Source organism: Vigna unguiculata, chromosome 6, assembly GCF_037176805.1.
Source record: "Vigna unguiculata cultivar grain cowpea cultivar isolate G323 ecotype 2 chromosome 6, ASM3717680v1, whole genome shotgun sequence".
NCBI lineage: Eukaryota > Viridiplantae > Streptophyta > Magnoliopsida > Fabales > Fabaceae > Vigna > Vigna unguiculata.
In genome coordinates this window covers 6,802,253-6,874,341 of record NC_140797.1, presented here as the reverse complement: position 1 = coordinate 6,874,341, position 72,089 = coordinate 6,802,253, and the positions used below count along the sequence as shown (strand labels likewise).

General features: G+C 34.7%; 2 protein-coding genes and 1 pseudogene across 4 annotated transcripts in view; 2 read left to right on the top strand and 1 right to left on the bottom strand.

The window, feature by feature from the left end:
• LOC146885446 (uncharacterized) overlaps positions 1–973 on the top strand; it is a 2,338-nt gene extending 1,365 nt beyond the window's left edge. Inside the window, exons 2-3 of the mRNA XM_085674934.1 lie at positions 1–210; positions 374–973. The exon at positions 1–210 is cut by the window's left edge and continues 107 nt beyond it. Coding sequence (XP_085531060.1) covers positions 1–210; positions 374–973 — 810 coding nt within the window. The remainder of the gene's footprint in view (positions 211–373) is intronic.
• A 10,615-nt stretch (positions 974–11,588) lies between these two features.
• On the top strand, positions 11,589–13,911 carry LOC114187914 (5-methyltetrahydropteroyltriglutamate--homocysteine methyltransferase-like; annotated as a pseudogene). The gene is made up of 6 exons (XR_014995827.1): positions 11,589–11,971; positions 12,221–12,308; positions 12,537–12,677; positions 12,746–13,133; positions 13,216–13,376; positions 13,457–13,911. The product of XR_014995827.1 is annotated as a 5-methyltetrahydropteroyltriglutamate--homocysteine methyltransferase-like (transcript).
• An 11,105-nt stretch (positions 13,912–25,016) lies between these two features.
• LOC114187572 (ubiquitin C-terminal hydrolase 13-like) lies at positions 25,017–58,465 on the bottom strand. Of its 2 annotated transcripts, none has more exons than XM_028075847.2 (32): positions 58,253–58,465; positions 57,804–57,873; positions 57,074–57,224; positions 56,797–56,954; positions 55,985–56,250; positions 55,676–55,894; positions 55,489–55,597; positions 55,290–55,405; positions 48,595–48,693; positions 48,084–48,193; positions 47,389–47,463; positions 38,070–38,148; positions 37,834–37,980; positions 37,432–37,512; positions 37,191–37,310; positions 32,051–32,173; positions 31,501–31,578; positions 31,313–31,401; positions 31,128–31,236; positions 29,202–29,270; positions 28,556–28,666; positions 28,154–28,209; positions 27,873–28,050; positions 27,697–27,798; positions 27,534–27,605; positions 26,840–26,905; positions 26,564–26,629; positions 26,271–26,357; positions 26,038–26,154; positions 25,843–25,917; positions 25,666–25,752; positions 25,017–25,577 (listed from the first exon to the last, which is right to left on the bottom strand). In XM_028075847.2, exons 1-32 carry the CDS (start codon positions 58,280–58,282, stop codon positions 25,536–25,538), a joined length of 3,357 nt encoding a protein of 1,118 aa, XP_027931648.1. In that variant the 5' UTR covers positions 58,283–58,465; the 3' UTR covers positions 25,017–25,535. The 2 variants fall into 2 exon arrangements, with proteins under 2 accessions (XP_027931648.1, XP_027931649.1); XM_028075848.2 differs by having other exon boundaries at positions 57,804–57,870; positions 58,253–58,409.
• Positions 58,466–72,089: the final 13,624 nt, after the last annotated feature.

Below are 72,089 nucleotides of genomic sequence, written 5' to 3'. Positions count from 1 at the left end.
ACAGACGCAGACTTTCATGGCGTCGAGCAAGACCAAGACAACCCCATGGTTATTACTGTAGAGCTTAAGAACTTCATAGCTAAAAAAGTACTGGTGGATCAGGGCAGCTTAGTAGACATCCTTTACAGGACAACATACAAAAAAATGTCGTTACCAATTGAGGTCACGATCCCTCATGACGAGCCTATATATGGATTCTTTGGAGAAAAGGTGTGCACTCGCGGCTAAATAGACTTGCACACAATGTTCCGTTAAGGAAGTCAGATGAAAGCCATCCCTAAACACTTTGGGAACAATAGTATCATCGCCACAGCTAGCCATGAAGTTCCCCTCCTCGTCTGGTGACATCATCACCATCCATGGTCATCAATAGCTTGCCCGGGAGAGTTATATTTCAAGTTTACGGCCAAAAGAGTCGGCCTTGACTATCAATAACATAGAGCGAGAGCCAAGAGTAGGCATCTCTTTGACAAGCGAAGACCTCAACCCAAGAAAAGGGTGTGACTCGCGCATCCAATTAGTTGGAGAAACTAGAAGTCTGGAGCTTGCACCAGGGAGAACCATACAACTCAGTTTCGACTTAAGCAACAATGACCAAATCATGATTGAATCAACCCTAAAGGATAACACGGACCTCTTCGCCTGGTCTACGACAAATTTACCAGTTGACCCTTTAGTGGTTGTCCACCGTCTGTCAGTTTTTAAAGAAGCCCGGTATGTCTCCCAGAAGAAGAGAAAATTGGGAGAAGAAAGACGACTGACAGCTAAGGCAGAAGTAGCGAAGCTCCTCGAGGCCAGATTCATTGGTGAGGTCTATTACACGACATGGCTTGCTAATGTTGTCCTTGTAAAGAAGCCTAGTGGCAGATGGCGAATGTGCATAGACTATACTAATCTCAATAAAGCCTACCCCAAAGACGCATACCCGTTACCCATCGTTGATCGCTTAGTGGACGGCGTAGTAGGGAACTAGGTACTAAGTTTCCTATACATCTACTCAGGGTACAATCAAATATCGATGGCCCTATCAGACATGATCAAAATCGCGTTCATCATAAAAGATGCAAATTACTTTTAGAGTAATGCCCTTTGGCCTAAAAAACGAAGGGGCAACATACCAAAGGTTGATGGATAAAGTCTTCAGCCACCTAATGGGTAAATGTGTTAAAGTCTATGTAGACGTTCGCAACACTCTAAGGACTTAGGCGAGGTGTTCGTTGCGCTACGAAAGCACAACCTAAGGCTGAATCCAGAAAAATGCTTCTTTAGGGTAGATGGCGGTAAGTTCCTGGGGTTCATGCTCACACATCGCGGAGCGAACCCTGAAAAGTGTAGAGCCATAATTGAAATGTAAAGTTCGACGATTATTAAGGATGTACAACGGCTAATAGGCCAACTTGTGGCTATATCAAGATTCATGCCCAAGTTGGCAGATAAGACATGCCTCATCATCAATCTCCTACGAAAATCCACCAAGTTCTCATGGGGGGAGGAATGTGAGCGAATGTTTCAAGATTTGAAGAAAATTCTAGTGTCCCCCTATCCTCCGAAAGCCCGATCCTAACCTCACACTACTGGTATACATCACTGCAATAATGGTTAGTGCCACGTTGGTGCAATAATTCGAAGGAACCCAATAACCGATATACTTTGTTAGCAGAAGTTTGCAAGACCCCAAAAACAGATATCAGATGGTGGAAAAGCTAACCCTATCCTTAGTTAACGATGTAAGAAGACTCGGACCCTACTTCCAAAACCATCTGTTCATCATCAAAACTAACTACCCAATACAATAGATCCCTCAAAAGCGTGATCTAGCAGGATGAATGTCGTCCTGGTCCATAGAACTCTCAAAGTTTCATATATGTTATGAACCACACAAATCCATCAAAGATCAATGCTTGTTCGATTTTGTTAACGACCTATAACACGCACCAGATGAGGACCTATGGATCTTGTATGTTAACGGATCCTCTAACTAAAAGGGAGCCGACGCAGCTAGAAGACCTAAACCAGATCCTCATTGAAAAATCCATGTGTTTCACTTTCAAGACGTCTAACAAGCAGGCCGAATACGAAACTATCCTAGTTGGACTATTGCCAACACGAAAAGTAGAAGTTCGTCGACTAGCATGCAAAATTGACTCCAAACTCACTATGGGACATCTCAATGATGAATACCAAATAAAGAACCCAATGCTCCTTCAGTACTATCACTTGGTTCGAGACGTCATGAACTCCAGCTTTGATGAGATCACCATACAACACATACCTAGAGGGGACAACATGCGGGTAAAAACTTTATCAAAACTAGCAAGTACTAGAAAAAAGGAGAAATACAAGTCTTTACTGCATCAAACACTAATGGCACCCTCAATAGCTAATACCTATCTAAACTTACACACCAACAATGACAATTGGATGTCACCACACATATACTATCTGAAAACCGACAACCCCCCCCCCCCCCCCCAATAATATGGACAAAAGATGGATGTCAAAAATAGCGCGTTACACGCTAATTGGAGATGACCTATACAAACGCGGGTATGGTCAGCCTTTGCTAAAGTGTGTCACAAAGGAATAAACACAATATGTTATAAAAGAGATTCATGAAGGAATATGCGACTATCATTCTAGATCACAGACCATGGCGGCAAGAATCTTAATGGGCGAATACTTTTGGCCAACCATGGAGGCAAATTGTCATACCTTTGTCAAGAAATGTTTGTCGTGCCAAAAGCACGACAATCTTATTCACCAAAATAGGAGGAACTGCATTCCATACTCTCCTCATGACCATTTGCAAAGTGGGGGATGAATACCTTAGGGTTGTTCCCTCTTGGGAAAGGGCAAGTCAAATTCCTAATTATAGGGATTGACTATTTTACAAAATGGATCGAGGCCCAGCCACTGGCCACCATCACGGTGCAATAAATTCAAAATTTCATTTGGAAAAACATAATATGTCGATACGGAGTGCCACACACAATCATAATCGATAATGGACGACAATTCATAAACAAGGAATTAGCAAAGTTATATACTAGCCTAGGAATCAAGCATATTACTAGTTTAGTGGAAAATCCGCAAACCAATGGACAAGCAGAGCTCGCCAACAAGGTAATACTGGTCGAATTACGAAAAAGGCTAGATGGAGAAAAACGGAAGTGGCCAAAAGAATTATTTGAGGTGTTGTGGGCATATAGATGCACTCTGCAATCTGCCACCAACGAATCCCCTTTTAGTTTGGTATACGGAACAGAAGTGATGAGTGCGTATTTTTGCCCTCATTCAGTATTTAATTTTGGGTATTTAATTGAACTTATGTGGTTAAAGAGTGACTTAATTGATAATTCTAATAATTAGGTTGTTTGAGCTTGTATGATAAAAATGTCTTAAAAAGTTATTTTTAGCTGCATAAATTATTTTTGGATATTTTAACATTTGTTGATGCAACTGAAGTTAAGATTAAGCTTATTTAAAGGTGGGAAAATAAATTGATTGAAATTACAAAACACCTTTTAATAAGGTTGAAATTAGCAAGTTCTGGAAAAATCACTTATGCACCCCAGTTTTTACTTATACACTTCCCTCTTTCTAAATGGATCTCACCAAAAACATATTTTGCACCCTATAATATGTCTATTTACACCCCTCCTACTACTTAAACCCAACTCACTCAGATCATACCATGTGGCAATCCCTAACTTTCAAATCTGTCCAACCACATATTGACATGTGTCATGATCCAACAACTCAAAATTCGGCCAATCAAATGGTGCCACGTCATCATCTTCCATCTCTCCCATGAGAAACCCTAATTTCTCCTCTTGCAGCATGGCTACCACCGTCATCCATTGAAGCTGGCAACCATTGCTCCGCCACCACCATCCACCACGAGCAACACCATGCTGGCCACGAACCAGACTGCATCACCGTGAATCCTTGCACCTCGCCGTCGCTGAAGAGCCACCGCAACACCACCGCACCTGCGAGCCTGATTCGAATATGCATCCATTGAAACATTCTACACCATCGCGCAGTTCCACCACCGTGAGCTTCACGCACCAGCAGCTCAACCTTGGACCACCTCCACAACAACCATCCTCTTCACGTTGCCACCACCACCATTAACAACGGAGCTGCAGCAACGCGTACAACAACAAGCGCACAACTATCACCACCACGCCTGCAGCACCGCAACAGCACCAGAACCTCTCGCACACCGTAAGCCAGAACCATCACCACCATGCTTCTCTATCTCCACACGAACCACTGTAGCGTTGAATCCGAGCCACCGTGAGCCATAGGAGAGGAGACGCGCACAAACCATGGAAGCTTCACGCACCTGGACCAGCACCACATCTGCACTGCATTCTTCAACACAGATCTGCGCTTCCACCACCGCGCCTTCGTCGCCGGAAAACGGCAGTCGCAGCCATCATCACGTAGCAGCTTTGTTGGAGAAGAGTGTGAGAGTGAAACCCTAATTCTGGTGAGAGAAGGAGTTGCCATGTGTCAGTTTGCTATTGCACAGTCAAATTGGTCAAACCTGATCAAACAGTCAACTCTGGTCAAATATTCAAATATGGTCAAAGACTGGTCAAACAAAAAGGGTTTAATTGCAAATATTGATATTTTTGGATGTCTCTACAAATTTGGACTACAGGATTAAAATTGACTTATTGAGAAAATTAATGCAAATATTATTTGTTAATAATTTATTAGATATCTTTAAATAATTTATTTATTTAATTATATCATAAATTATTAACCAAACTATATTTGTCAAATAATTTAGATCTCTCCAAATATCTTTGAATATTTATCTTTATCTTTATTTTAAAAGATATTTGAGAGGTTTTAGCAACCGAAAAGCCCAGTCCAAATCCTATATAAAGAGATCAAGGGAGAAGCAGAAAGACAAGCTCGGGACTTCGGAGTTTTGAAACCATTAGGGGGGCCTAATTTCGTTTCCTTTCTCTCTCTCCATTCTTCTATTTTTATTTTACATTCATGGAGTTCTAAACTTCTTGGGTTGATTTCATTGTAATTTCTTAATTGGATTCTGAGGTTAGATCAATTAATTTCTTTGTTCTTTTTATTATTGTTGAGGTTTTCATTCATCTATGTCTTTTATCTTTAAATCACGTAAAAAGTAATGATTTTAAATCTATATGCATGTTGGTCATATGAGTCCAAGGGTTTTTAAATTGAATTGAGACTTTACTTTGATTTTATTTAGAAACTTTCATGTGATTAAATGAGTTTTTACCAATAATTGAGACTTTACTTTGATTAATTAAGCTTTTTATTTGGTGAGGAGATAAAAGAATAGACATGATTAGGCATAGTGAAATTTGATTGAGACTGTACTTTGGTTGAATTTACTATGGATAATCTAAAAGTTCTCACTTTTAATTGAGACTGTACTTTGGTTAAAAGTGAGAACGCCAACAAATTAATTGAGACTTTACATTGATTAGTTTGCAAATCTACAACAATAATTAATTGAGTAATAATCTTTAGATAACCGATGATGAATCTATTTTGAAAAAGCAATGGAATCAATCTATTTTCTTTACTATTGTTTTTATTTCTTTTTATCTTTTAAATTTTATTTCTATCTTTGTTTATCTTAATCCCCTATATTTTTTATTTATTTGACTAACTCATTTGTATAGTTTTATAAAAACTAATTTGCTAAAAATCAATTCCGTGTTCGTTGGGAGACGACTTTGGGTTACTTTACCCTTTCTATTATGTTGACTACTATCTTAATAATACTGAAGTTGTTATAGATAAGTAGTATTAATTTGATCGCGTCAACGACAGCGTTATCAAGAAGTCATGATCTTAGTCGAAATCAAGGAACCTTCTTTAAGAAGGCATATATATGACAACAAAACAAATCAGCAAAGTTTATGCACAAACCTTGACTTGGAGACAGAACTACGAGAAAAGACACAGATCAGAAACATGGCGGCCAAACAAAGAACCGCGAGAAAATACAACTCCAAACTCCAACCACAATCATTCGTGAAGGGAGACTTGGTGTGAGATTGGCTAGTAGCGCAAGAAAAAAGGACGGGAAGTTTTCAACCAACTGGGATGGTCCATACAAAGTACGCGAAGATATAGGTGGAGGCGCCTACAGGTTGGAACAACTATCAGGAGATCTGATACCTAACACATGGAATGTATCTCACCTCAAGTTTTATTTTAGCTAAAAGTCCTGGCTAGATTGTAAAGAGTTGAACAATTTGTAACCCTAGGTGTACTCTTTTTCCTCACGCGACATTTTTCCCTAAGGAGGGTTTTGGCCAAGGAGTTTTTAACAAGGTACCCAAAACGATCAATACAATAAGGGTTCTTTGAAAACTTGTCTTGTATTCTTTTAGTTCCTTATCGCCTACTAAAGTAGGCGACCCTAGTCGAGCACATTTTAAAACCAAATATTTTCTAGTTCCATGCCGCTTACTAAAGTAAGCAGTCCTGGTCGAGCACCTATTTTAGTTCCCTACCGCTTACTAAAATAAGTGGTCCTAATCGAAGACTTTTTTCGCCAATAAAACTTTAAGTTCCCTCCTGCCTACTAAAGTAGACGACTCTGGTCGAACACACGCACCGTGCTTAATTTCTTAACTAATTACTTGGCTTAGGACCTAATCACAGCACATTCTCGCAATTGCTTATTTACTTTAGTAATATACCTCAGACAATATTTTGCATAACTGGCCAGAACGAGCATAAGTAAATGGTCACGAGCATACCTCTTTTCAATTGAATCTAATGGATTGGAAAGTTTGGATGTAAATGCAGCAGACCAGCACACTTTCAGTCGATTAAAATATATAACAACAGACTAAATTGTTCTTGAAGCTATAAAACAGTCGATTAAAAAGACAATTCAGACAACTAAAATACTGGAGATTTATGCAGAATGCAGAATTCGCGAATTGAACTCAAACAATAATCTTTTACATACAAGACTTGTTCCAATCACTATTTTTAACAAGTATACAGCCTCAAATTACACTAGAACGCATTAAAGCAAACCAAAGATCAAATTGCTTGGTTTTCTTGAGTTTTTAAAGAGTTTCAAAGAGAGTGAGATGAGGGAAAGAGAAATGCACAATTGTTTTTATACTGGTTCACTCAATCACAGAGCTACATCCAGTTTACCAGGACAACCTAAGCCTGGTTTCCACTATATTCAAAAGTTTTACAAATCACACACCAAGATTACACTTTTGAACAACAAAACTCACAAGATTTTTGACTCATACAAAAATTTAGACACACACCCTACAAGAATCATACTTATAGACTTGAAATCACATCAGGCAAACCAACCAGAGGCACAAGAACATCCAAACCTGATGGTGGTTGTCCCTAGCAAACCATACATGTGTTCTTCAAGTTACTCACAAGCCAAAATGCCTCCAAGATCAAACAAGATCAACCAAGATCTTCAAAACACGAGTTGTAGCTGTGTATTGCAGAGAAAGAGCTTTCTAGAGATGAATGACAAAGTTTAGTGCACAAAAGCTCAGATTCGCACCTCTGCTTGCGAAAACATAGCTTATATAGTCTGGTTTAAGTGAAAATAGTCGATTAAATTTTCCGTACAGTCAGCTGATTTCACTTGACTTCAGTCGATTGAAAAATAATTCAACTGACTGAATGCATTCATACCAGAAACTCATTTTAACATATTAAAAGAGACACACTAAGGCACACAAGACATCTAACTTATGTCATATAGCCTATCAACAATGTATAACACTAAGACATTACATTTAACATGTTATTTTCATATTTAACACACTAAAACTTAATCTTCAAGTGAATCTTCATCAATCTTCATCAAACACCTATGATCTTCATGCACATGGCTTTATCAATTCTTTGCTTCAAGCTTGCTTGTGCCAACAACTGAAATATCATAGTCAAATTTTAGCCAATGCGGAATAAAAATAGGTGAAAATAACGATAATCAAAAGTATATGATAGCTTAGAAGCAACATACACACGAAAGCATATAAGCAACTGATATATTCCAAAATAATAAGGCAAAACAGGCAGTTATGTTCGCGAAGTAACCAGAGTGCAAATTATTACAAACTTAGGCTCAAAAGCCAGAATATGATCAAAGTAAAATTAGTTAGTATTTTGGTCAGTTTCCACTTACATTGTAACGTCTTCCTCCACCATGAGATCCCTATCACAAGTTGCTGGCATTTCCTTAACTTGTTTAACGCTTAGGTTGTCCTCATCCACCAGGCGGCCATCGACGACATCCTTGTTAACATCGTACTTTGAATCCGCAACATCCACCACAAGAAGGTCGCCTGTCTTAGACCTTTGTTGAAACCATCAATATGTTCTTGAATTATATGATTCTTTAAATCTTCAAACTCACTCTCGATGTCAACATATTTCTCCATCAATTATTCATTATCTTTCTCGAGGTCTTTAATTTTTTCATTCATCTTTTTCTCAGAATCTAAACACCTAACTTTCCATGAGCCAACGCGCTTCCTCTCAGTCGCCCACTCCTCCCGCTCCTTTTTCCGAAGCCGTCTTCTCTTCTTCATGCTTAGTGGCCTGAGTCTTCAGCTCTTCTTGGACTTCCTCCACCTTGGCTTTGCCTCTTTCTTTTATCTCCCTCTGTAGAAGGGTGCCAACCCTACAACCCATAATCAAAGCCTTGCTATTAACTTCCAGCGTGGCCTTTATCATTGCATTGGGTTCCATGTTGTCCATAGAAGAAATCACCGTTTATGGTAGATCGATATCGATGTAATGATGGACTAATGTATCTAGTAGCTTTATCAAGCATGCCTCAGGTTTTCTAATCCCTGATGTTGACCTAGAACCAAACAATTCGGCCCTAACCCTCTTCATATCCTTCCCAATCCCCTTATGAACAAGGCTTGGCGACTTTCTTTTCAGGCCGCCATGAACTCGAACCTCCACCAGTGCTTCTTGCATGTTGGGAACTTCAGTATTTCCCCCATGCTTGGACTTCTTGGCCTGCTCCTTTCACAAAGTCCTAAAGAGACTCAAGTTCTTTTTCCCTAACTGAGCCATGTGACCTATAATGCAAACACACGTGGTAATCTCTCTTACATTAAACGAAACACAAGAAAAATGATACCTTCCAAATCAACAAGGGGATGCACCGATAAATAAATTCTAACTAAGTCTTTAGTGGGCAACTTATTGTTAAACCTCCCTAGAACCTCTACTACTTCTATGTCATTCGCCGATAACTCCCCCTTTTTCATCCCCTTATATCGTCGAGGGTTATCCCACCAGCTGAATGGGAACTTGGTACCCCATACTCATTATAAAAAAGCGAATGACCCGACTCCTTCACGAAGACTTTGAAAAAACCGTCCTTGAAATGCTTGAAAGACTAAGAAAAAACATCCAACATGCTTATACCTGGCCGGCTTACCAAGGACAACCAGGTAATAGGACTTTCTGGCTGAGTATCCTAAAAATACAAAAAGCACTTGGGAGAAGGATGAAGATATAGTGAGTGGCACAACACCCTGAATGCCTGTAGGTATCCCCAATTATTGGGATGTAACTAGGTAGACACAATTCACTAATTCTAAAACTGTGATTTGACTTTTAAGAGTTCTCACTGACTTGATCGTCAAAGTCCTTTTCTATAAGTAACCTCCAAAATGTTTAGTCGGCAATAAGACATGAAGGCATGCCCAGCAGGATCGAAGAATATCCATCCTAGGAAGTCGAAGATTGGGTAAGATATAATTTATGTTCCCTAATACCTTACTATTATTTTTGCAGGAATATTAATAATAATAATAATAATAATAATTATTATTATTATTATTATTATTATTATTATTATTATTATGGTTTTACACTAAATATATTAATATAAACAAATATTATATCAAATGAGTTGCATTTATTTCTCGTTGCTTTTCCTTAGCCCAATGAATCATTAAAGTGTTTTTATTTCTTAAAAACCCACAATTTTATTTCTTTAAAACTAATAAATTCCATTTCTGAATATTTTTAAATTTTAATTTAATTGTTACCAAATATATTGATAGTGTATTCTGTTTAAGTACTTCATTGCAAAGTCATAACTTTATATATATATATATATATATATATATATATATATATATATATTAATGTCAGCCTGATATTATTTGTATTAATATTATGTTTAAAAAAGTCGTAACTTTATATACAAATTTATTACTTAAATCTTATTTTGATTTATGTTTGTTTAATAAAATGGTAAAAGTTAGAAAATAAGACAACGGGAAGAATTAAATTAAAATATTAGTGATAATAAAAGAAATAAAATAAAAAATGTTTTGGGAAATAGCTAGATTATTACTTGTAGCAGTACCGAGAGAAGTAAGAAGGAAGCGGAACATAAAAATACAGAGCGAGAGAGAGAAATAGCTTGGACTGTGAAGTGAATAGTATAAATGTACAAACTCTCTGATCAGTGTGTTGCATCGTTTACTCTGCACACTCTCTTACTCGTCCTCTTCTTTTGGCTTATACTCTGATTTTGAGCCTGCCTATCCCCTCTGTGGTTTTCCTATTTCTTTGCTTTCAAAATTTGATTTCGATGCTCTCTGGGGTTTGAAGTTGATGTTCACATGAGCAACTTAATGCCCTCCCTTCTCATGCTTAGCGGTCCAACTATTTTATTTTGTGGGTTATGAGTTGCTACTAAGCCTGATTTTGTGAACCTTGTAATTTGTAGTCGGCTGAAGTTGGTATTTCTTTTTGTAATCACTGTGTTCACCGAACCCTTTTGGTTGATTGGTCTGTATCTCCTTCCTAATAGAATAAGATGATTAGCAAGCCCAAATCAATGGTTATTCACCGTGTGTTTGATTTTTTGTTTGTTGAGAACTATGGTTGTTTTGATCAGTTAAATAATGTTAGATGTCTTTATATTCTAAAATGCAGATGTGTGGTGACTGTTTTGTTGCTTTGTATATGTTTTTACTCTTGGAATTGAATTTAAATTTAAGAACTCTTCTGAATAGTAGGAGGGAGCATAAGTGAGATTCTGTCAGGTTATAGAACTCAGGTTATAGAACTTGAATTGAAGACAATAGAAAGATTTAAGTGCAGTATGTATTTATATTTCATAAGATTTAAGGACAATGGCTCAAATGACTGGTAAATACTTATATTTTATGATGGACATTCCGATATTTATTACTTATTAATGTTAGAAAGAACACCTATGAATATATTCATATTTGTGCATAAAGACGAAATATTGGATTTATATGTTACAATTTAAGCCATGAAAATTCTCATATCATGATTATGGTGGTGGATTAGTTTCCAGTTAGTTCATTCACGTTTATGGGGGAAGTAAATAAACAATATGATGAATGGTTTTCCAAATTCAAATTCCATGTCTAGATGTTGTAGTAGAGGTGTAATGTGAATTATAGTAGTCTCATATCTATTTGTATTCTAGCCATAATCAGTGAAACCTAACATGGAAAACCACATGCTATACATTCTAGCATTCCTCTTCGTTTTTAACTGTATATTGAAATTGTGGATTTGAATATTGCAATGACAGAGCAATGGCATCTCATATTGTTGGTTATCCACGCATGGGACCCAAGAGAGAGCTTAAATTTGCATTAGAATCCTTTTGGGATGGAAACAGTAATGTTGAGGAGCTGCAGCAGGTTGCTGCAGACCTTAGGTCAGCTATCTGGAAGCAGATGGCCGAAGCTGGTACAAAGTATATTCCAAGCAACACCTTCTCATACTATGATCAAGTGCTGGACACAACAGCCATGCTCGGGGCAGTTCCTGCTAGATATAATTGGAATGGCGGGGAGATTGAGTTTGATGTTTACTTCTCAATGGCAAGAGGGAATGCATCCGTACCAGCTATGGCAATGACCAAGTGGTTTGACACCAACTAGTAAGTAAAATCACCCCCTCTCTAAATTTTTGAGTTTTACATATAGTTTGATTAAATACGATTAACATGAAAGGTGTAAGTTAGTGTATGATGGAGATTTTGTTGGGGACTTTGAGTGACTGCAGGAGCACACACATACGTGCACACTTGACACTGTAGTTGATTTAAATCTATTAATGCAAAATTTAATATGGCAATTGTTTTGATATTTGTTTAGTTCTAACAAACTTATGATCCCTTATGGTACAGTCATTACATTGTTCCTGAATTGGGTCCAGATGTTAAATTCTCATACTCATCACACAAGGCTGTGGTTGAATACAAAGAGGCCAAAGTTGTAAGTTCTAAGATAGATTTAGCACAACTATCCTAGATTGATCTGAAAAGTTCATAATAAAATTCTGTGGACTCTTGGCTTAGAAGAATTTTTACCACCTTAACTATTGACATATTACAAAGGTCTCTAATATGCAAAGAATGTTAGTGGCCAAAGGGTGAAATAAATTATTTTGAATTGTTAATTTCATCCACTGATGCTTATAACCTTTGTCTTTCTAATATGTAGCTGGGAATTAATACTGTACCTGTGCTTGTGGGACCTGTATCCTAGTTGTAGCTGTCAAAACCAGCAAAGGGTGTTGATAAATCGTTTTCCCTTCTTTCCCTAATTGACAAGATCCTTCCTGTCTACAGGTATGGTCTTAAAGTGGTGATACGTGCTGGAATTGTATATTAATGTTGCTTCAATCATACTTCGTTAAATATTTTATGGAGGTTGTGGTTGAACTGAAGGCAGCCGGTGCTTCTTGGGTCCAGTTTGATGAACCTACCCTTGTGAAGGATCTTGATGCCCACCGGTTACAAGCATTTAATCATGCCTATGCAGAGCTAGAATCAAGTTTATCTGGTTTGAATGTTCTGATTGAGACATATTTTGCTGACGTGCCTGTTGAAGCATACAAAACTCTCACCTCTTTGAAGGTTGTTACTGCATATGGGTTTGACATTGTTCGTGGAACAAAGACCCTTGATTTGATCAAGCAGGGATTTCCATCTGGAAAATTTCTTTTTGCTGGTGTTGTTGATGGAAGAAATATTTGGGCCAATAATCTTGCATCTTCTTTGAACACCTTGCAGGCACTTGGGGACATTGTTGGGATTGGTACTTGTTGTCAATTAACATTGTTATTGACATATATTCAGCATACCAGAAATTAAATCTGAACCACCTTTTACTTCTACAGACAAGGTTGTGGTTTCTACATCCTGTTCTCTTCACACTTCAGTTGATCTTGTGAATGAGACCAAGTTGGACCAAGAGATTAAATCTTGGCTTGCATTTGCGGCACAAAAGGTTGTTGAAGTAAATGCCTTGGCCAAGGCATTGTCTGGACAGAAGGATGAGGTACATCATACCCATTGAATTGGAATTTTTTTGATACAAACTTATATGATTTTGTTCTTTTATGGCCTATCTTTTTGCAGGTTTACTTTTCTGCTAATGCTGTAGCCTTGGCTTCAAGGAAGTCCTCCCCAAGGGTGACAAATGAGGTTGTCCAAAAGGCCGAAGTGCTGATTTAGATTTTCAATTTGGTTTTTTACTGGTGGGGATTGTTTTAGAAGATATGTATGCAATTGTTGGGTAAACTTAAATGTGGGTAGTTAGAAGGCTTAATATGTTTTTTCCTTAGGTTGCAACTATTGGGTAAACTTAAATGTGGGTAGTTGGAAGTTGCTATATTAATTGTCTAGGAGATTGCAAAAGTTTGAGAGTGGGTCTAGTTATGATTAAGCATGCAATAGAGTTCATTAATTGTGAGTTAGGTAGTGGTTATATTTAATGAATGTAGTTGAAGGGTCATGTCCAAAGGCCTATAAAAGGACCATGTAGTGCTTCATTTCAATACACAACAAATCTGAATACAAAGAGTGTTTATCCAGAGAGACTTGTTTGTCAATAAATTGGTATCTGAGCTTGAGAGCCTAAGTGTTTGAGTGAGTTAGAGAGTTTGATCGAGATGGCCAGTTTAGCTAACAGCATGTCCCTGCCGAAGTTATCAAAAAGCGTCAGCTATGATAACTGGAGCCTACAGCTGAAGGCTCTCCTTGGTTCCCAAGAAGTATGGGAGGTGGTCGAAAATGGGCACCAAGAACCAAAGGACATTGGAGAAATGACGATAGCCCAACTTGCTACGTTAAAAGCAACACGAGCAAAGGACAAAACAACTCTGTATGTGTTGTACCAAGTTGTTGATGAGTCCGGCTTTGAGAAGATAGCAAATGCTATGTCTTCAAAAGAAGCGTGGGATATTCTGGAGAAGGCATACAAAGGGGATAACCGTGTGAAGCAAGTTCGGCGTCAAACTCTCGTAGGCGAGCTTGAAAGGATGAGGATGAAGAAAGATGAAGGGGTTGCCGAATACGTCTCTTGAGTTGAGACCGTAGTGAATCAGCTCGGTAGAAATGGAGAGACGCTACCCGCTTGTTGAGTGGTGGAAAAAATCTTGAGGTGGTTAACTGACCACATCGAGAATATAGTTTGCGCAATAGAGGAATCCAAGGACTTAACAACGCTCTCGGTGGAAGAGCTTGCTGGGTCGCTTGAAGCGCATAGCAGCGAAGAAGGAAGAAGAAGGAGTCCCTTGATCAAGCACTCCAAGCAAAGGCAACCATTAGGGAGAAGAAGGTTCCTTATACTCAGAACACTCGAGGCCGAGGTGGTAGAGGCAGAGGAGGATATGAAAGAGGTCAAGAACAGGTCGGCCAACAAAATTGGCATGGCCGAGGACAAGGTGGAGGTCGAGAAGGTAGAGGCCGAGGAGGTCAGTCGAACAACTCAGGAGTTGAGTGCTTCAAATGTGGTTATTTTGCCAAAGACCCCTACTCAAGAGTCAAATGTTACAATTGTGGGAAGGTTGGACATTTCACAAAGGATTGTCGATCTGAAAGCAAGAAGGAAACGAACTTCCTTTCTGAGGATGCTGAGGAAGAAAGAATATTGATGATGTCCAGGAGATCAGGTGTCGAGCTAAGTCCGAGCTGTTTTGACAACTCAGTTTGGTACCTTGATACAGGAGCAAGCAACCACATGTGTGGGGACGAGAATCTTTTTAAGGAGCTCACCAAAGTTGACGCTAGACACGTATCATTTGGAGATGCATCAAAGGTGGCAATAAAAGGTCGGGATACAATTTGGTACCTACAAAAGAACAACCGAGTTGGAGAAATTAAAGACGTGTACTTTGTACCCGATCTCAAGAGCAACATATTGAGCATGGGCCAACTGATGGAGAAAGGCTACTCGAATCTAATGAAAGACCGAGTACTATACTTAAAAGACAAGTCAGATCGATTGATTACCCGAGTAGAGATGAAGAAGAACAGGATGTACAAGCTGGACTTGAAAATAGTCCAAAAGAGGTGCTTGAAACATGACGTGAAGGATGAAGCTATGATGTGGCACTTCCGGTTTGGCCACTTGCATTTTGGTGGACTTGCCGAGTTGGTGAAAAAGGAGATGGTGCGAGGACTCCCAACTGTGGAGTTTGAAAAGAAATTCTTTGAAGAGTGCATGCTCGGGAAGCATATAAGGACCTCATTTCCAAGGACTGCCGAGTACTGGGCAAAGGAACAACTCAGATTAATTCACATAAACATTTGTGGACCAATTACCCCTGAATCTTTCAGTGGGAAAAGGTATTTCATTTCTTTCATAGATTATTTTTCAAGAAAAACATAGGTGTATTTTTTGAAGGAGAAATTTGAGGTGTTCCAAGTGTTTAAAAGGTTCAAAGCAATGGTTGAAAAGGAGACCGACATGCCTATCAAATCTGTTAGGTCTGACCGAGTAGGCGAGTTCATCTCATCCGAGCTCGTGAAGTATTGTGAGGAGCAAGGAATAAGGAGATTTCTAACAGCATCATACTCACCCCAACAGAATGGAGTAGCTGAGAGGAAAAATCGAACCATTCTTGACATGGTTTGAACTATGTTGAAAAGCAAGAACGTGCCTAAGGAGTTCTGGGCGGAAGCAGTGCAATGTGCCATCTATATGCAAAATAGATGTCCACATGCTAAACTGAACGAGAAGACACCGCACGAAGTTTGGAGTGGAGAAAGCCGAGTGTGTCTCACCTCAAAGTGTTCGGCAACATTGCTTATGGTCATGTTCCAGCTCAACAAAGGACCAAACTTGAAGATCGAAGCAAGAAGTACGTGTTTATTGGATACGATGAAAAAACCAAGGCGTATAGGTTGTTCAACCCAATAACAAAGAAGATGATTATGTGCCGAGATGTTCAAGTTGATGAAGAGAGTGAGTGGAAGTGGAACAACTCAGAGAAGGAGTCTAGAAGCTTGGAAATAGATACACCACCAGTTGTGAGAGATCATGAGACTTCTAATGAAGAAGATGAACCTCTACATCCTAGAGCGCGAAGCTTGCAAGACATATACAACTCGACTGACGAAGTACATGTTGTATGTTTCTTGGCAGATTTAGAAGACTTGAGCTTTGAAGAGGCTGTGTAGGAGGAGAAGTGGTAAAAGGCGATGAATGAGGAGATCAGAGCAATTGAGCGCAACAACACGTAGGAGCTAACCGATTTGCGCAAAGGAGCTTGGCCTATATGCGTAAAGTGGGTGTACAAGAAGAAAACAAATGCTGATGGTGAAGTCGAGCGATATAAAGCTCGGCTCATAGTGAAAGGGTACAAGCAAAAGGAAGGAATAGACTATGACGAAGTATTCACTCCAGTGACGAGGATGGAAACAATCAGGTTGTTGATTTCCTTAGAAGCTCAACACAGATGGACAATCTTGCAGATGAATGTGAAGTCAACATTTCTGAATGGAGTCTTGGAGGAGGAAGTATATGTTGAACAACCACTTGGATACATGCGAAGAGGCGTAGAGAAGAAAGTGCTGAGATTGAAGAAGGCACTTTATGGCCTGAAGCAAGCTCCACGAGGATGGAATGAAAGAATCAACACTTCAAGAAGAATGGTATGAGCAGTGCCCTTATGAACATGTTCTTTACATAAAGAAGAAAGGAGAAGATGTGATATTCATTGCCCTCTATGTTGATGACCTTATTTTCACGGGGAATAATGCCGAGCTAATTGAAGCATTTAAAGAAGTAATGAAGAAAGAGTTCGAGATGACCGACCTAGGTCTTATGAAGTATTTCCTTGGTTTGGAAGTCATTCAATGGAAGGACGGTATCTTTGTGTTGCAGGAAATGTATGCTGAGGAGGTCTTGAAGAAGTTTAAGATGACGAGTTGTAACCCGGTTTCCACCCCTATGGAACCGAGCATAAAACTTTCTAAATATGCAGATGGAGACTGAGTTGATGCGAGTAAATACCGAAGTCTGATTGGAAGTCTTAGATATCTTACAAATATTGGACCAGATTTAATGTTGAGTATTGGAATAACAAGTCAATATATGGAGGAACCGAGGTATACTCATTGGAAGGCCCTAAAGAGAATTCTAAAGTATATGAGAGGAACTGTGTCACTTGGTCTGATGTATACTAGGACGGATGATTATCGACTAGTCGGCTACTCAGACAGTGATTGGTGTGGAGATGTTATGACCGGAAAAGCACGTCTGGATATTTATTCTTCATGGGGAGCATGGCGTTCACCTAACTTTCAAAGAAACAACCCATTGTAACACTGACAACATGTGAACTAGAGTACGTTGCAACATCCTAGAGTGTCTGCCATGCAGTTTGGCTTAGAAACCTTCTAAGCAAACTGGAATTGAACCAAGAAAAGGGGACTGTGATCCGAGTTGATAACAAGTCGGCCATTGAATTGACAAAGAATCCGGTCAATCATGTGAGAAGCAAGTACATTGATGTTCGATTTCACTTCATTCGAGAACAAGTGAAAGAAGGAAATGTAGAGTTGGAGCACGTTGAAAGTCGAGCACAAGCTGCAGATATGTTTACAAAGCCGCTGTCATCCTCTCTGTTCGAGAACAATAAGATGATACTCGGAATGAAGGACCAGAAGAACATTTAAGTTTACGAGGGAATTTTGTTGGGTAAACTTAAATGTGGGTAATTGGAAGTTGCTTTATTAATTGTCTAGGAGATTGCAAAAGTTTAAGAGTGGGTCTAGTTATGATTAAGCATGCAATAGAATTCATTAATTGGGAGTTAGGTAGTGGTTATATTTAATTAATGTGGTTGAAAGGTCATGTCCAAAGGCCTATAAAAGGACCATGTAGTGCTTCATTTCAATACACAACAAATCTGAATACAAAGAGTGTTTATTCAAAGAGACTTGTTTGTCAATAGCAACTCTGAAGGGCTCTAACCACGCTTGTCCAATATGTTTTTGATGAAGTAAATCAACTTGACATTCTTTGTTTTTTAATCTAACTTAGAGTCTGTTGGTTTTATGATTCCATTATGACAAAATTAATATGCAAATTACTTAAATATGAACCAATATCACAAATATATTTAATTCACTTTAATCTCTTTTGATATGATTTTGAATCATAAACTTGTTTGTTTCTTTCCGATAATCAATTTTTTGTATTTTGTATATAAAGATAGAATGACGTGTGAGAAGTGAAAAAATATAAAAGGAAAGTAAAGAAGATGAAATGGATTGTAGTGATAAACTAAAAATGTAAATTGCAACAAAATGTAAATTGCAATAAACTAAATTACAAAGATAAAATAAAAATTGATACAAAAAAATTATAAAAGTGGTAACCCAAGTTACAATATTGATCACTGGATTTGTCGTTTCTCTTGTTTGTCGTGTTCTCAGAATGTTTGAATTGTAACCATAATTTGTCATCCTTACTTTACTTTTAAATAACCTATGTTTATTTTCTCTTTTTTTTTTCTTATCGATTACACCACAATAAAATAAAATAACATACTAATAATAATTGTCTCAAATACCCACGTTGTATTTGTTGTGTCTACTCAACCCATGTTTTGCAACAATTATCACAAGCTAATCTCCCTTTCGATCCAACATTGTCCGTCTTCGATTATGTCAATGAACACTTTTCTTAATGCAGTCTTTATTATTGCATTGCTTGAATTCTTGATGGCATCTTGGACAATATTCTTGGAATGCACACAATTATTAGTGATAAGACCATAAACATTATGAAATTTGCAATACTTCTTTCACTTTCCTCATTCTATAGAAGGTAGTCTATAATCATCACTCAATTTTATTTGTTTATTTTTCAACAAAGCATCAAATATTTGGTCTACTTTCGATACAACTGTTAGCTTTGTAGGTGGTTAGGGTTTATTAATAAGGTAACTACTTAGGGTTACCTCTGTAAACTTATCACATAACCTATTTAAGATAGGTTTGTGCTTTCTCGTGTGTAAGGTTTTTCCAATATCAAGCATAGTTCATGATTTTTCATACATGTTATCTGCTTCTTCTCTTGTGTGCTTTCTTCTCCTCTCACAGAGCAACCAATTGCTCCCCTCTGTTCACCATCCTTGAGCTGCTGCCATGGGAGAAACCAGAAGCTTAGGGTTTCACACACCCCTCTACCAAAACCATTATGGCATCAGAGCAGGTTCGTAACATGCCTGCTTCCGTTGCTTCCTCCTCCTTCTTTCTCAGTTCTTGGTACATTCTTGCAAAAGTTCTTGTAAAATGCAAGACAACAACAAAAAGGAAGAATTTGCACAGAAAATAATAGCAAATTAGATCCTCAACCCCTACAGTCCTTATTACCTTCATCCAGGAGAGAATCATGGCCTTGTTCTTGTCACCCAGAGTCTCAATGAGACCAATTATGCCTCATAGAGTAAGAATCTGAAACGTGGTCTTGTTTCTAAAAACAAGATTAAATTCATAGATGACAGTATCAAAGCACCCAAAAAGGATGATCCCCTATATGATGCATGGGAAAGATCAAAGATAATGGTTCTATCTTGGATTACAAAGACCTTGTTCCCACAAATAGCTGAAAGTGTGGTCTACGTGGAGAATGCCAGAGATCTTTGGGAAGAATTAAAAGAGAGATTTTCTAAGGGGGGTTATTTCAAGATTTCATACCTTCTTCAAGAGATCCACTCCATTCGCCAAGGTGATAGAAATATATCCCAGTTTTTCACAGACTTAAAGATTCTTTGGGAAGAATTTGAGTCTTTAAGACCCATGCCACATTGCATCTATGATGTTCAGTGCAGTTGTGATTTATCCAGAAATTCTGTAAAATACAGAGAGATTGAGTATGTCATTTGCTTCCTAAAGGGATTAAATGATGCCTATAATAATGTTCGCACTCAAATTCTGCTAATGGAACCTCTCCCTAGCATCAATTGTGCTTTTTCCCTCATAATTTAGCAAGAAAGACAGAATAATGGCAATCTTGGATACAACAGTGAGAGTAAAGCAGTTGTGAATGCTCTGAGAAGAAAAGTGGCTCGAGACATGTTGAACAAGGTAACTGGAAGCCTCAAGGACGTGGTAGTGGCTGGTGAAGGCAAGGAAGGGGAAGAGGAAGGAACCCCAATGCTGGAAAACAATTTTCCTACTATCATAAGATGAACCATACCATTGATGAGTGTTATTCTAAGCATGGGTATCCACCTTGGTTCAAGCAAAGACAGGATTTTGGTAATCAAGACAAAGATAACAGTAGTCAACCCACATGCAATCTGAATGTCAAAGAGGATTTGACATGGAATAACACTAAGACTAACAAACAAGACTCTACTGGGTTTACTCCTGAACAGATACAAAAGCTTCTACAGTTTATTGAACATGCAAAGAAACCAGGGCATAGTGTGAACCGGGTTCAAAGAAAAGATTCAAACACATCCAACTATATCACTCAACAAGGTAGTATTTCTTGGATTTTAGACACTAATGCCACTGACCATGTTACATACACTAAAGAACACTTTATCACCTTTCACAAGATTAAACCTATATGCATAAAATTGCCTAATTCTTCTACTCTTACTGTACATTTTGCTAGAACCATACACTTTTTAGAAAATTTTATCATTTTTAATGTTCTTTACATACCAGAATTTACTTTCAATCTAATATTTGTCCGAACCTTGATCAAGGATTTGAAAATTGTGTACTAACTTTCTCTTCTAAGATGTTCCAGATTCAAAGCAGCCCTACATTGAAGACGATTGGACATGCTAAATTCATCAATGGCCTATATTACTTGCATTTTTTTCCTGTATCAAATAAGAACTTTGTTTGTTCTATCATAGCTCTGAATTGTAACAAAAATAATGCTGACTTGTGACACTTTAGACTAGGACATCCTGGAAACAAGGTTATTGAACAAATCTGTACCAATTTTCCTTATGTGCAATCAGTGAATAATTATGTCTATGATATATGTCATTTTGCCAAACTCCACAAGCTTCCCTTTCCCTAAAGCACTATTACTTCTACTGCTATTTTTGATCTTATACATGTGGATATATGGGGTCCTATGTCTGTTATGTTGGTTCATGGTCATAAGTATTTCTTAAGCATTATTGATGATCTAAGTAAACACATGTGGGATTTTATGATGCATTCCAAAGGTGAAACTAGGTCCCTATTAAGAAATTTCATCACTTTTCCTAAAAATAAGTATGGAAAGAATGTTAAAATCATTAGGTCTGATAATGGCCCTGAGTCTTGTTATACTGATTTGTATAACCAATATGGTATTGATCATCAACTTAGTTGTGTTGAAACCCCTCAACAAAAGGCCATTGTTGAAATAAAACACCAACATGTTTTGAATGTAGCTCGTAGCCTAATGTTTCAATCTAACCTACCTAAAGCCTATTGAACATATGTTGTTTCTCATGCTATCCATTTGATAAATAGGTTGTCTAATCCTACTCTAAAAAATAAGAGTCCTTATGAAATTTTTCATGGTGAACCCCCTACTCTCCTTGATTTAAAGGTTTTTGGTTGTCTTTGTTATGCCTCCACTTTAGAAAACAATAGAACTAAGTTCGACCCTGGAGGCAGAAAAGGTATTTTTATTGGATATAAAAACAGGTGTAAAAGGATACATAGTTTTAGATATCCAAATCAGAGAGATTTTCATAAGTAGGAATGTTATTTTTTATGAACATGTCTTTCCTTATGTTAACAGTGAAAATAATATAGAAAATCCCATTAAAGAAAGTGAAGAAAATTTTGATGATATTTTCTGTGATTATATTCATAATGATTGCAGTACCCTATTACTCAAATTGTTTCTGATTTAAGAGTTGAAGACATTCCTATTCATAATTCTAAACAAGAAAACCTTGTAGATTCTGCACCAGGGACATAACCTGATTCTTCTCATGTCAAAAGATTTGACAGAGTTAGGCGCATTCCAGATTATCTTAAAGATTATCACCATCAGGTCAATCTTTCTAATTTTGCTCACAATAATGTAGAGTTCAAAAATGCTTTCAAAACCCCTTATCACATCTCTATTGTTCTCTCATATCACTCTTTATATGAAAAAACAGTTAAATTTTACTCTTGCTATTTCTTCTACTAATGAACCAAAGTCTTATAATGAAGCTTGCACTCAACCAGAATGGATCAAGGCTATAGAAAAAGAAATTCAGGTCCTACAACTCAATAAAACTTGGGATTTAGCCCCATTACCCAAAGGGAAAACTGCAATTGATGGCAAACCCTAGCCAAGGGACCAATCATAAGAGCCATGGCTAAAAGGATTCAAGAAGATTGGGCTTTACTTGAGCTTAGTAGGTCCTAGTTGATGTTCACATGGGCTAAGGAGGATGTCAAGACCTAGTCTATCCTTTTTATAATATTAGAATAGGACATTTAGGATCTTGTATGGGTCAAGTAATATAATGATTTTTATTTGGGCCATGTTTTAGGTTTGAGCCTTGCAGAGTAATTTGGGTTGTGAAAGGAGATAAGCCTTGGTTTGGGTTTTAAAAGGGGACACATGAAATTAGGGTTTCTTAACCCTTGATGGCACAAACTTGGAGTGCAATGCTTTACTTTAAGCGCGCCATGGCATGAAAAGTGTGATTGCTTAAGTGGCAAGTCACACTTGTAGCATGTCTCACTTGGCTCAAAAATTCAACCATTTGATTTTCAAATTTGGCTCTCCTTTTGGAGACCACTCTAAGGTTAGCTTGGCCTTTAAATAAAGGTCTCTACCACTGTAATTTTTAGCTTAAGTTTTAGTAAAGAATTCTTGCCAATTTGCCACATCAAACCCTTGTTTGAGCTCACCTTAGAATAGTCTTCTCGCTAGGCTACTCTAGTTTCCTTTCCTAGGAGTTGCCATCACTTCTCTTAAGGAAATCTAACCATAGCCGAACCAAACACTTCAAAATTTCAACCATTTCATTGCTTCCGCATAAATCTCTCATCATGCATCCACCATCTCTCACGGATGAAAGCTTGCTTGGAGGGAGGCCTCATAGTAAATACTCACCTTTACACTTATTTATCTAGAAAAGAAAAAGATAACACAAATTCAAAGAGCTAGATTTGTTAAATTTAGTATAAAGTGTGGTAACAAGTTACTTTATGAGAAAGGGAAAAAAGTACTTACTTTAATTTAAAGGTTAACTATGTTATAAATCCCTCAACTATTTTGCATTTTTTATTTTCGTCCTTCTTTCAAACTTTGTTGTATTAGGTCATTCACTTTTTAAAACTTGTAGAATTGGTCCTCATTTTTGGACGGCGTTAGTTTTTTAATTGACGTGACAAACATAGTGTATATCAAAATCTCATTTATATAAAATTAATGTTTGCGACGGTCTGACTGACGTAATTACGATTAGAAATCATATTACCCACTCACTCATGAAAACAATAAAGATTTACATGATTATCTTTGGTGGTTGAGTTATTTTGGTTGTAGGTTATTTTGTATGAAAATATGGTTTTCTACTTTTGCACATGTTTTTTTGTTACTTCTAATGGTAATTTTATATGAAAATCTTAGGTGTTTTCATTAGTGGAGGAGGAATGTAATTTCTAATTGTAATTACGTGAACCAAGCCGACACAAAGATATTAATTTATATAAATGAGATTTTGACGTGACACTTTGTTTGCCACGTCAATTAAAAAACTAATGTTGTCCACAAATGAGGATCAATTTCACAAGTTTTAAAAGGCTAAATAAAGTAAAATTTAAGAGAAGGATTAAAATAAAAATAACATAATTAACCCTTAATTTAAATATACAGAATATCCTAGCTATGGGACCTAATTCTAGGACAACTATAACAATTAATGGAAGTTTCGAAATACCTTTTAATTTTGTTGGGAGTGGTAGAATTTATCCGACTCTTAGTGTGTGTTTAGATGTTGCGATTTGAGAATAAAAAGTGATATGTACTTTTGAAGTTTCTTAGATTAGGAAGTACTTTTCCTAAAAAAAAAAAAAAAAAGATAACTTTCACGTTGCACAATCCGAAAATAAAAAATAACTTTCATGTAATGAAAAAAGGGCAAAATGGAAAAAAATAATTATAGGTAGTGGAGGAAAAAATTGTCTGTTTTCTGATTGACTAAGCAATGATGACGTAACATACGTGGAGCTAAAGATAACTATTTTATTGTATCTATTTGATGATTGATTAGTTTAAGCCTCCTTATTGTTTGTTGTCACGGAAAGCATTTAATTTATTCATCTTTTAATGTTTTATTATATGAGCAAATTTTCTTAGTTTGCATCTCTTGAATTTTTAATTAGTAGTAGATGAGTCGAAATTTGAATATTTTATGAAAGTTCATTATCCAGAATTTTATGTAAATCCCCAGAGTTTTTATGAAAATATGTTGACTTTCAAATAACACGTCATTAGTTAACAAAAGTAGTTTCAATGTAATATAACTCTTTTAATAATTTAAAATATACGTTTGAGACCGAGGAAATAATCGCTTTAAGAAAAGAAGTTTTAAAAGGATCTCTAGCACTGCTGCAACCACTAACGTGGTATGCATATTTCGATGAAGCCAGGATTAATATTTTCTTTAAACTAATATAAATTAAGGGAACTTAAGAAACTAGTGGACTCTATCTGTAGAGAAAAAAAAGCATAATTATGTGATAAAGATTTACTAGTGAATTTTATGGTGACTGGTAAATCTTTTACATTACATGAAAAAAAAGGTGTCTGTGCTACAGCATTATGCAGCCCTTACTTAACTTAGATTAACACTTCTAACTGGACAAAATCAGGAAGCAATGAAGAAAAATGACAAAAGTCAAGCAACTATACCCTGTATACACTCACTAATCCAAAAAACTTATGTACTGATACAGTTTCAGCGACAATGATCAATGACCTCAACTTGAAGAACCTCCATACAAAATCGGTAGTAAAAAGCTCAAGGCGCTGTGGTTGGCAGATACAAGACGTTGAGACACAAAGAATTACATAACCACATTACTAACTTAAAGTCTGCAGACACCACCTCAATTGCTGATTTCATTAGTCCTATACATAGTAGCCTTTTGCCATCTTCCCCAAGTTTACAAGCCCATAGATATATAATAATGCTGAATTCATTCCATGCATCAACTTATCAATACCACTTTCCTAATTATAAATCTTTACTGGCTTCTCAAACGTGTGCCGATTCTGAAAACAAAAACCCATATAATGTTCATTGTAGTAAACAAAACCAAATTCTCCTTCAGGAAACTTGCTCGTCAAAACACTCACTAACCTGGTTCACAGCATATGATCTTTTAGGAGCATTGTCAGTATGCTCCAACCCAAGATATTGCTCCCAAGCACCATAAACATCTCTTCTCTATTAAAAGATAACAAAAAAATTAAATAAAAATACAATGTTAATTTGTTTTAATAAAAATGTTTTCAATTAAGTTTCATATCACCCCACCTGAAACCGACTGGATACAATGTCAGAATCCTGAAGGTATTCCGGACGCCCTAGTGATAGAAATGCAAACTTCCACTGCCCAAACGAGAAAATATTAAGAGTTGGGGAAATTGAAATCAGATATACTAATTTTTTTCTCCTTTAAACCGTCAAGCAAACAAAATTACAAAAGTAGCTGGAAGTATGAGTAAATACCTTGCCAAACTCATCATCAGGAACTTGAAGTTTCTTTTGTATTCGCACTTTAATTTCAGCTAGAGTTTCTCCTTCATGTATAACCAGAAAAAAAGGTTCCCCAAAGTTTTGAATTTGCTGTAAATTTTGAAGGGAAAACAAAAATATAATACTGGTCATATGATTAATATCAGCACGCAATATGAAGGACATTAAATTTAATAATAAAAGATATATCAATCAAAACTAGTTACCATTTGGTTTTGAGCTGTGTCTTTAGTGAAATGGTACACATGGATTAGACGATCATGAGAACCAAGATTTTTCTCTTCCTCTGGAATCTATTAAATTTGAAAATGACCATGCATGTATTACAATTATATTGGGAGGGAAATTGAACAATACTAGTATAATATGATATATATATATATATATATATATATATATATATATATATATAAGAGCCAAGCAGTGTCATCATTTCAACAATAAAAACAGGAATACTTCATTATATTAAGATGCTATCTCCCTTGTTTCGAATTCCTACCTGCTCCGCTCGTAATGTCCAGTATTGATCATTAATGTTTTCAATCTTTTCATTGGGAGGGAAGACCTGCACAGGCAGAGGGCAGGAAATGAAAACGATATTTCTACAATAAAACTCTGCTATTTTGTGGTGATCAAAAGCACAAACCAAAACAGATAGGCAAGGGTAGGATTATACTAAACAGTATATTTAACCAACATTTCCCGATGATTATTTTGGAACAATAACAAATATTAATAACAAATCCACAAGTCATCAATGAAAGTAATGCTTTACCTTATATATTTTGTGATAGAACACTTCAAGCAACCTAAGTTCCGCTTCAGGATAAGATAACTCTACCTGAGCAATGGTAATAAATGGGTATATGATGTATAAAAAAAAAATATAGATTGCAGTCTAGAAGTTATTAATGGAGGTAAAGTTGGCAGCTTTATAAGGAAAACATGGCATTTGCCCTAGATTGCAGTCCCAGCCAAAGTCACAAACCATACTGACCGGATTAGTGTTTGGATCAGAAATGTATTTGACCAGGTTCATAGTAAATGGAGCTTATTGTTTAAAAAGTCAAACACTATACGGAATTATATTGTAGTGAACTTTAATTATTTCGTTATTAGAACTTTCTTAGGATAAAGATATTAAATTAGGAGTATATTTGTCAAACTATGTTAGACACACATATGTATATTAATGTAGATCGGGTAACGCCCAATGATCCAATCACTACTACAATGCCTCGACCACTAACCCAGTAATATGGTTGGGTCTTGGAATTGGGTAAACTCAACCCGAAAATGCTAGCTCATGGAGTGACGGTTTGCCCCCTCTAAACACAGAAGTTTGACACTACCTGATTTCCCTTTCAACTACAGAAGAAGCCACACATGATACTTGTGTGCATTTGTGACTTATGACCATAGGGTTGTGTACGTAGGTAAATTAAAGAATCAAAGCTTAAGAATTTCACCTTTGTTTTAAGATCATCCAGGACATCCCCAACGGTGCTCTGCTTTGGGAGTCGGATAGTATGAATAATCACCTGACAAAAATATATAAAGAAAAACATAAAGCTGCTATAAAGAAAAAATTTTACAAAAAAATGGAAAGAGAAATCTGGTCAGCATACTCACTTCATCTTTAATGGCATGATGAAATGCAACTTTCAGAGTTTTCAAACCTTGTAATTCTGGTAAAGGGATGTCAAGTACTTCATAGTATAATATATCTGAGGTCTGACATTGAAGATAGGAATAAGATCTATTGTCTTTCCAGAAGAAAAAATTATTATTAATTTATAAATAACTACCTGATTGTAATGAACTAACATATCAGACAAATGTTCTACCCCTCGGTATTTAATAGGCTGGGGTTTTGGTTGCTGAGAGTAGCAGTTGTGTGGTGTCAGCCGTATTTTGGACGGATCATCCAAACCAAGTTGTTGGGCTACTCTCTCCACTACATCATCATAGGTAAAAAGCCTTGACCTAGACATTAGTAATTAGGAAAGTGTAAAAGCCTTGTACTATATAAAATTACATACAGTATATATTTTAACCATTTGAAGAAATAAGCTGTCAATATGCTTACATCTCCAAGAAAAAGTCATCTTCTTTAGGTCTATCCAGAGATCGAAAGTGAACCACCTAAGAATGCATAAAATATATAAGCAATTTCAGGTCTTATTTCACTATTAACATGAAATTTGAGAGCTTAATTAATTACACATACAGATATGCACAAGCACGGGCATGTACTGAAAAGTGGAACTTGAATAAATGACATGGAGAAAATTCACTATATTCAACTTACACTGATTTACCTATTTTATTATAATATATATATATATATATATATATATGGATTCAACATTGCATTCAACAGAGGGCAAGATAAGTCAACGTAAAAACATTACTGCATTTTGGGAAGTTTCATGTCCAGATCACCAAAAACCAAACAAATTTGTATAAAGTAACAAAAAAATGAATGTACCTGGCGATTGTGCACATATTCCAAATACGAGGGTACATCTGGATACCGGACATTTTCCCCACTATCCATAGACGAAGCCTTCTGAAAGCATATGATATCACCATCTTCCAGCTGCAAATATGGAATATAAGCCAATAAACTAACTTGAGGCATTTGGTTTTGCAATAGTGGGAATCCGAACACACAATAGTGGATTCTATGGTTATTACTGAAACATTCCCAATTATTGATTGCCCAGAATATATTTTGCCGAAGAGTCCCATACTAGTTTCATTCCCAAGGAAGGAGGTAGGGGTAGGTTTGCTCTATTCTCTTAGCATGAGAATATTTCTTACATGAAAGTTGTCCAGAAAAAATTAAACTGGTCATCAATCTAACTAAACCATCTAATTTTCAGAGGAGACAACCTCATGCAGTCTCCTATTGCCACATCTTGGAAACTACACGCCACTACTGCCAGAAGTTGGCAATAGCTGATGACCTATCACAGGAATCTAGCAACTCCTCATCACCACTGCAGTTGGTGTCAGTCCCCAGAATGTTTTGGTCAATCAGCCTTCGCAATTATTATTTCTAGTAATACCATTCCCATGAATTATTTTCAAAAACTGAAACAAATCGAGCATCAATTATGGATATAACTCACCTGGCTAGTTCGAAATGTTACTTTCTTGTCAATAGGTTCGCACATGACGTTTGGTTCAAACTTAATTTCCTGCAAATAAAGTCAGTCAATTCAGTAATGGCACAGCCCAGTCTCAGATCATAAAAATGAATACAAAGCATGGATATAACACAGGACACATATGTCTCAAAACAGTGATGAGGAAAATTTCAAAAACATAAGGCAAGCTATAAATGCAACAAAAAGAAAATATGAATTTAACATAAAATAATAGTTATGGGAGAATTCAAGATTCGTACAAGACATTATAGACATCAAATTTTGGTAATATTGGTTTAACTAAAACAAGTGGGAAGAAAAATGATGAATGTCATAAAAAATATTTGGTGTCATGTAGTATCCAATATTGATACGACTGTGGCAAGGTTACAACACAAAGGGCTATAATTCAGTATCCATCCTTTATAAGGTCCTGCCCATTTTACATAATGCAGGAACAAATTAATTTTCTATAACATATAGCACTGATATGTTACTGTAAGAGATTAGAGATACTATAGCGAATTCACTGTATTTGGCATTTTACATTTCATTCCAATGTCGTTATATTCTGTTTAGCCCTTCTGTTTTAGCTACAAGTTTTTACAACCAATTTTTCCTTTTATTTAGTTACAGGACTTTACTAGTTACAACACTGAGTCAGCATTAAGTAACACCTATAGCTATATATAGCTATACTTATGCGATCACCAATGTTGTCAAACTCGAGAATTGTAACTCGAGTTGTAAGATCTGAGTAAATGAAAAAATATATTCATAAATAGGTGCATCATTAAAAATAACTCCTACGTAATTCATAAAATGGGTTCGTCACAGCCAAAAAATAGGTTCTTAATTAATAAAATGGTCATACATAAAACACTCAATAAATTCTAAAAAATGGTTATGCCTTTTTTTCCTTCCAATTCTAAGTAAACCCGAGCTGCCATCAGAACCACCAAGGAAAGCAGAACAGCAAAAGCAACAGAGGCAGGGGGAGAGAAAAAGCGAGAAGAAGATTAGAGAGCAGCAAGAATGACTGCGAAGGCGACTATTGAGGGCAACGCGGTGAGGACGGAGAGCACGGACAACAGCAACAGCGAGGGTGAAGATTGTAAGGGATCTTGACGGATAAGGCAAAAATCGCAAGGGTGGTGATCGCCGATGATTGATGGGGCCATGAGTGCCAGTGAATGTAAGGTGGCGACAGCCAGTAATTGCGATGGTGGCACTGATAATGGTTATCTTGAATGCAAAACGCAATCCTAGCAGAAAACGATCGGCCGATCCAGCAAGCATACTTGCATAATCTCTCTAAGCTACTGAACTTCCGATCCAGCCTCTGCATTAGCTTGCTTGGTGGCGCAAACTCACAAGATCGTGTGAGTTTACTCATGATTTTAACAGCATTGGAAATCACAGTTGATATTGAATCGTATTTTTAGATCTCCCTCTTTTCTTCATATTCATTCTTTATCTCTCTCACTCTATTAGTTACAAAGCAAATATGTCAAAACCATCCACCAGCAAATTTAGAGGCTAAAACAACGACAGAACACAAAAAATAAAAATATATTACTGAATCTGAGCCCACAGGTTGAAAAGGTAAGGAGCTAATTGGCACAAGTTATATGCCATGTGCAAATTGATAACTAAGTGACACTCAATCTAAAATACAAACAGCAAGATTTACGACTAAATTAATAAATCAAATGTAAGAAGTTCCAACGTTTCTCAGTTATTAAAATGGGAAAAAGAGTAGACAGAAAAAGAAAAACAAAAATTCAAGTAGCATGAAAGCCAAAATGTTAGAATTTAAGTCAAAGACCAACTTGATTATCATCCTCACTACATATTTAGCTGTTTCATTGAGTTACAACAGAGTTAAAGGAATCAATACAAACCAACCTCATAAAGTGCAATATCTTCTTCAGGGTCATAACCAGCCATTTCATTTAACCTCGTTAAGATTTCCAATGGCTTGCCAGTACACTTAACAAAGATCCTTCCAACATAACTGCCATGATAATGAAATAAATCTTAGGTCAGCCTAGGTTTCATAAAAATGTTGAAATAAAGAAATTACTCAGTACCGCAGCTCCTCCTTTTCAGGATCATATAGCTTGAAGAAAAGCAATATATCATCCTTGGTCTTTTCAGGCGGTGCAATGGGACAAGAATCCTAAATATGAATGCAGATTTTCAACAGGATTGTTTTGATTTGTACATTAAAATTTCATAATATTAAATTAGTATATAATTTCAATAATACAAATGTTACCATCCCCGTCTCCACTTCCAAAAACAATTTTAATTCTGCATTGTGAACCTTGTTTGATACTTCTCTCAATTGTCCAACCTGCAATACCGTGAAGTACATTGAGAAAAACTTCAATCATACAATTTTTCATTTCATATAACCTAGCACCAACACAGATAATAATTAAAAGACAACAGAGCATTTCCAGAACAAGGAATATAAATCCTAGGATCCAAAACAATTAATATGGACAATACTACTGAAACATTGATTTTTACTTTCAAGAATAATTACTTTAATGGGGAAAGTGAAAAACAAAAAGCAACTCACGAACAATTAGGCCAGCCCTCAATGAAATAAACATATAGCAAGATAGCACCACAATCACAAAACTAACAGGCTTCCATAGTAACACAAAAACAAAGCTATAATTCAAAAAATTAACCAAATGGTTGAAGGACCTTAATATAATTGTAAACCATCTTCATATTGAATCAAGAAACAATTAGTCAGCAGAAAAATAAAAGGGACAAAGTACAAACAAAATATCCAAGCAAACATGAGAATTTACAGATTGTGCTTCCTCAGCAGGTGTCAATGGTCTGTTAGGACGATATGTATGGTTTTGCCGCTTTGCCCATATCCAATAGCGCTGAAATTGAACTGGAACATCAAATTCTTTTGCAACCTCTTCCTGTATATCAAACAATATGCAAAAATGGGCATTAAAATAAAATTACGATATAAAGTATTTAGAGAAATCCTCTATAATAAACAATGCAACCATCACTAACATTTTAAATTATTACTACAACAGAAACTGATCATATAGATTCATATGATACATTTAGTTATATCCTTCTAATTTCCAGATCTCACATATACGGTCAAATTATAGTACATAAGTACAACACAATTCTCACTTTACAACATAGCTTTTTGGAACTCACATTCTAAGATACTATAAGCTGTAACGTTTGTACCTCGTTAACATACCCTTTTCATACTCTAACGGTAGTTGATTACATATTTAGGTTTTCCCCAAAAAGTTACATGATGTAATATTCAATAGAATTTGGCTATGCTTTTCAAGTCTTCAATTCTTATGAAAGGAGAATGTAAGTCACAAATTTTAAAGTTGTAAAAGGTAATCACAATTGTCATTCCCAGAGCAGCCAACCCCAAAAGTGCGATAGCGGCTGGCGAACCCTGCCATTCTAATATTTAAACATATTAAAATAATTAATATACAAGTATATAAAAGCTGAAACAGAAAACAAAACACAAAAGATCATACACTAAACACGATTAACCTTCTAATATAATAAAACCAAAACACTGAATAAAATAAATAAGGGTTAAATAATTTGTTGATCCCTTAACTCTAAATAAGTTGTTTGGATTTAATCTTTTTAACCAAATTTTGTTAAGTTTATTTAACGTTTTAAACGCATTTTATAATAGCATTTAAGTTATTTATACCGTTTGAGACACTTTCACTTTAATGTTAGCCAAAAAACATGTTTGACCCAAAAACATATTTTAAGGGACCAAAAACATATTTAACCCAATAAATAACAATAAAAGTTGTTTTGAAAAACCAGAAATAGAATAGGAAAAATAGGGAAAAGAAAAATGAAACAAAAGCATGGAAGTTGAATAAGGATACAATTTAGTGGAGGGCTTTTTTTCTTTTTTGAATCGGGTTTCATATCATGAATCGTAAGATTCATACCCATTTACAAAAATTAACATATAGGACATAGAAACATGTAAAAAGATGTAATTAACAATAACAAATATATTCAAAAGAAATGGTTGTGTAATGGGCAGCTTAGGTTAATGTTATAATGGTTGGATTGGGCTGTGATACCCAACTCCTTTGTTAAATCTAGATTGAAAGAGAATAAGAATAACTATAGAAAATATAATCCTTAAATAATAATTAATTTCATCTACAAAATATAATTAAAATATATAGCAATAAATATATACTACTTTAAAAATTATTAAGAATTACTTTATAAAGAAAATAAAATTAAAAAAAAAAATCAAATAATTAATTGTACATCAAAAAATATGATAACACTACATAATAACTTAAATAATAGTTATCTTTTTTAAAAGAAAATATTATTCTTTTTAGAAAAAAAAAAAAAAAACTAGAAGTTGATATGATTAATTTTGTGAGTGCAAGAGAGAAAAAAAAATGAAAAGACAATTTACATCTTAAAAGATTATTACTTTAGATTTAATGTTGGTGTTCACTGTTCATCTTAGTTTTTCAACCGATCCATCTTCTTCTTCTCTGTTCATCTTCTGGTTTCATCTTCTTTCATCTTCTCCCGTCTCACTGACACTGATTATCTTCTATTCTTTTTTCTCTTATGTACATCTAAGATCCACCTAGTTTCTTCTGCTCTGTCTTGATATTTCATCTTCTCACAGATGCTATTTATCAAACCGCGTTGGGATGCATGACTTGATCACAATTCAAAGTAAAACGTATTTAGTGCTATTCAAGCCCGTTATGCACTAGAATTGCGATTCATGCGATTCTAAGCACAAATCACACTATACAATAGCGATACAAGAGTAAAAACAAGTGTTGTAAAAATCCATATCGTGAGGGAGAAGAATCATACTGTTTCGTACGATTTGTATGATTTGTATTGTGTATCGCATGTGACAATATCAATACTTACTAGTAAGAAACAAAAACCTGCCACTATAGAAGTTTGGCCAGCAGACAGAGGACAAAAAGTGTTCACCATAAGCTCACATTAGCAGGTTTTTTCATATCATGTTTTAACACTTTAAACATGAATTAAGAGAACCAAGAAACCCATTAAGTGAGGGTATTTCGAACCTTTCACATGTTTCAGTTTGTGAGAAACCAACTGCCTAGTCTTTAAGACCCACTATGAGGCCTCGTTCCAGACACAACATCAAAATGCCATGTGAGTTGGCAACCCTTATGGCCCTTAGGTACAATCTCGACTGCTTCAGCCACATTTAGCTACCTAGATAGTAATAAGAGCAATTCTTTTATTAAAAAAACTGAGCTTTTACCGAGTTCAATTAGAAGAAATCTAAACATGATTATTAAATGTGTTGAATATGTTTTTCGTCCCTAAATTAATCACTAAAATTGTATTTCATCTATGCTTCAAAATATGTATCAACTTTGTCCACTAAATAAAAGAATGTAAAATTCCTCGATAACAAAGAACAAATAATGGTGTTTAGAGCCTCTCCTAAAGGTTGGGGGTGGGTGGGCTCGAGTGATGGTTACGGAGGCTGGTGGCATTGATCAATCTTTCCCTAAATCCAAATCCCACATCTACTAAAACAAAATCTCCTCGTTCATGACTCCATCACCTCCTTATCCATGTTTTCCACTTTCTCCTCTATTCCCACCCGCCATGGTAGTTGAATCGTGAATTATATCATGTATCGGAGAGCTAAAATTTTGAGTCGTGAATCATATCGTGAATCGTACGATTCAGAAACACAGTATAAACATTAAAAAAATTTAACATATACTTAAATATATAAGATATATAAATATGCAAAGAGACAACAAATAACAAAACAACCTCATAGTCAAATAGTGGTTGTAACAAACAACCTCATAGTTTCACAAATTGAGCAACACAGCCTTCAAAAAACAGTGTGGTTGCTCCCTAAGATTCCTTTAACTATGGCTATATGCTACTAAACAAGTACTGCAATATAGCCATCCAAAAAATAAGTGTAGTTGCTTGTATCCTAAACAACCTAAAAAAAATTCTATTCTAAATCATTCACATTTCATCATCATCATCATCTCAACGATCTACATCACTCAAGTCATTACTATCAAAGAAAAAAAATCACCCTCCCTACCTTGAAACGTGAAAACACCCCTCTACACCAACATCGAAATACTAGACCACCGCACTACAAACGCGAGCACCCAAACACGAGCAGAAGACGAATAAAAACGAACAGAGTCGTACGTGAAACAAAACACAACCACCACCGCAGCGGAAAGTATAATTTTTGAAAAAATAATTATAGAGAAAGAAGAGAAGTAGAAAAAAATTTGAAAAAAAGGAGTTGACAGTGGCGGCAGTGGCTAACTGGCAGCCGGAGGCAGGCGGCGGTGGCTGATTGTGACGGCAGGCGGCAGGCGGCAGTGGCTGACAATGGCAGGCAGCAGCAACTAGTGGTGGCAGTTGTGGTTGTTAGCTGCAGTAACTAAGGCCAAAGTTGAAAGAATAAGAGAAGAGATGTTTTAATTGATATTTAACTCCATCAGTAATATTTTACTGCACCAGTAACTGGTAAAAAAATAAGAGAAGGGCCACAGTAAAATATAAAAGAATAAGAGAGGAGGGTTTTTGGGCTTAGGTTAGGTCAAATAATGATAGTGGGTCTGACCCAAATTAAACCTTGTAAAACTGATGTAGAGTAAAATGCATAGAAGGATGAAATTAGGGTTTATGTGTGCCAGCCACTGCCTATCTCATCTCCCACACTACTCATCTCTTCTCAGACACAGTAACAGCACTATCTCTTCCACTTTGCTACTGTTTATCTCTTTCTTCAGTTCTCCTTTTTCGCCATTACCGTTTCACCACCGCCAGCCGCCATGCAAAAAGTGGCCGCCACAAGCTGCCACAGAAAACCCGCTTCGCCTCCGTCATGTTGTGGCGGTAGGTTGGGAAACCGCAACCGATTTCCGCCATGGCGCCACCATGGCCGAAATTTGATAACATTGCCACATAATCACCATCATAGCAACAGACGTAAATTCTAACAATCTTTCCTTCAGCAATTGTCCCTAAGCTCTAATATCAGCTATCGGATAGAACACTAACATGTAGGATACGTTATACCATTAAGCATATCGATAAGCATCCAATCAAACATCTTTTCTAATATATGATTATGAGAAAATTATTTGGAAATTTCTCTTTCCATCGCTCCCTACTAAAAATTTCACTTCTTAAAATGTGTGCACAAAACTTCACCATTGAAAGGACTTGTGACATTAATAGTTCAAAAAGCATAGTAATCATAAGGAACAAAATCAATATTTAATGATAAAATCATATTTCATTATTTGATGTAATAAAATCATATCATTGACATTACATGCTAAAAAGTATTAACAAAAAGAGTTAGGGTATGAGTGAGTGCAAAACTCATTATACAAGCTAATTTGATAGGGTTGAGTTGGACCTAAATTCACTTTTTATATGGAATTAGAGCCTATTGCAGCAATGTTTGTTGAGACTATTGTGTCGTCTGTTATCGAGCTATTATTAAACTATCCACAAACATTTAGTCTCATGCTTGAGATGTCCCGTCCTTAGTATAACGAGGTATGTTGGAGATCCCACAAACAAATATATAAGTGCATGCAATCCTCACCTTATGAACAAATTGTGTAGCCTTGAGTTAAGCCTAAATTGATATTTTAAAGTGGGAAGGTATTATCAGTTTGTAACTCCATTTCATTCTGTTTTCAGTGTATTTTTAAGCTGCATCAGCAATAGTTCCCAGTCTTCTGATTATTTTAAATTACATATCTCAATATCATACTCGTATGTTTTATGGCACTTTCTATAAGGCTAATATAATGTGCCCTTCACTCTAAATTCTTAAATGAAAAAACAATGCAATATCAAGACCAAGAAAAAGAGCATGACTGCAGAAGATACCTTGAAAAGATTAAAAGTTGTCTGCTTTTGGACTCTGAAACTTCTAACTTTGTCATGATCTACAAGATCAAAGTAAATATCCTTTCCAATCTGCCTTTTCAGGTCTTCATCACGTGCGACCTAAGAATATCATATCAGTAATAACAAACATAATTTTATGGTTTAATTCAAAAACCATGGTAAAGTCCAAGACACAGTATTTAATTGCCAGTTTAGGAAGTCAAGGTCAAGAACTAAGAACCTTTATAATAGTGTAAAGGTGAGCTTCTGCTTTTTCTTTCTTTTTGTGTTCTTTCTCTTCTTGTTCTTTCTTTAACCTCTCCTACATTAATACATTGCAGAAAATCATACCCGATTTCCAAAATAAAGCAACCTAAATAATAGAACAATAAAAAGTAGATGACACAGCAAATTCAACATCACTTAATTTTTGCCCAATATGTTCATAGGACCTGCAGTTTCTCATTAGGAAACAGAGACCAAGGAGGAAAAAAAAATACAGGAAAGATAAAGCAAGTGTAATCAAGTTGATAGCGACAGCTGAGTGGTAAAATGTTTTCTAAGACCTATTTTCAAATAAACAGCCATCTACGTTAAAGCAAGTGTTTCGGAGTCTTTAATGTAGATAAGAATACACTCTTACCCTTAAATGTGCTGCAATGTCTTTCTCATCCACATTGCATATGATTTTGTCCTTGTCACTTTCACGAATATACACCAACATATAAGCATTTGAGTATTTGGTGAACTTAAATGGAGCGTTATTGAAACCAGGATTTGCCTGTGGTAACTGTTCAAACACAATCTCGAATCGTTAACCGGCAAATATTGAAAAGGGAAAAAAAAGCATGGTCTATGATAATAATATAATTTAAATACCTCTTCCTCACCACCATATTGCTCCTCTAAGGCCCTTTTATTATCTTCTTTTGTCACCCTCTCATCATCAAATTTGTACCTGAATATGCCAGTCCAGATACCCACAAAATAGTTAATACCAGGTAAACTGCCTCCCTTTGAATCCGTGTATGTACAGCAGTTATAGTCACTAAACGTAGTAAGTACCAAACAGTCAATAGATCTATTAAAGTACCAAAGAACAGAATATTCAGATTCTCTAGTACTCCAACAGCCTGATTTCAAATATCAACTACACCATACTACCTCCATCAACCAGCTGAGAAATTTGCTCGGTGCTTTTTAGACACTCTCCAAACTGTCTCTTGCATTAATTATTTTTTAAGAAATCGGCAAGGAGAACATTGTCCAAATTGTAATAATCAAGTCTCCCACTTATAAAGCAGCTGGTGAGTTCTTAATAAAGAACATCAAAAGGCTATATTGGAACCCATGTGCAACACCTTGCACTGACCTGATGCTAGAAGAATTTTAAAAGATACTTGTTCATCAATATATAATTCCAAAAGAGAAGACAAGATGCCACCTCTTAGCATTAGGTTGTCTTTTGGACCATAAGGGCCCTTTGATTAGAAATTCAACTTATGAGTTGGTCTTTAATAAGTGCTTAGAAAGGTAAATTATGATAATAAACCAACCCTGGGTTTCATGTACTAGGCAATGGATTGGCAAAAGAAAAAATTCAAGAAGAATTTAAAGGTAACAACAGGTAAGTACTTTGCCAATCTCCAAATTGAAATTTCATTTCAACTTTTCATTTGACATCTTAGAAAATAAACATCAATAATTCAAATTATTATTCTACCATTTTATGTTACGAAGATTTGTGAAATACTACTCATAAAAGGAGGGACAACCAACTCCTTAGACCTTTGAATGATGTGCTACTTTTTCAATACTAAATTCCATTATTCCCCTAATGTTAAAGCAAATACAAAAATTAAAATTGATTTACTGCAACGTATACCAAAGGTCACGGCTGACCCTGAGAAACAACACTTGACTGATTTGCAACTAACCAAGAGAAGTTGTTTGGCAACTCCTCGGCTATTAAGGCAACTAGCAAAAACATCCAGCATCCGGCAGCTTTGCCATTTGTGCAGTTAGTTTGACATGTAGTTCTTTTGGATGTGAACAAAACTAGTGATAAATCAGATAAATTAGAATTAATATACAATAAACAAGTAATTACTTGTACGTATGTTTCCGTTTGCATTTATTAGGTCCACACGAGAGAAAAAATCATTTCAAAACAGAAACTATGACCAACATTATTATGTCAGGGTTAATTCAAAATTGGCTGAAAAGAAGGTAGCAGCAGATCACTTGAGGAGTTTGACCTTGATGATATCTCATTCAATGATGAGTACATTATGAAAATTGTTGATGGACATGACAATTGAAAGATAGATTTAAATTATGCTCCCACTACAAATGGAGATGAACATTTGGCTAAAGATCAAGCCAAAGGTGGTGAGGAGATTTTGTTCTCACCATCCACACCTCTAGAGATGGAGGATGTTCTTATTTATGAGCTTCATGGAGGAGAAAGAGCTAACGAAGATCCCTCGAGTTTCAATTTTAAGTTGAATGATATATATTAAATGAACTTATGTCTAATGAAATATAGACAAAGTAATCAATTTTATATATGTGTGGAAAGTAAATCTTCGATTTGTGTTAAGATTCTAAAATTTACGATCTTGTGAGCCACATTATCATAATAACGATGTTGACTACCTTGCATGTGTACCAATAATTGGACTCCACAATATTCCTCTATCGTTATCACCTAACCTAAAAAATCTTCTTCATATTCAAAAAAACTTTCTAATAACCCATATTTCAACATATATGAATTGTGCTCAAGCCATGAATGAATAGATGAGTGCCTTAGAAAAAAAATCAGACATGGAAGATTGTTAATCAGCCACAAGATAAAAAGGTTGTAAGATGTAGGTGGATTTAAAAAGTAAATTATCAATTGATGAGACATTGGATCATTACAAAGCAAGGTTATATGTTCTTGACTATGAGGAGACATTGGCTCCAACGAGAAACGTGAATACTATCACAATCATTATCTCATTGGCAACTTATTAAGGATACCAGATGCATACCTTGAAGTAGAAATGATTTCTTGAATTGGACATCAAGAGGAAGAAGTCTACAGGAGATTTCTCCTAGTTTCGGGTCTATTGAAGAAATAACATGTGGATGACAAAGAAGCCCTATATGGAATGAATTACTCTCCCCATGATTGTTTTGTAAGAATTACCTTGGCTATGGTTTCCTTGGGGAACTGCCAGAGTCAAGATGACCATGACCATACCTTGTTCATTGAGCATACCTTAGAAGAGAAACTTACTCTTCTCTTGGTCTATGTAGATGAAAGATTATTTCACACGATGACAAATTATGGTTGAAAATTATCTTAAATGATCTTGAAGTAAAAATGTGAAGAACCTATGGTTATCTATTGATATAGAACTAAGTACATATAGATAGACCAACATTCCGCTACCACTAATGGCTTCATCACCAATTCCTATGTCCCAACCAGACTTCAGCTAAACAGATTTGATTGCACAAGGCCTTCCCACAGAATGGTTTTATGCATGGTAATTGAATCATGAATCTTATCGTGAATCGGAGAGCCAATGTTTCATATCACGAATTGTTTTGTATCGTGAATCGTACAATTCATAAACATTTAAAAAATATAACATACAAGACATAGAAACATGTAAAGTATAATTAATAGTAATAATTACATTAAAAAATGTGGTTATATAATAATAAATTAAATTAATATTATAATATTATGACCCAACTCCTTTGTTAAATGAAAAACAATATATAGGTTGATAAATATTTGACTCAAAATATTTTTTTGGGTGCAATGACTATTTCCATAGTCATCGTTTTTTCTTTTGGTGCATTAGTAATTTTAGAAGGAGTTACTATTTTCTAATTGCACTTTTAAACATTTAAAACTAAATGAGTTAAAATTTTAAGTTAAAAACAAGACCAATTCTAACCCAACCCTAGGATTATCTGGTCACTCATGAAAGCACAAAAGGTCAAGTGGTGCATAGCCGCCACGTAAAATCAACCCTAAAATCAGAAACACATTCCCACCACAGAACAATAGAAACCTCCCTGCCTAGAACAGAGCACCACCACATCACCATGCAACTACCACCACCCAACACACAACCACCACCGCACCACTGCACGACCGCCGCACTGTAAACATATGAATGCGCAAGAGAGGAGAGACAACAGACGACATGACGAGAGGAGAACATGATTTGAATTTATGATCTCACATCACATGCAAGCATGGAATAATAGACATTCAACAACTTCAGGGGAGGTTGAAATGTTAAGAAATGTGTGAAAACACGGAAAAACAAAAACTATTTTGTTAAATTGTTAATAGATATTAACAATCATATTAATTATTACAATTGAGATATTATAGGGATTCTAGAAATTATTGTGATCATAACTCCAGGGTGGTAGAGTTCTCTCTCTCTCTTTGTATATATATAGAGATAGATAGATATAGATATACACACACATATGTATATATATACATATATCTATACACCCCAGTACTGATTTCCAAAGTATCAAATATGATCAGATCCATATACTTCTTTTCCAAGTGGTAATATTGAAAATGTTGTGAAATTTAAGATTTATAATTGACCATATTCATCAATGTAATACTTGTATTTAATATTCCATAATAGTTGTCATTATTCAACAAAGTCTTTGAGATCACTCCGCACCAACATTCAGGATTGAAAACTATGCTCTGGTATATTTTGATTGATAATAATGAAAAAGTCTTCAATTTTCAGTAACTTTTATTTCTGACATATTGATCAATGTGTATACTGTGTTTGCACAGATTACATGTATTTAATATTCCAGAATAGCTGTCATCCTCCTACAACATCTTGTGGATCAATCACTCCTTGCCAATATTCAGGGTTGATAATTATGTTTAGGATTAGTTTTCACATTTCTCAATATTTCATACACTTATTCATTATTGTTGGAAGTCCCACATCGACTAGAGATAAGGCCAATTCACAATATATAAGTGAGTGCAATCTCACCTCACAAGCCGGTTTTGTGGGGTTGAGTTAGGCTTAAAGCCACTTCTAACATGGTATCAGAGCCAAGTTAGAGCCTATCTTAGCGAACTTTCTTAGACATTCTGTTCCACCCGATATCGGGCCGCTAACAGACCGTCCACTAATTTCTTGTCCCACGCATGAGATAAATATACCTCGGCGTGAGGGGGTGTGTTGGAAATCCCACATCGACTAGAGATAAGGCCAATTCACAATATATAAGTGGGTGCAATCCTCACCTTACAAACGGGTTTTATGGGGTTGAGTTAGGCTTAAAGCCACTTCTAACAATTATCAAGCTAGTATTATGATCTAATCTTGGTATTGGTAAGCGCTAACGCTTTTAAGTTATGTAACATTGTAAAACATCATATAAATTATAACACTAAGCTAATATCAGATTCAAAGTCTTTATTCAATCTTTTTATACCTTTAATACATCATGATTTACTTCCTTATTATTTAATTAGGATTAAAATCTAGAAAATAAAATTGCAATATCACATGCTAAATGGGATCAGAAAAGCAAATGAATAAAAATAACATAACAAAACAAAACAAAGAAAAAGTCAATGCAGCAGTATCAAAGCCAATATGTGTGTAGGTTCTGGATAAGTTTATTAATACTATTGATAAGGGCTAATGTTTTATATTTTGTATCATATCACAATTGTAATAGATCATACAATATTGAGTTAATACATCACATTATAAGGGCGCACTGCTCTCAAATCTTCTCAATTATCATTGTTTTAACGAGCACGACCACACCTGTTTCTGTCAAGCACTGACCTCAATTGACATTCTCCTTCACACTTCGGCGGTCTCACAACACTTTACTCATCTCCAATTTTCCAAAGTTATGGTTGCCAAACTGATCAAGCTAAGGTAACTCTCAGACATGGTTTCCTAACTCTAGGGCTTCATAGCATGTGATTAGTGCCTGTCACAATATTCAACAAACTTCTCTATAGGTACTGATCAGATCTTCATTCACAAGGAACGAGGTTTATATATTTCCTCATCTAGCTCTTCTTTACTCATTTCTTCACATAATCCTAAAATCCATATTATTCCTGAGACTCAATAGCCTTTCAGATTCATGAAAAGTCCCTAAAAGCATTGACATTAAAATTAGTACCTTGAAGTAAGCATTGTTTTTCACGTTAGTCTTTTGTATGAAAGATGTTAACTAACAAAATTAGTTTCTTTATATGCTACGGTAAGTGACAAGTCCACCACCACCTGACATGCCAAATTGAGGACAATGGGGTAGCTGACTGTCACTTAATGTGTCATGTCGACAAACTAACTATCATGAATGAACAACATGAAAAACAGATCTTAGTCTCGAGTACTAAATTTTAATTTCAACACTTTTAGGAAGTAACTAGAAGGTAGCATACACTTTCAAGGACATGAAAGACTATTCAGCCGATTATTAACAAACTCTTGCATGTTCATTAACAAGTTTGCTCAAGATAACAATGTTCGTTTTAAATTTCATGCTAGCCACTACTTTGTAATATCGCAACCATCTAACAAAGTTATGCTTCATGAACATGTTGGACCAGAAGGTATTATCAATTTCCGATCAACATATTGCTTCTTAGCTACACGATGTTCTTTGTTTACGTTGTATTCTATCCAAATGTTGACCATATACTTGGCAACTTGGCTATCAAAATTTGCATATAAAATGCTTTTTTTCTTAATAAAGGACTTATGTCATTTTATTCTACTCGTTACACGACCAACCCCATAAGCCTCCCCCACAACATTCTCTTACCAAACTACATTTCACCTTTCAAATTGAACTTCAGTAATTTCTGGAGTCTTTCTCCCATTTCTACAAACAATTTCTCTATGTATATTTAGTTTGTTGATGCTTACTCATGTTTTACATATATATTTCTTTTAAAACACAAATATGATGCTTTGTCTATTTTTGTGCAATTTCATTCCATGGTTGAACCCCAATTCACAATAAGGTACTATAAAATGGCATCAACGTGAGGGGATATCTAGTCCCACAATCAAAATTTATATGTCTTAGCATGAGATGTGTGGAGAACTCACATTGACTTGAGATAAAAACAATTTGTAGTATAAGAGCGTGCAAAATTCACCGTACAAGCCAATTTTGTAGGCGGACTAAGTTGGGCTTAAAACCCACTTCCTAATATGGAAAACTTGTAATTCTTGTATTGTATGCCTCGTATCTTTCAAAACATATCGACTCCATCATGTTCCAACACTTAAGAATAGAAATATTAAAGAATCAATTGAGTCCTTTCTCACGGTTTCTACTTGTGGAAAAGGAAGTTGTGTCACTAGAGGAGGTCATGGTAGTAGAGGACGTCCTCAATGCACATCTTGTAAGAAAATGGGCCACACCCAAGAGAATTGTTACTCATTACATGGCTATCTTGACAAGACAACCAATATTTCCAAATATGAAGGTTCTAAGCCAAAGTTCTATAATAAGGAATACTAGAAATATTTAAGGTTGAAATCCAACAACCTAGTCCAATCATCAACAACTTCAGTTTGTCAACAACCTGCATTTCACAATGTAAAGTCAAAATCCATGAATTGTTGACCCAAGTGTGCATCTAATCATATTTCTAGTAATAACTCTCATGTTCTCTTCTATCTCCCTTCATAAAACACCTCATTTAATAACTCTTGCCAACGGATCTAAAGTAGCTCCTATGGAATTGGACAAATTTCTCTTTCCCCTTCATTAAACTTGAATTTTTTTCCTTTTGTTCATGATTGCCTTTTCGTCCAAGTCAAACAACTAAATCTTGAATTGTTCAATAACATTTGATGCCAACTCTTTGTTATACAGGAACATGGTACGGGTTGGATGATGGACAAAGGACATGAATCCAGAGGCCTATACTACCTTAGTAAGCACATTTTTAACTTATGTTTCTTCATCATCTCCTAAATTGCTACATGAAGGATTAGCAAAACATCCTCATTTTTCATCTTCTTTTCCTAAACATTTTGAATCTAGATGTGACTCTACTTTTCCTACCATCCACTCTAGCATTTAGGGGCCAATTAGGAAGTCATCTATCTGATTTAGATATTTTGTGTTAGTGTATGTGTACATACTATAGTTGATGTGTATAGTTTACAATTGCTTTGTACAAATGTATGAGATAGAACACTTGAGGAGGGGCTGATACAGCACGAGAGAGATGGTGAAGAAGGCCATGTTAGTGGAAGGCCCAAGATATGGAAGGTTTACTCTAGGAGAAAGAAAACAGGCCCAGAGAATACTAATTAGTTGGAAGGGTATTGACATGGCAAAAGAAGACAAGTATTTGAGAAGGGAGGAAAGAGAGAGTGGGATACAAGGAAAGTTTGTTATGAAATAAGTTAAGGAGAGTGATCTCTCTGGAGGAGTCATAGACTCTGGAAATATTCTATATTGTCATACCACCGGTTTGCTCATTTTCACACATTCAGTAATACAGTTTCCATATACTATCATTTGTTGTGCTGTTTTGATTTGTTTTTGTGGTCATAGCTCTATTAATATGCCTATAATTGCACAACTTTTTCTTTGTAATTGTAGAGCAGTTAGTTTCTATAACAAATAGTAATAGACTACATCCATAAATACACATTGAACCTATGATTCTAAGCAACACAATCATCATTAGACTTAACATTCACTTCTTAACAAACACAATCATCATTATTATGAATTATTTAAATTGAGAACTAATACTACATTCAAAATCATCAATAGAAAATGTTAGTCAAATATAACAATATGAACACATAATCTCCTAATACAAAAACATATCTAATCCATCAATCTAAAATCTAAAAAGAGATAAGTGGACCTAATTCATTTAAGACATTTCAACCCTTTCTAACCACCATCATAAAAAAATAAGTTAGATTCATCAAAAGTCAAATTTAAATAGGGAAGTGGAAACAAAATGTAAATGTGAAATAGACAATTTGTTTGTTTAAAGAAGAAATAAAAACTTGTGCATTAAAAAATCATTGTGTCTGTCCCTATTAATGCTATGTCAGAATCATGTCAGATCATGTTGGAGCCACAGAAAACATTTCTTTAAATTAGAAACTTTAGCAAAGTGTTTGACACATGTAGTAAGCATGTCAGTGTTAAACACAGAAGCATTTCATTGAAGAGTCGTGTCCAAACTTCAGTGTTGGTTTCTGCTTCCTCTTCCTCCTCACCGGGATGGCATCAGCTGCAAGCGGGTCTTTCAGGCTAATGAAAATCCTGATGGCACTGTTTGTAGATACAAAGCACAGCTGGCTGTCAGAGAACTTAACCAGCATTCAAGTTTTGACTTTAGGGAGACACTCTCTCCTAGTTATAGTATATTCTGATTATACTCACAAGCTCTTTGTTGTAAGTGCAGTGGTCAATCTTTGGGTTAGACAATGATAACTTCATTGTCGGAGATATATAGTTGTAACAGAGATGGTCAATCTTTGGGTTAGACAATTGTAACTTCTTTGTAACTTGTAAGATAAATAGTTGTAACAGAGATGTTCAGTCAGTTAGACAATTGTAACTTCTTGCTAGAGATATTTTTCTTTAGGTTGACTTAGCCTCGGTCCACTTTCTAAGACAAAATCACAGTCTATCTATCAGGTCATTATTGTACTGCCTACACATTGTATTGGAGATCCAGTATCCACCATATATATGACAATATTATACCATAAGTGAATTAAAATCTCACCTTTCTATTAGACAGTTGAAACCAACAGGTTCAGTCAGTGACAAACGACACCTGTCAGTGGTAATACCATGATCTACATATGACAACTATGACAGAGGATTACCACCTTTTGTATATTTACTCACAAATTATAATACTTTACTCTCTATCTTAATACAGCACTAAATGCTTTGCTTCTCACTTGTCCCTCCCTACACAAAACCTGCCAGAACTCCTTGCCCATAAAAAAAAAGAAAAAAGGTGTAACAATCTGTTACGACAATGTAAAGCAACTTATCGTTCTTCATATTTAACATATTTTTGTCTCATGCCCTTATAACATACATATATATACATACTATATACAATGAACAGAAGAGGACTCTCAAGACTATTTATACATACCACTGTTCAGAGAGGGTTGGCCGGATAAAAGCATAATAATGTCCACCATGCACACCTCCACTGTGAACCAAAACGCTGGAAAAAAAATTTAAAGAACGTTAAAACATAAGCATAAAACAAAATTGGATAACAATGTCCTTACAGCATCAAAAAACAAAATCTATAATTTTAATGCATTCCTTTAATTAAAGGGTATGCTATTTAATATGAGAAAATGCACAACAATACCTATTGTCAAAGAAAAAATAGTTTTGAAGATAACTTCACAAACCAAAACATGCATTTCCCAATGACAGCAATTCACCAACTTTCCCTGATTGGTTTTCGTTATAATAGAAATGCCTATGAGAAAATTAACTATAAGAAAGAAAATAGTAATGTGAGATCCACACTAAATCTTCTGTCTTCCCAAGAGTAAGAATATGACAGAAACGTAAAATAGTAGTTCAATTTTCAATTTTCATCCTTACAATAACTAGGAAACTTTGCAACATGTACAGCAAAAAGTATATAAAAACTGCACATTGGAAGAAAACTCAGCAACTTACACAGCAACAAGCCCTTAAAAATTGCGCACTCATACTTTCAATAAACTGAAGACATAACTAGAAATCACATACCCAATCACCAGTCAAAAAACAACAAAGTAGCTACCAAATCCAATTCTGTATTAACAAACACTACCATGACATTACCTGTGAAGTGTGTAAAGATTACGGACAGTTCGATCAGCATCAGGTGACAGATATTTTCCATCATCACGATCAAGATCAAGTTGTAAAGGAAACTCATAACGGTCATTAATCTATATAGTAAGAGCACCAAGAAAAAATTAGACTACCAGTTCCATTTGCAATCTTATGTGAATGAAAATTGAAAGAAACCCAGACATTCATAATAATAGCTACTACCCATCCGCACCCTTGCAGAAAATCTTCTTTGTGTGTCCCTATCCCTAGTCTTATTTCAAACAAGTATGTATTACCCAACAATGGTGTAGGGTCCATCATGTATTTTCAATTCTATAAAGAGCAGTCGTGGACAATTTCAACAATCTTTATTGCCATTTTACAATACAGCAGAAGCACCTTAGTCCACAACAGTTACACTAATTGAAGCCGTATTTAAGAGTATTAAATAGAAAACTTCAGCAATAGATAGGTACTAACTGCAAAAAAATATATCAGCAATTTATCAACCACCAACCTTAACCATAGTATCCCGCATAAAGTCATATTCGAATCTTTTTAGCTGAAGTTGAAGAACAGGAGGAAAATCAATAAATAAGACACCCTTCTTAGCATCCTGAAATAGTCATGTCCATTAAAAAGTAGATTAGTTTATGTAACAAGCTCAATAAAAATTAATCTGCTTAAATGCAAAAATTTAGGCAAGCCAGCAGACTTAACAAAATATGAAGAGACTGTTTGGAGATGTAGATAGAAAATGTAGTCATGTGATAAAATCCCCTAGTTTGTTGGGCACAGTTGAGGAAGATATATACATATATCATACATAGCATTACATAACGATGGGACCAAGGTCATATTATAATAAATCATATGCATCAAGCTTGTTACATAAATAGCCATGTAGTGGACCACAATGATTTGGTGAAAACATCATCCAACTTATTATTGGAATTAACAAACATAGTGGTAATGTCAATAAAATCATTTATCAAAAGAAGTGACAATCTATCTTTATATGTTCAGCCCCCTCCTGAAATACTAGATTTAAAAAAATATGGAGGGCGACTTGGTTATAAAAAATGAGTCATTTGTGAACCATTCCAAAATCATAATTCTTTAAGCAATTATTTTAGCCCAACAAGCTCACAAAAGGCAGACGTCATTGTTATGTATTATGCTTCTGCACCAGATTTAGCAACTACATCCTGGTTCTCACTCCAAGAAATCAAGTTGTTACCAATAAAGACAATATCTGAAAGTCAAATTCCTGTCAATAGGTGAGCCTACCCAATCTCCATTTGAGTATCCCACACCTCATGTTTGATTATAATGTCCATTTAACAAACTGTTTTCCTAGGGCCCCTTTAGAATGTGATCAACATCAATCCAATGTCCTAACCACGGAATATAAAGAATCTTATCCCAAAGGAGATGTCAAGACGAGAGACCAGCACGTATTTCAGTTTCCCAACCAATTTTTCGTATCTGAAATCAGACTCAATAGAAGTATAGCATTGGGATCTACAAGTGTGTCAATAAGCTCCTCTAAAATATCCAATTCATACTTCCTATGTGAATTACAATCGCTTTGTTGGATTATGCTACCTCAATCCAAAAGAAGTGTCTCAGTTTGTCAAGATGTTTTGTCTGGAAATAATGAAAAATGTGCCTTTTTATCCCATAACTCGAGTATGATTATTATGTTCATACAACAAATATTTTCCCAAAGCCTCTTTAATGTACTTTAGTATGTACATAATTGCCTTTCAATGTCCTACACACGGAGAATTAGGAAACTTACCACAAAGGACATGTCAAAACGAGATATCCAACCAATCTTCTATATCACTCCACATATAAAAATGGTTTCCTCTAACTCAGTAGAAGTTTAGCACTAGGATACTTCCTCTAAAATATCCAAAGCATAATTCCTCTAGGAAATTACAATCCCTTTGTTCGATTGTGCTACCTCAATCCCCAAGATTTCTTATGGTTCACTCGTTAGAAGAGGATGTAATAAAAAACTTAATAAATTATACATGGTCATGGTCATGGTCATGAGAAGTTTACACTCAAATTTTTATCATACATAACCAAATTCTATTTGTCAACCATATGCCTTCCACAAATAATTTACTCACTAAATTGCTTTAGTTGCCTACTTTGATGAATGATAAAATTTCAGCCAAAGATAAGGTGCTATGTGATGTTGTTCCCATGAAAGTCATACATATCTTACTAGGTAGGCCATGGCAATTTGATAAACAAACTTTACATGATGGCCATACCAACCAATACATATTCTTCATAAATGGGAAAAAGACCACTTTACTACCTCTATCACCTCAAGAAGTTAATAAGGATAGAAATATAATAGGAAAAGATAAAGAAGAAAAAGAAAAAGGGCAAGCTTTCACCAAGCTGTTACTTGCCCACAAAAAAATTCTTCCAAAGCAAGATGTGCATCACCCTTCCTTCTCTTCCCAAGCCAAAAAGGAAGGCCTAAAGCACAAGCAAGAGAGGAAGAATAGTCTAGAAAATAAAAATGGCCTAACCAAAGTTAGGGGTAATACCCTTAGAAACCATGGAACAAGAGCTCATAAAAGGGAGGCGCAAATCCTCCCCCAAATCAAGTCAAGCTCCATCTACAAAGGCGTAAAGAATTTGTGGTCAAATTCTCTCCAAGAAGGGGAGGATGATGAAGGATTGACCCCAACCAAGGATGGAGGCACATGCTTAAGAAGACTATGCATGTTTAGAAAGGAAGTTCACTAATCCTACATCCCTTTCATTTGTGTTTGTTATTTTTTATTCCCTAATTTGACTTAGTTGAATCAACTTTAGTTGACTTGTTGACCTTTGATTAGGTTTGACTTGTTGACTATAATTGACTTGAATTAAACCAACATGCTAATCTATGTTTATTTGCTTTGTAGGTTAATTAGGAGTAAGAAATCAATGCAAGGTGGCGCATGGTGATTGGGGAGCATAAATGATGTGGAGGAGAGAGTAAAGCAAAGGCATAAAGCATAAAGTAAAAGGCATAAACCAAGTGTACCTATGTACCTTTGGTCTTCTTTGTTTCTAGCACACTTCGGCCACTTTTTAGAGACATATGAAACACATTCTTTGTCTCCTTTTGTGCTAGAACGAAATTAGCCTTGCACACATCATAGTTAGCTCTTTTGTCTCTCATTTTTGTAACCTTATTTGATCTAGTTTCTAGAAGCTAGGGTTAGGTTTTTGTAGAGACATCCTAAGGTATCTTTTATTTGCATAAAGGACCCTAAACTCTTTTATATAATGGGTGCTCCTAGACATGTAAAAGGGTTGAACATTTTGAAGTAAAAACACTCTTGTGTCTCAACCATTTGTGAGAGTTTCCTCCCTAGGGAGTGAATACTTTAAATCCTTATCTTGCATAGCAAGTGGCGGCACACATCCACTCATCTTCAAGGTTGTCATGGCTTCTAGCCTAGCCTTATAGTGGCGTGCTTCTCACATTTTTACCATTCATTTCCTTTCCATTTTATGTTGTCTTCTTTCTTTAATTGTTCTTGGTTTTCTATGGTTTATGTGCTTTCCATTTCCTTTTTGTTTGAATCAATCCATCATCTTCTCCTCTTGAGCTTTGTGAAAGGAACCTTCACATCTAGATAGCTTGCTATGTTCAATGGAGATTTCATTTAGCTTTCTTAATCAACTCACACCATATTCAATAATCTTAAAAGAAAACACAATAATCCTTCATCACCTTGCTCAACATGTCTTCATGAACTATCTCCTACCATGATTTCTACTTGTGAAAAAGGAGGTTGTGACATTAGAGGACAGCATCCTAACAATAAAGGGCACCCTCTATGCACATACTATAAAAGAATGGGTCACACATCCAACAAATTTGTTATTTTGTACATGTTTTTCTAACAAAAAAGACAATGTTTCCAAATCTATAGTTTCTAATCCAAAGCTCTCCAATGAAGAATATCACGAACATCTCATGTTAATGTATCGCAACCAAGCACATTCTATTTCGTCAAAAGCTTGCATTTCTCCAACCTGTGAACTTATATGCGTAAAACAATTCCTCCAAGAATTAAATTATTCAATCAATGAGAATGTATTGTGCAACAAAACTACCCTCCACATTGCTTCCAATCCAATGTTCCATGATAGGAGTAAACATATTGAAATTAATTGTCATTTTATTTGAGAAAAGTTGTCGTCCAAGAAAATTTGCACCGAGTATGTCGGATCAAATTATCAACTTGCAGATGTACAAACAAAATCATTAAGAGGGCCTCAGATTAAATATATTTGTTCCAAGCTAGGCACATACAATTTGGACACTCTAGCTTGACGGGGGTGTTAGAATAAATAGTCTTAAATACAATTTATTGTAAAGGTGTTGTGGTTTGTGCTGCACTTAGTTCCAAGATATATCTTTTCATATTCCCTTCTCTACCCTCTCATACATTGTATATGATGTATCTAAAGTTATTATAAATAAGAGATCCTAAGAGAGAGAAATTCACTCTAAAATTAATTATAATGCCTTTGTATTATTCTCAAGTATAAGAAAAAATGCTAGGTCATCCTCAGGTAAACAAATCAAAAAAAATATGCAGCTCAATTTCTCTCCCATTCAGTTTACATGTTCCAAGCATGATACATACAACTTTTACACTCTAGCCCGAAGGGGAATGTTGAAATTGTGATCATTATTTTATTGTATAGCTTTCATAAAACTTCTTTTTTGGTCTATTTACTTATCCTAAGGATCAAGTGTTATAGGCTATATCTATTCCTTGTATTGTACTCTTCTCTTTTTCTAAATACATGAAAAGCATCAGCAGAGCACAATAGCTCTGATTTTTATCACCTCTAAATACAACAATGTCAATCATAATCCTAAGAAAGTAAGAAACAAATCATAGGATAAGGAAACATATAACCAGTCCTAGGAGTTAATGAGAAAATAGAGAAAAACAAGCCTAATGGATAATATAAAATAGTCTAGAATATGATAAAATAATATTGGATACGTCCAACCCTCAATCTGTTAATAAAATTCTGATGTTTTGCTCTTTAAGTGGACACAGAATTTGAAACCAACAAAAGGTTGTCAGTTAAGTTATAGCCAACTATAACAGATGGTAGGGTACATAAGTTTCTAAATGTACTGTCACATATCCAGAATACAAGCACCAGCCTCAGTTTAAGAAGCTCAGACTCATATTTCACATTTACACATTGTTGCATCCTGTGTTTCATAGAGTTATTTGAGTCTTGACGATGTGTCCATTCTAAAGTTTAAGATAGTCAGGCTCAGTAACCCCAGTATCCAGTATGGATTGATCACTATGGTTTAGTGCAATTTGAGAGTAAACCAGCAAATAGAAGACATGTTCAAGAAAATATCATAAATAGCTTGATCTATTGAATAGCACAATTCACTCAGTCAAGCAAATATGATAAATAACTTGGAACAAGATGTCTAGCAATCAAGAGTTCATTGAAAAAATCCTGGAAACAGCCTCTCCACTAACAGGGTAAGGATTATGTAGTGAGAGGCATGGCAAACAACCATGAACCCCTAACCCAAACCTAGCCTGACTTTGACTAGGAATACCCACTTAGCCAACCTGCCTTGTTACCAGTTCTATATTTAATTTTTACAACACAGGATACTATATTATATATATATATATATATATATATATATATATATATATATATATATATATATATATTATGTTTATAACCTCTAAACTTCTAAAAAAAACACTAACTATTTTAGTAGTTAAATCATTTTTAAAATATAAAACAATTAAATAACAAACTTAAAATTATACATTTAACTAACAATATAATATATTTATTAACTTCTATTTTAAATTATTTTTAACTTATTCTTTTTTTTTATTGTTTGAATTAAAATATAAGTAATAAATTAATATAATTTATCTTAAATGTATGTATAAATAAAATTGTATAAAATTGTGAACAGGCTCCCAATGGATTTACCCTATCTGGAGAAAACCCAATGGAGACAGAGATAGAGATGATTACTAAACTTTTAGGTCCGTCTCCTCTAAACATGAAGACCTCCTACCCTGCCTCACCTTGCCTTCTGTGGGACAGATGAGCTAAGCCCATCCTAGACCCACCCTTTTGTGGGGAGAGGGTCTAGTAGTGAGTACATTGATCGTACTCAAATCCCACTAGGTGAGAGCCTCATGCCCTAGCACACTCTTCATAGAATATCACCTTCTGCTAATTTAGATGGTTGTGAAACATCAAAATACAGAATTCACTGGAGCAAATGATGAATAACACAGACAACAACAACAACCTGAATTGCAGAAGGCTTTTTGCCTATCCTAGAAGTGTTCTTCAAATAAAACCTCTTAACAGTGAAGCTGTCACTGGCTTATTACCCCCAATAAGCAAATAAATTGCTATGAATACTCTGCTTTTGGTAGAAAGGTGAGGGCGGAAAACATAAAAGCTAAAATATAACCACGGAATGTCAAAAGAACATAGAAGCAAAGCTTTCTTACGTCAGAGTATTGTTATGTGTGTCAAATTTGTCAGCTAATGCAGAAAACCTTCAGTTAGTTAGCTATCTATATCTATATTATATAAAAATAGATTTATATAATATAAGTTGGTTATTGGTGTAAGCTTGCTTTGTACACCACTAGAGCTAGTATATAAACTGACTGCACGATCAGATGATGCAGGATCATCCTTAAATAGAAAGAGTTTATCTTTCTTCATATTATCTAGAATTCTACTACCTTGTCACTCAGCAGGGAAACTGTAATCAGTAACTTTGCTTTCAACTTTTCTAAGAACTGTTAGGGATTTTTCAAAATTTTACACGAGCACCATGACAATCTATATAACTGTCAATTTACTGCTTCTTGCACTCTCCCAGCTAATATTCAGGATGATGCTTCACAGTTTCAAAAATGCACCCAAAATCTGACCCAGCCAATATTGATGCAGAAGTTTAAAGTGATCCATAAAGCCCTCAATTCTTATAAATTTAGAATGGAAATGGTTCGTAAAAGACATTAGACTAATAATATCAAAAACAGAATTAAACAAAAATACAAAACTCCTTTGAAAGGCGAGGTTAACTTCTCCAAATAACTAATAGTTTATTATATGTGGCTGAGGCATTTATGAATAGCAACTAACCTGCAAACCATACTGTTCAGCATGATATTTGTTATCCCCCTCAAGGCTTTCAACTTCAACATACTTATCAAAGGAAGCATAAACATCACGACAACCTTTGACGTCAAGTTGAAGGTCTAACATGCATATTTAAAACTAAATTAGAATTACACAACAAGAACTAAACACATAATTGGATTCAAAATGCCCAAGGAATTACCATAAAATGACTCTTTTCTAGTTGATTTGTAGTCTACATTGATGCATTCTATGTAATTCATATGGTGCCCTTCAAATAACTTTTGTATGGTTCCCTCAACAACAGTTCCCTTGACAAAAATTACATAAAATAACCATTAGATATGATCCCTCATCAAGAAGAAAATTAACCAAAGTTCATGTCATACCTTCATTTTGTCTTCAAGTTTTTCACAGAGAACCCGATTTAGTTCCTGAACATCATGCTGCATGAAAGAATCGTATGTATCCCAACCAAAAGACTTTGTCAGCTCCTTTGTCGCAACACTGGTGTCACTGTATTGAAGCTTGTAGAATAAACTTTGTAAAGCCAAAGGGATGCTACCAGAGGGCATATCATTTTCAGTTGTTGGCATATGGTACACAGCCTGAAATGTTATTCAGGAACCAACTTCTTATTGCTTTCCAACAGATAAATGAACTACAGGCAAAAAAAAAATATGATAAACTGTTCTAACCTTTCTAAAATAAGGAATATGGTACAAGGTTTGGAGTAGAGAATTCATATAACAGGTAGCTCCTTGGTTCTTAAGCCCAACATAACCAGTCTCCTTCTTTGAATCATAAGTCCAGTAATCAACAATCCTACGAACAAGAACCTCGGCTTCAACTATAAGAGTATCATTCACAAGATACCCTCTACTAGGATCATACAATTCACCAAGAGGCATGAAGGAAGTGAAACCCCAATCACTTTCACGTGCATTAAATTGATGTTGTGTATCTGCATAGTTTAAGTAAAATTGAGTTACAACAAGCCTATAATAAATCCAAAAGCCTGTGCATTTTCAATTCCTCTTTTGACAAACTAATTGAGACAAATAACACCATAAACTATACAACTCATAATCTCATTCTCCACCAAATTTTTAAACAAGGTGCAAGAGGGAGGAACTAAAGATTAACCACGATATGAACCATGTCATATGTATATGATGAATTTAAACATCTGCTAACAATAACCTCACCCCAACCCAAAGCTCCACTACCAAACGGTAAGATACAGAAAATTAACTATGAAACAAAATATAAACTATGGAATGAGCAAAGGTGTCACAAGGTTTATCAGAAAATGATGTATAGCTAATTGGCTAATTATAACAGAATATTTATTATGCAAGGAGATATCAAATGCTCTTCCATCCACTACTTGCAATAAAAACCTATCAAGATTCTATACCTTTAATTCCAGCAATGCTCTTTCCAATCTACACCTATGGCTAATCTATGTCATCTTGTAAAAGTGTAAAGATCAAACTGCAGGGACTACCTTTTCTCACAGAATACTTATTATGGATTTGATTAACAACTGCCAAGCTAAACTGTGCATATCTACTCCAACCATAGGGCAAACTAGCTGAATCTGCAACATCCAAATACATGGACAAATACTCCACATTGTTTCCTTTTGGGAAAATAAGCACACGCCTGTGAAGAAAAAAAAAACAAGTTTGAAAGCGATATTCACTGGAGATAAGTATACATACAAGATCATATTCAAGAAAATTGGCAATTATTAACCAGTTTAGTAAATCTCAGAAAAATACCATTTATAGCCACCAACAACAAATATTTCCGAATAGAGCTTCTTCGTATTCAGCCTCGAAAAGTTGTCAATTCTCCATGTGAATCTAGACGATGGAGGATCCTCAACAGGCTGACTCTCCACAGCATTGGCAGTTTCAGGTTGAGCTACAACTAACGATCATCAAAGAAACAGAAAAAAAAAAGGAAAAATCACCTATCACATCTGGAATGAGCTGAAACCATAAAGTAGCCCCCAAAGAAATAAAAAAGTGTGACCCTAACCGAACCAGACCCTCCAATAGCAAACCAGGAACAAAAGTAAAATGAAGTTACCCAATTAATTACACAATAAACAATTGCATCAAAACCGCACAACTTTCAAATACAAATCAACCAATGATTGGATTCAAATTATTTCCGTTCTGAAACTTCAGCTGAAAAACGTTTCTTATTAAAATTAAATAAAAATCTCAAAGCATAGACTCGCTAGCGAACGTCCTTCACTTTAAAAACAAAAAACTAGCCCACCCTAAAATCCTTAAACCAATTTTTGACTCATCTCTCCCACTCTCTCTCCAAGCAGGAATGCATAAACCATTTCCCCGAACCTCCAAAACAATTCAATTAAATGACACAGAAGCTAACGACGCTGAAAAAACCCCGGCTCCTTGACCCAAAATTAAAAACAAAAAACAAAAAAAACTAAAAGTCCAGATCAAAGAAATCGCAAGAACACGAAAAGAGAACTACCTTCCATAGGTTGGTGATTGTTCTCAGGCAAATCCGTGTGCGGCACGAGCACCTCCTCGTCCTCTTGCTGCTGCACAAAACAAAAACCAACAACGTCACCCAAGTTCGGATCCACCGCAACGCACACCGAACCCCCAATCGTAAAGGCAAAGCCCTAAAATCGAAACCCCAAACTGCACTACAAATCGCAAAATTGCCCAAAACGCTCACTCTCTCAGATCAAAACAACGACAAAACAGATAAAGAAAAAAACGAAACCGAAGCCCCGTCAGTGCACCACTCGGAAGTGGATAAAACCAAATTGATTAACACGACTCGCGGTTGGGCGAAGAATCGCTTGAAGATAAGCACAACACGCGAGTTAAGATTGAGAATAAATAGGAGCGAAACGATGCGCGCAGAGCGAGTGTGTATCTGTGTGCGTTTAAGGTTAGGGAACGAACGCTTACATCAATGGGTGCTGGCATCATCACGGTCATGGTGAATTGGAACCTGCGAGGGTTATCGTTAGAGAGAAAGAGAAAGAGAGAGAGAGTGGAGAGGGAGAAAGAGTAGTGTGTTTGAGAAAACGAGATCAACACCAGAAGAGCTTGTTCCAGAGAAAAGAGAACGAAAGAGGTCTTTGGTCTTTATTTGGGGTTTGGACAAAACAGGGATTTCACCTTTGGGACTGTGGACCTAGTTCTTAGAAACTCATGAATCTTAGGGTATAAATGAAATTTACTTATGCTTTGGGGTCATACCTTTTAATATAAAATAATCATTCATTTTTTTTTTATTTCAGTAAAGTGTATTTTAACTTCGTAAAATTTTAAATAAGCAATATAAAATAGTTTAGAATAAAGACTATGGTTAATATATCAAAAATTTTATTAAAACGGAAAACGAATTTTATTTTATTATTTCATTACATACCTAATCATTAGTCATTTATTAAAATGCTGTCAGGTGTGTTTTAATTTAGAGTGAAGATGTATTGGTCCAATTAATGAGATACATGTATTATATATTGTCAAGTGATTTGCAGCTACATTTTAGAATTATTGTTCCAGATTTTTAAGCAAAACTGTAGATTCTATTTTTATGTTGTTTGTTTACAAATGTCATAGAATGGAACGTAAATATAAAGGAAAAAAAAAGAGAGATAGACAGAAATATTGTTTTTTTTTTTTGGAAGACAATACGTAAAAAGGAAATTTTTTGTGACAGAGAAAAATATCAAACATTAAATATTCAAATAGAAAAAAGTCATGATTTATGTTTTTGTTATTTAAATAAATATTTGTAATGAAAAATAATGAATAATTTTGTTAAAATAACACGGCAGAAAAAATGTTTATCTAAAGTCAGAGTTGTACTTAGTACAAAAACACTTTTTATCAAAAAAATTTATTTGTTTCAATCTACTTTTTTAATTACAAAAATAGATGAAGAGAGAGAAAAATTATTTTACTTTTATTTATTCAAATATTATATTTTTTTACATCAACATTTTTATCATTTCTATTTATTTATTTCTCTTGTTCATTTCACAATCAAATCAAATTAAAGTATTTAATAATTAAATTTTACAAACTAATTTACATAACGTTTAAAGTCGGATGAATTATGACTTTTAATGTTTGAATATTATTTTATTTACTGAAATTCTCATTTTCATTCTATTTTTATCATTGCAAACACACCATTAAATAGAGGTCTGATTTGAAGTTTTTAAAGGTTTTTTATGACATAATGGAATCTTAAAACATTTTTAAGATATCTCAAATCTTGGTCTTTTTTCTTCCCACTTTGAAAATTTCAATTTCATCAAAGTTATTAGAAATAATTGATATATTTTTTTTCATAATGCATTCTGTTTCTTCTTAGTATACTTTATTTCATCATTAACTTTAGTACATCTAATTTAACTTGTAATTGGCATGTGCTTATAGCCTTCGACATCACCAAACCACATCAGTAAAAGAAATAATATGTTTATTCTAAAATCTTACAAATCTTAAGTTTAAACTAAATAATTTAATTTAGTTTAATAATGATAGGAATTTGATTTAATTATATTTTGAGTCGCTAGTAGATTTGGAAGCATTCATTTGAGTCTTTATTAAAAAAAATTATCTATTCAATGTAGTTAAATGTTTCTATTAACTATCTAACGTGACACAAGTAATAGAAACAAAATATAATATGGTATCATTCTAGCAAAGTGACAATGCAAGATAGTCGTTGATCTCCCTAACAACATGTTATGTCCAATAATTGAACTATGATAAAGGGAATAAGTTAGGATACTTTTATATAACATGTCATATTCATAAGATTGAGATTGAGTTCTTACCAATCTATCACTTGTCTAAGATGGTTAGGGGGAGGGCGGTGCAAAGAGCAAAACCACACAACAAGGTTCTCCCTTATGGAAACCACAAGTAACTGCCAATGACGTCTGAGAAGAAAATAAATTCATTGTTATGAATTAAAATGACAGATTATATTCATAAGTTAACAAAAATGACTTACCCAGCAACATAAGGGACAAAATAAATTTTTTTTTCTGCGTTGAAAGCATTCGGTCACATATGATTGGATGTCATCAAACTTGTTGCCTTCATGAGTGAGTTAGGGGTCTACAAACCCATATAGATCATTCAGCCCCATAATTTCAGTGACACCAGACAAATACCTAAACATAAAATTGATTTGATATAAGTAAATAGATAAATATATCAAATAACTATATATAATGGTAATATTCAGTTCCTCTTGTCCCCGTGCAAGCTCCAAGACATCTTGGGAATGCAAGTAAAGTGAGATCTCAAGGTCTCTCCCAAAAATGTTAGCATCCCAAGGAACCTGCATCGGCTTATCATCTATGATTTCTGCAAGTTGGAGCAATGCACCAAGAAGATAGTCCAAAAAGAGAAGAATCTTCTTTGGTTGAGGTTTTTCCTATAATGATGCAATTTCAGTTAAAATGGAATATAATTTAAGTTTGAATATAATAAACATATAAACTTAAAAATTTAGTATATGGTGGGTTTAAGAGTCTGTACCGGGGGGGTCAGAAACAACCAAATCTCTAGGCTAGGCGAGGAAACATTGGAATGCATGTGCCACAATATATATCTCATCTGTTGGCACAAGAACTAAAGCAAACAACACGAGAACCTCCTCTACCATGACCTTGACCTTAACCTCATCCTCTGATAACTCCATGCCATGAAGAATTGTGGCTGCCACAAATACTTTTCCATGAGCCACTAGTGTCTTCTCTGTACCATCCCAAATATATAGCTGACATGGATGAGTGTCATCCATGTCATCCCCGGGTGGAGCTAAACAACTATCATTTCCACTTCTACCTGTTAGAGTCAACGATTTATTAATGTTATTCAATTATTTTATTAAATATCCTTTATTCAATTCATAACTTATAGAAAACAGATTTACCCGTGGGAGGCACAAATGTGTCTAGTTCTGGCGGAGGATCCATTGGCAAACGAATGTCATAATGCTCAAATTGGCACATAAGTTCTTCTCTCACCCTCGTAGTGATTATTTCCTTCATTCTTTCTTCATAACTAGCACCATGATTGCATGAAGACTGACGAGAGGAGGAACAAAAAAATTGGCGTATGCCGACTCCTGATCCAGCACCATGCACACGTCCAAGGTGCTCAGGCCGTCCAATTACAGCAGTAAGTATGTCATGACGATCTTCTAGAGTGAATCCTCCTTGGGAGCTCTACTCAACCAATGAATCCTACAATGTAACAAAAAAATTTATAAAAAAAAAATACAATATAAAACATGAATGAGCTATTTAGATAAGAATTGCATCTTACAATTTTCTCAGAGATTTCTCATGCAGATTTAGAAGTGTAGTTGCCCGATGTGCGTAGACGGGCTAACTTCCACTTTTGATGACGTGACGGTGGTGAAGGAGGCTTAGTATCTTCACCCTCAGAAGGTGGGGGCCTAGATTTTTTCTTTTCTAACATTATCTTCTCTTTAAGTTTTCTATACCCACCACGAGATAATATGTGCGAGTTTTTATTTTGAGCACTTATGCTTTGAGCCTTTTTTTCTCTTTTCCTGTAACATATAAAACCCACTTTATGAATTAGTTCAAATTTTGCATAACTAAGTGGATTATTGTCTAAATAAAGTTAATTAAAATTGTTTTAAACAATTTTAATCCCTTTCTAAATTGAACCAGCTTAATAGATACTTAATAGGAAAAGAATCAAGGACTTTTATGAAATAACATGTTAAATAATGAACTTCATTGTTTTAATAGCTTGAAAATTGAAGCCATGTAGCAAGGAATGTGCAACAAAATTTTGAAACTAATGAGGTATTGGAATAGCTTTTCAAAGCTTTTAACATAATATAAATTCTCTAAAAGTCAAAATATAGTTTCTTCTAAGGTAATTTTTAAAGGAGAAAAAGATTTGAACAAAAGTAATTTCAATTATCTCATATATTCAAAAGTAAACTCTCAAATAAAATTGAAGGCTATTGTCAACACCCAATTTCGTTCGGGTGAATAAATTTATTTTCACAAAAAAAATAAAATAAAAAAATAAAAAAAGGTTTTTAGTTAATAAAAAAAATGTGAAACAAAATTTTCTTCAAATATTTTCAAACTTTAATTTTAGAAAAAAAGAGAGAAAAAAAGGAGAAAGAGCCCAATTTGTTATTAATTACCACACTCCTTCTCATGAGCTCAATAACTCAAATATTTTCTAACTTTGTTAAAGAAATTAGTTATATAATAATAATTAGAGGCAATATCTCTTCAAATGGTAAGAATCAATATTACTAATTAAGATTGATTTTGTGCTCTGATTTGTTACTGATAATGATTGATTTTGTGCTCTGATTTGCTGAGATTTAATCCCCATAATTTGCTGCTATCATAAACAATTCTTTCCTTATATTGTTCATTACAATTAAGGCTGAGATTGCATTGATATTGCAAGGTGTGAATATAAATACGCACTCTATCATGACCGAAAACGATTCTCTACACTTCTCTAATTCTTTTCGATCACTACTCCCACATACACACCTCTTTTTTTATCTCTCTTACAAAAAAACATATTGAAGGAGGTAGAAAAAGAAGAAGAAAACATTCTCTACACTCTCTCTTCCTCTCATTACCACCCACGTAGACACCCCTCATCTTTATCTCTATTGAAAAAACAAACAAAAATTAGAAAAGGAAGCAAAAACAAAAAAGAAAAGAGAAAAGGTGAGGAGATATTGGAGATTTTGTTAAGGTACGTCACTCTCAATTCTTTCATTTTTTTAATTTAGTTTTTTTCAATTTTCATTCTTTTTTTAATCATAAATTTTTTTCCCCTTTCTTTATTGTCTGCCCGACCACTTGCGTCGCATGACATCCAATTTAGACTTTTGTTTTTTCTAAAAATAAAAAAATAATTCTTTGTTTACTCTTTTATATCTATTTGATTACTCATGTCGCAATGACATCCACAACTACTTTAAAAAATATAAAAAATTTATCAATGATTAAAAAAATAAAAGTTAGAAAAAAAGAATTTATTTCAAGTGTTTGTTCGGCCACTCGCGTCGCGTGACACAAATTTTAAAATAATACTAAAATTTAAATAAAAGTTTTTCAAAATTATAAAAAGAATTAAATCATTTTTCATATAATTTTCCAAATAGTTTTTCAAAAAGAACTACGTAACCCTGATTCTCCATTCACATGCAGATACGTAGGAGTGAGGATCAATCCTCGTTGGGCCCAAAAAAATCAAAAAAATAGTTTTGTTGTTTTTTGTACATTATTTTATTACTATTTTTGGGGAAAATTAAATATTTTGAAAAAACCACATAACTTTTGCACATTTAATTAAAGGTACCGTCTTATGACGGACGTTGTGGGGTGTTAATACCTTCCCCATGCGTAACCGACTCGCGGACCCAAAATCTGGTTTTTCGCAGACCTTGCTCTTTTTTATGGTTTTCCATAGTTTCCTATAATAACTATGATGGCGACTCCAAACTCTCTTTTTTACAAAATTTTAATTTTTGGTTCGTCGTCCCGTCGCGATTTCGATTGCGACAGATGACGAATCCACTGGGGATGCTAGAGAGTCAGACCATTTATTTGGATGTGCAAAATTGATGTGGTTTTTTTGCATATTTTTTCGTTCTCATTTTTTTGGGGTATGTGGTTTTTTATCTTTTTTTTTATATTTAGAATAATTGTATGTGTATATTCTTCTTTATTTTTTGTATTTGGAATAATTGCTAGGTGTGGGTTTGGGTATACATTGTGTTCTCCCTTCACACACACATTTTATTCATTACATGAGTGGGGCCCTATACCCGGGTCTGAGTTGCTTAGAATTAGAGGGGATTGTGTAGTAGTGTCACAGTGGATGTACTTCCCAAGTGGTCATTGTGAGAACCCCAGCTAGAGTTTATTTGCGTCATTGGTACTCCCACTTCTTGTTGTTTACCAACTGTCGTGGGAAATGCCATGAAGTGGGTCATAGCTCTAGTGACCCTGATATTTAGGTTTTAGGGAATTATCCTTGTGAGCACATATACTTTCCCTTAGAACTTTAAGTGTCAAACCCATGTTAAATAAAGGCACTAAAGGGAGACTATTTGCGTCTTTTACCCTCATCTTTCCTAATATAATAATAAATTCATCACAATCACACCATTATTAGCCATAAACATACATTTCATTAGCATATCATGTGAATAAGTGTCCTACGAGGCACAAACATAAATTGCATTCCATTTTGTGGTCATTCATGATACCTTATCCAAAGATTCAAACACATAGCATGCATCAGCATAAATTTTGGAAAATAAAAAAAAATGCACTAAAATAAATTCAATGTGTTTCCCATTTTGCTTGTCACCGATTTCTTGGAATATTTCTTATAAAAAATGAGTAAATAATAAAACTTCTTTGGTTAAATCAATGGATTTAATAAAGAAATAAAATATTGTTTATTATCATTTCTTTTGAAGTACCCATCTAATCTTGCATGCATGAAATTGCTCAAATCTATTCCCCTATCTATCTCTCTTCCACCATAAACCTTGTTTTCATTTAGGATCATCATAAAGTGGACACATATCTTAAAATGATTTCAAGAAACTCTCTGAACATAAAAAAAAATGAAGAAAAGTCAACTAGACTAAAAACTTTGAAGGACAGTCTAGGCAAAAAATAAGACAAAAAAAAGTGAAAAAAAGAACAAAACAAGGGATATCCTGTTACATGAACTAAATTATTTTCTTCTGAATTAAATTTTTTGTTGAGAAAAACAACCATGATTTGAAATGATGTGTGGCCATGTTTCTTTATCAACACAAAAAAACAAAAGTGATTATCCTTTGCTACCCAATTTGAGCCTTAATTTTTTTTTTCAAATTACCCTAAACAAGGATCACCCTCCCATTGAGGGTTGACATAATGTTTGCATTTATTTCATCTGACTAGTAGTTCACCAATACAAAAATATCAACAACAAGAAAAGAAATATTATTGGTCATATCAAGAAAGATATAAAAAAAAGGTGAACGAAATGAAGTCAAATAAATATTGAATGAAACATTATTCAAAGATCCTTATTTGAAACAACCCTCACATCACTTGTTTGGGCCTTTACTATCATTCACTTCCATACCCCTAGCATGGGCCACGATACAAGCTTAATAAAGTCCACACAGATCAAAGATTGGTTGTTATCTTTCGAAGGTTTTAATTTAGAAGAAAATTTTGATTTGCTAACAGGTTTGTTCTATACAAAAGGTAAAAAAAAAGATTGAAAAAGTGTGTTCAGAGACTTTCTTTTAAACACCAGAGCAGTTTATGTTTGGTTGACATGTTTTCAAAGCTCCAAAATCAACATAGGCAATCAAGCAATCTGGTTAAATTTGGGTTGTCCCCTTTCAATTCATTCTTCATGAAATTCCATTTTTGTTCATACAATATCCTCTGCTCTAAGCCTAAACCTTGACCAAGCTTAACATAGTCCATCTTTATCAATCCCAAACCCAAACTGGGGCAATCACTTTGTTTGTGATTCATATATCCCCATCATTCATTTTGAATTGGGGCATTTATTTACATTGAAGACTCTGATCACATTATGGGGGCAACTTGTGAAGACCTCATCATTTTTCAATCTCCTCAATTGGGAAAAGTCAAACGCGCTTTTGCACCCTAAGACCATCCTAGGCTCTCACACCAGGGGCAATTTTTTTTTGGAAGTCCCCATCATCTCCTTCATACCATCAATAACTGGGAAAGCCCAAACATATTTTGTGCCCCGAGACCAATTCAAATTGGGGAACTCCCCAGTTAATCTTCATCACCTCATCCAAGCCTTTCCAAGCCCTTGGCAATTTCATGCATGTCATTCAAATAGTGTTTCAAAAGAAATGATTAAAAAAATGTTTGTTAGTAAATTGATTAGACCAAAGAAATGATTTAAAAAAAAGTAAAAAAAAAATCAAAGTAGAATAATTCCATGAATTCGAAATAATAATGAATTAGGGAACAATTCGAATGTTTTTTTTAAAAAATGCAAAAGAAAATTCATACATAAGGTAATTCATACATCATACCAAGCTATGCATACATGAATCATTCATCTTTTTGAATAAAATAGTTTACACCTTTCCAATCAAAACCCTCTTCACTCATATGAATGGTTATTGAATCCTTGCGTTTTAGAAGGAAGAAAATTTAAAAAAAATACACAATTTGGTTTCTATGATGTTTCTCAAATTTTGGTCCTTTTCATTTATATGAATGACCAATATACCCTAAGCCCAATTTCCATTGGCCCCTAAGTCCAATTCCCACACTAGTTCCTAAGCCCAGATTTCACACTAACCTCAAGCCCAGTTTCCACACTGGCCCCCCAAGCCCAATTTCCACTGGCCCCCAAGTCCAATTCCCACACTAGTTCCTAAGCCCAGATTTCACACTAACCTCAAGCCCAGTTTCCACACTGGCCCCAAGCCCAGTTTCCACATTGGCCCCTAAATCCAGTTTTGTCTGGCCTTATAGTTGTTTTTCTAGCCTCTAAGCCTAGTTTTCTTTGCTCTCAAATTAAAATAAAGGAAAATGAAAAAAAGCAAATTCCACCCATGCATCCACGCATCCATGCATGCATCATCATCTAGGTTTAAAAAGAAAATCATAGCATGTCATACATCATCAATGATTCTTAACGTGTGCATATGCATAACTCCTCCAACATTTCTTAGATTTATGAAAATTGAAAAAATGAAAAAAAAGAGCAAATTCCACTCATGCATTCACGCATCCATGCAAGCATATCATATAGTTTCAAAAAGAAAATCATAACATGTCATGCATCATCATATCATCATCACACTCCACAAAATCATTGAAAATCATTTCAAAAAAAGTCATCAATGATAATTTGCTGAGAACTGATAATGATTCATTTTGTGCTCTGATTTGCTGAGATTTGATCCCCATAATTTGCTGCTATCATAAACAATTCTTTCCTTATATTGTTCATTACAATTAAGGTTGAGATTGCATTGATATTGCAAGGTGTGAATATAAATAAGCACTCTGTCATGATCGAAAAAGATTATCTACACTTCTCTAATTCTTTTCGATCACCACTCCCACATACACACCTCCTTTTTTATCTCTCTTGCAAAAAAACATATTGAAGGAGGTAGAAAAAAAAGAAGAAAACATTCTCTACACTCTCTCTTCCTCTCATTACCACCCACGTAGACACCTCTTATCTTTATCTCTATTGGAAAAACAAACAAAAATTAGAAAAGGAAGCAAAAACAAAAAAGAAAAGAGAAAAGGTGAGGAGATATTGGAAATTTTTTTAAGGTACATCACTCTCAATTCTTTCATTTTTTTAATTTAGTTTTTTTCAATTTTCATTCTTTTTTTAATCATAAAAAATATTTTTCCCTTTCTTTATTGTCTGCCCGACCACTCCCGTCGCATGACATCCAATTTAGACTTTTGTTTTTTCTAAAAATAAAAAAATAATTCTTTTTTTACTCTTTTATATCTATTTGATTGCTCACGTCGCAATGACATCCACAACTACTTTAAAAATTATAAAAAATTTATCAATGATTAAAAAAATAAAAGTTAGAAAAAAAGAATTTATTTCAAGTGTCTGTTCGGCCGCTCGCGTCGCGTGACACCAATTTTAAAATAATACTAAAATTTAAATAAAAGGTTTTCAAAATTATAAAACAAATTAAATCATTTTTCAAATAATTTCCAAATAGCTTTTCAAAAAGAACTACGTAACCTTGATTCTCCATTCACATTGAGATACGTAGGAGCGAGGATCAATCCTCGTCGGGCCCAAAAAAATCAAAAAAATAGTTTTGTTGTTTTTTGTACATTATTTTATTAATATTTTTGGGGAAAATTAAATATTTTGAAAAAACCACATAACTTTTGCACATTTAATTAAAGGTACCGTCTTATGACAGACGTTGTGGGGTGCTAATACCTTCCCCATGCGTAACCGACTCGCGGATCCAAAATCTGGTTTTTCCATAGTTTCCTATAATAACCATGGTGGCGACTCCAAACTCTCTTTTATACAAAATTTTAATTTTTGGTTCGTTGTCCCGTCGCGATTTCGGTTGCGACAACTATTTATCACCATTTAGTGTCAAAATTAAAGATCGAAATGCACTCCAAATGAAATGTAAATGTTTATAAACTAGTGTATTGTATCTGTGCCAAAAGTAACTTGCTTGATACATTTTAAATGTAAATTAAATAAGTTTTCGTCGTACATTTTTCCATCTTGGTCAAGATTAATGATTAACATAATCTATTAGGCTACTTTGTAAATGTTTCTACAAATAGTTTTCATTACTACTAACTTTATGATTCTAAAAATTTATCCGAGAATTTTAAATTTTCTAAAATCATAAATATTTAGAAAAGATGAAGATAAAGTCTTATATGGTGAATTTTCTTACTTTCTCTTTGGTTTTAAATCTGAGAAAATTAAGCAAAGCTAAGTTATACCTTTTGATGGTATCATGAATTCAAGCGTAAACATGCATGTAGAAGCAACTATAAGAGGCATGACAAAAGAATGAGAAAGGGAGAAAAGGATCAAACAAATACATGCAACTCATAGGGGAGTTTTTAACAAAAAGTAAAACTAGAGAGTTAGAAGAGGATCCTTATAAAGTCAAGAAGACCATAAGGACTCTTATAAAGCATAATGAGAATGTGGAAAATATTAATTTGAAACTATACATATATTACAACATTATTTTGAACTAATCTTGCCTAACAAAATTTTTATTTAGATATTGGAATAGGCTAACCTAGGTTAGATTAGTTAACCTTAGGAACCTATGCATAGAATGGAGTTTCATGCCTCAAATTAGGGCTACGGTGTGACTCATTGTCCTAAAAAAAGAGATAATAGATGCCTTATACAATTACATTTAAATGAGAAATCAATTGAGTTCTTCTGAAGGCTTTTTGTGTGAGTGTTATTTCCTCAATTAAGTTTTCTTAATTGGTCTCTCATAAATGCTCATTTTACCTATAATTCACATGCATTTTAACACTCAACTTGATCGATTATATTGCATATATTGAGGATTTTACTCTCTTTTACTTACAATTCACTGAAATCAAGAGGATAGGAACATGTGTGGTAAAATTAATGCATTTTTATGAATTTCTACAGAATTAGAAGAAATAGAACACAACTGCTTGAGCCCCATAATCACAGCTTGAGCATGGAAAGGTGGTTTCAAGAAGATTCAAATTTTACTTCCAAGGCTAAAGTAGAGAAGATGATGCCTAAGTCACATGAGGAAAACTTCACCTTGAAGCAACCTCAAGCACCAAGTTCTAGAGCTCAATCATGGAGGAAACCTACCATTGAAGAAAGCTTCGTGATTGAACCATAAGAACAAAGTCTGAACTTTAACGAAACCCTCCATGAAAGGAAAGCTCACAAGATGGAGCACCATGTTTGGAGTTGCAACCAACTCCCAAATTTCTACAAACTAAAGGGCAAAACCCCTTATTTGATATCCAAAATTCCATTGTAGATTCAAGTTTCTCACTCTAGAGTCTCTCTATCTCACTTCACTTGTAATATATCTTAGATTATAGAAGACACGAGGAATTGACAACAACTTTTAATATTAATTCTTAAAATCATCATGAGTTGTTGAAATTTCAAGTGTTGAGATTGGATGTAGCTCTCGAAACTTATGCATTTGTACTATTTTATTTTTTTATTTAAGTGTTCTTTCATATTTTAGTGATTCAATTTCCATTTCATGTGTGATTAACTTATCAGTCATTCATTGCATATATAACTCGATATAGGCGAAAGCTAATTCGTCTTATAGTTCCAATTGAATCATCTAATGTTGTTAGGTGGTAAACATGCACCTATATGCTCTAGCTGGTTAAAGAGTCTCATTTTTATAGTAAGAGCATTTTCACCAAGACGTGGATAATTCATCCTGAGTTATAATGCTTTTAGGTCCTAGGTTGCAAACATAGGTCTACGATTACATTAGTGTACTTCCAAGAAAAATGAATAAACCTTGCTAATCCAATAAAACAATAAATGTGCATAAGAACAAAGTAGTGAAGTCTAATCCTAACAACTTTTATATCATTGAGTTATTCAATTTTAACTTTGAATTTTTGGATCATCATCATCATATTTTACATTCAAACAATTTTTTAATTACAAATTTTCAAATAGCATAATGAGTTTTGATAAAAGCTTATCAAATCCACGTGGATACGATAGTTAGTACTACAATTGAACCAATGCACTTACTAGTCTTTCCTTCTTCTTCCTTTCTTGGAGCATCCAAGGGATTGTGGTAAGAGACTTGTAGGGTTATAGATAACCTTCTATGTTGTGTACATTTGGTAAGACAAATACTAACCAATCTTATCCTTATTCCATTTACTTTTCCATCATTGTGTCAATTTCTATTCATTCCAAGAAATTATATATTTACTAACAGAATAAAAGTGATGAATAATAATTCGTTGTTAAAATAAATTTACTGACAAAAAATATTAGCGAATTCTAGAACTTTTATTACTAATAGATATTTTCGTGGGTTCCTTAACTACAAAAATGAAGTAAATGATTTGCAGTTTCAATGTATATGTGTATAACTTTCCATCGTTAATACATTTGTTAGCAAAAATTGTCAGTAATTGAATTTTTGTAATAATATTTTGGTTATTTTGCCAGTAAAATAGTAGCCAATTTCCCACCATCCATTTTAGGTTTTGACCATTTCGTGGTAAAATCCATTAGTAATTGAATTTTGGTAGTAGTCCATCAATTCTTTTCATCAATATAATGGGTGCCAAATTTCCCACATTTGCTTTGAGGCTTTAGCCACTTTTTGGATGATGAAATATGTCTTACTAAATCCAATATTTAGAACCCTCAACTTCTTTGTGTAGCTACTACCCACTTAAGCAACATTATAATAGTGGGCCTGACTTATAAAGCCTTATTCAGGAAGTTTTCAACCAAACTGAAGAGAAAGATAATATTGTACACTACAAGAAAATGCTTCTTCAATAACTAATTTTAGTGACCAAAAGTTGGTAGTCACTATAGTGACAAATTTTGATACTAATTCACAAATTAAAAAATTATTGGTTACTAAAATAGTCACTATTATGAATAAAAAATTATAATTAGTCACTAAATTGGTCTTTAAAATTAGCTTTCATGGTTTTGGCTACCAAATGAAATTGGTCACTAAAAATTAGCTACCTAGGTTTTAGCTACCAAATTGACTTAGTTTCTAAATTGGTTTCTAATTAATTACTGACCAATTTAGTGGCTAATTATATATTTTTTATTTATAATAGTGACTATTTTAATAACCAATAATTTTTTATTTTTTAAATTAGTATCTAAATTGGTCACTATAGTGACTAACATATTTTAGTCACTAAATTGGGTTACTAATGATGCATTTTCTTATAGTGGTATGAGGCAAATAACCTTTCCAAAGTTGACATGGGGTACGTCAAATTGTTTGTTAGCATGAAGTGGTTTTAAGGTGTCTTTCAAAATATTTTTATATTAACTTATGGTTTGTGATGTCTTATTGGTATATGTGAAGATGAGAACATTCTCTACAACACAGAATAAACACAAAGATTTTCATTGGGTACAATGTTAGCTTAAAACACCATGTGCATGCATATCATATGTTAACGACTTTGTT

Bases quoted from the DNA above. Each gene is read 5' to 3' on its own strand.
- LOC114187572 (XM_028075847.2), bottom strand. From the start codon at position 58,282: ATGACCGTGATGATGCCAGCACCCATTGAT. The intron at 56,955-57,073 runs GTATTTTTCTGA...TTTTCTTCACAG, and splicing joins GTTGTTGGTGGCTATAAATG to GCGTGTGCTTATTTTCCCAA. The intron at 32,174-37,190 runs GTATCTTCTGCA...TTTGATATACAG, and splicing joins CAACTTTTAATCTTTTCAAG to GAAGAGGTTGCAAAAGAATT.